The 71,452-nt window shown below is 44.2% G+C and overlaps 3 protein-coding genes across 15 annotated transcripts in view; 1 reads left to right on the top strand and 2 right to left on the bottom strand.

Annotated features, from left to right (window-relative positions):
* The window catches only part of SYNRG (synergin gamma), an 85,839-nt gene extending 73,731 nt beyond the window's left edge, over nucleotides 1-12,108 (top strand). For 6 of the 8 annotated variants that reach the window (XM_040640963.1, XM_040640960.1, XM_040640962.1 and 3 more), the window contains exons 21-23: nucleotides 9,938-10,048; nucleotides 10,410-10,445; nucleotides 11,447-12,108. In XM_040640963.1, coding sequence (XP_040496897.1) covers nucleotides 9,938-10,048; nucleotides 10,410-10,445; nucleotides 11,447-11,578 — 279 coding nt within the window. In that variant the 3' untranslated portion in view covers nucleotides 11,579-12,108. The remainder of the gene's footprint in view (nucleotides 1-9,937; nucleotides 10,049-10,409; nucleotides 10,446-11,446) is intronic. The other 2 variants (XM_040640966.1, XM_040640961.1) reach the window with 1 other exon arrangement.
* A 3,160-nt stretch (nucleotides 12,109-15,268) lies between these two features.
* DUSP14 (dual specificity phosphatase 14) lies at nucleotides 15,269-38,340 on the bottom strand. Of its 2 annotated transcripts, none has more exons than XM_040640958.1 (3): nucleotides 38,223-38,340; nucleotides 18,029-18,117; nucleotides 15,269-16,593 (listed from the first exon to the last, which is right to left on the bottom strand). In XM_040640958.1, exon 3 carries the CDS (start codon nucleotides 16,499-16,501, stop codon nucleotides 15,905-15,907), a length of 597 nt encoding a protein of 198 aa, XP_040496892.1. In that variant the 5' UTR covers nucleotides 16,502-16,593; nucleotides 18,029-18,117; nucleotides 38,223-38,340; the 3' UTR covers nucleotides 15,269-15,904. The 2 variants fall into 2 exon arrangements, with proteins under 2 accessions (XP_040496892.1, XP_008693658.1); XM_008695436.2 differs by lacking the exon at nucleotides 38,223-38,340 and adding an exon at nucleotides 36,515-36,585.
* A 9,603-nt stretch (nucleotides 38,341-47,943) lies between these two features.
* TADA2A (transcriptional adaptor 2A) overlaps nucleotides 47,944-71,452 on the bottom strand; it is a 68,164-nt gene continuing 44,655 nt past the window's right edge. For all 5 annotated transcript variants that reach the window (XM_040640954.1, XM_040640955.1, XM_040640956.1 and 2 more), the window contains 8 exons: nucleotides 63,941-64,004; nucleotides 62,546-62,589; nucleotides 59,258-59,368; nucleotides 57,306-57,377; nucleotides 54,242-54,374; nucleotides 52,979-53,022; nucleotides 50,779-50,852; nucleotides 47,944-49,443 (listed from right to left, as the gene is read on the bottom strand). In XM_040640954.1, coding sequence (XP_040496888.1) covers nucleotides 49,258-49,443; nucleotides 50,779-50,852; nucleotides 52,979-53,022; nucleotides 54,242-54,374; nucleotides 57,306-57,377; nucleotides 59,258-59,368; nucleotides 62,546-62,589; nucleotides 63,941-64,004 — 728 coding nt within the window. In that variant the 3' untranslated portion in view covers nucleotides 47,944-49,257. The remainder of the gene's footprint in view (nucleotides 49,444-50,778; nucleotides 50,853-52,978; nucleotides 53,023-54,241; nucleotides 54,375-57,305; nucleotides 57,378-59,257; nucleotides 59,369-62,545; nucleotides 62,590-63,940; nucleotides 64,005-71,452) is intronic.

The following is a 71,452-nucleotide window of genomic DNA, read 5'->3' as shown; positions in this document are numbered from 1 at the left end:
CGCTCCCCCGTGCAGGTGGCTACCGTTTCCCGGCGCCCAAACGCGGCGGCTCCCTCCCCCTTCCGTTTATCTTCCGATATCTGTGTGCGGTTTCACGGCTCCCTGCTTCATACCTCAATACTCAGAGCTGGAGATGTTCGTTTGTAGAGATCCAGATGTATCCTCCTGCGTCTCAGGCTGATTCCGTGGATGTTCAGGGTGGTCTGGTACCTATCCAGCTCGACTCAGAGGACCGGCTGAAAAAGGGGTCCCCTTCTCCTCTGCCTTCTTAACTCCCTCGTCATGTAATTAATGCTTTGAAAACTAGATTTCTGTGCTCTCTGGGTCATGAGATCAAGCCCTGTGTTGGGCTCTGTGCTGGGCGTGGGGCTTGCTTAAGATTCTCTTTCCCTCTCCCCCAGAGATTCAGTAAGTTGTGTTACTTAAACCATTGAATGAGCTTTGACAAATGCATACCCCAAATAACTAATGCCCCTGTAAAGATGCAGGATCTCCCGATCATTCCAGATGGTTTCCTCATGCTCATTCTTTGTCGTCATCCCACTCCAAGATTGTAATCCGCATTCTGATTTTTTTATACCAAGGATTAATTTTGTTCAGACCTTTTTAGAGAGCCATAGAGGGGCACCTGGCTGGCTCAGTTGGTAGAGTATGCGACTCTTTTTTTCTTTTTTTTAAGATTTATTTATTTATTTTCGAGAGCATGCGCACGTGAGTCGGGACGGGCAGAGGGACAGAATCTTCAAGCAGACTCCCTGCTGAGCATGGAGCCTGATGTGGGGCTCGATCCCAGGACCCTGAGATCACAACCTGAGCCGAAACCGACAGTCAGATGCCCAACCCACTGAGCCACCCAGGCGCCACGAGCATATGACTCTTAATCTCAGGGTTAGAAATTGGAGCCTCACAATGGGTGTAGAAATTACCTAAAAATAAAATCTTTTAAAACAAAACAAAACAAAGCCGTAGAATTTGCTTTTGTGATTTCAAAGAAACCCTGTTGAATCTGGTTACCATCTAACCTGGGGAAGTATTGCCCTGTTCACATGTGGTGATTCTAAATCCCTCAGTGTGGCAGAAAGTGAGGTAAATGGGAAGGGTTGCCAGACTTCCGTGCCCTCCTCAAGCTCCCCTGAGGAACTTCCATATCTAGCATCCATTTCTAGTGAGTGATGTTACCTGACATTTTTTTTTAGACACGGGATAACAGCATAGGGATTAATTAGTCTGTAACTAAACAACCCAGGAATGCATGCAGATTGTACAGGAATGCAACTGAGTATCCGTTCCTCTAAGTACTCATGCTTTTCCAGTTGTGCCTTTTTCACCAAGTTAGCTGTGACAGAAAAACAATCCTTCTCTGCTTGGTTATTATCCCTGATTACACCGTGCATTCATTGCCTTCTGATAACCTGTAAGTCTTTGGTCTACAAAACTTACTTGAATTGCCCACTGCCTGAAGAATAGTATGCATTCGCCAGAGGAAGTATAAGATAGGACTTGTCACAAAGAAACTTTTACTCTAAAGATAGATACGCGAATGTAAATGACACCAACGAACATCTGTGTAGTTCCGTTGGAACAAAACTGCAGCCTCCGGGGACTCTGGATGGGAGACTCAGTACAAAGAGATCATTACTAGAGAGAAGCAGGTTGGAGGTTGTGTAGGAAGCTTGTAACTCTTTGTACCGTTGCTTCATTTAGGTAGAATTTGAAGTTCTTTAATGAACCAAACGGCCATAGTCAGCCTCTTCGATTCCAATAATATGATAGTTTATTTTGTACCTGGAACCTGTCAGGCATTGTGCTCTGTGCTTTCCATTCCTTCTCGTTGAACCCTCGGAACAGTCCTTTGAGGTCAGTAGTATCATCCCCATTTGCAGCTGATGAAATTAAGGCTCAGAGATGAACCTTGCCTGAAACTGACAAATCAGCGATTTGAATGCACATCCTAGTTTAATTTTTTTTTTTTTTAAGATTTATCTACAGGGTGCCTGGGTGGTATAGTAGGTTAAGCGTCCGACTCTTGGTTTCGACTCAGGTCGTGATCTCGGGGTCGTAAGATCAAGCCCCGAGTCGGGCCCCAGGCTCAGTGCAGAGTCTGCTTGAGACTTTCTCCCTCCCCACTGTGTGCACGTGCTCTCTCCTTCTCTCTTAAAAAAGTTTTTTTTTTTAAGATTTATTTACTTATTTGAGAGAGTGTGTGTGAGCGCACGAGTGCGGCGGAGGGGCAGTGGGAGAAGGAGGAAGTGGACTCTGCACTGAGTGCGAGCCCCACGCGGGGCTCAGTCTCACGGCCCTGAGATCATGAGTTTCAAAAGTCCGCTTTTCTTACCGTGTCGGTGCCAGCTTTCAGGACGCTAAAAAAAAGACTTGTTTCTTCCATGAAGACATCATGAAACTATTCCCATCAAGAAGCAGCCGCATTACCTTTCTTCGGTGAAAAAGACCTGGAGCGTTAGCGCTCTGTCACAGTCCCAGTGCTTGGGCCAAGGAAAGCAAAGAACACAACCCCAGGCTCCAGACCATGGCTCCCTGATATTTACTGGAGCTGGAAGCTCTCCTGTCGAGTTCCAGCGAGCTCTTTAAGCGCAGGCCACACCTCCCTCTTGTGGTGGAAGCGTATGCGCCTTCGGGCGCAAACCTGCCCGAGCTGGTGTTTCCCAGGAGGTCAAAGTCATCTGTTTTAGTGAGACGAGGGAGTTAAGAGTTGAAGTGCAGTAGGTTTGGAACAAAGGAAGTCTCAGCCCTGGAAAACAAAACAGATGCGTTTTTGCCATATAAAATCTGCAGAAAGAGACAGGACTGCTACTCTCCTAACTCCGGTCAACTGACAATCACACAGGCTTTGGTTCCACTGTTATCCTCAGTGTAATGCAGATTCTTCTGTACTTCCTTGCAGTGTGAAATAAGCAGTGAATCTCAGAGCACCTCCCTTGAGTCGCTGAGGCCTGTCAGGAGATCAGTTTATTTTTCATAATGTTAGCTTGCTTATCATCTTGCCAGCGCACACGCTGTTTTAGAGACCGAATCTTCCTTATGTTTCTGCATGGCTGTCCTCAGTTGACAGAAGGTGATAGGGTGAATGGAATAAGGCACACACCCCCAAAGATGACCATGTCCTAATCCCGGGGACCGCGAATTTCTTACCTTATGTGGTAGAAGGGACCTTACAGATGTGATTAAGTTAAGGGTCCTTAAATGGGGGAATTTACGCTGGATTATCAGGCATAGAGTGAGCATGAGAAAAAGCCACAGACAGTTGGACCAAAGAAGTTGGCAGATCCTCTGCTGTTGGCTTTGAAGATAGAAGGTGGGACCATGATTCGAGGAATGGACAGGTGGTCTCTACAATCTAGACAAGGTAAAGGAACAGTAGAATTTCTGGAAAGAATGCTGTGTTGCCGGCTGACTTTAGAATTCTGACCTCCAGAACTATAAGAGAATAAACTTCTGTTGTTTTAGACAACTAAATTTTTTCCACTTTGTTAGGGCAACAATAGGAAAAATTAGACAAAACATTGAAACTAAGCATCAGAATGGTTACATTGTAACTCAAACCAAAAAAGTCTAGAATTACTTGTGGAACTGTGTCTCAGTCATTGTTTGTATTAGTCAAATTAAGGCGGGGCTTATGCTGTGGGACACCTCCCCCACCGTCTTAGTGACGTGGGACCACGGAGCCGTGGTGCTCCTGCTCTGCGGACGTCTCAGGTTGGAGGGGACCCCGTGGACAGGTCCTTCTCACTCAGGGACCTAGGCGACAGAGCCCCCACCACGTGGTACAGAGCTGATCACCAAGGGAGGGGCAAGGGAACGTGACAAACATCACATTGGTCGTAAAGGCTTCCTCCCAGAAGTGACCCGCGTGACTCACGATCACATCTGCATGCTATATGGCCATGCATCATTTAAGGGGATAGGACGTGCCCGTCCTACCATTTGTCCAGAAGAAGTGTAATGAGGATATTTGTAAAGAACACTAATTACTGGGGGCGCCTGGGTGGCACAGCGGTTAAGCGTCTGCCTTCGGCTCAGGGCGTGATCCCGGCGTTATGGGATCGAGCCCCACATCAGGCTCCTCCGCTATGAGCCTGCTTCAAAAAAATTTTAAAAAAAAAAAAAAAAAAGAACACTAATTACTACCAAATTCTTCTTCCTTGATAGTGATTTTCTTGGACGCCTTTTTAGCAGTTTATCGTTGGCTAAAGACTCAGGATTGTATATCCCGGTCTGACTTTGGGACTTACTGTACGAAAGTCATTTATACCGTAACTGCTTTTTCAAATCTTGACTGAATGCATGAAACACTTGCCGATTAATATGGATGATGTTCAACTTAAAATGGCCTGTAGAGGGCACACCTTCTTAAAGCCTCACGGCCACGGATTGCTGTCACACTGCTGCTGTGTTCAACAACCCGTTATCGGTGTGTATTTGTAAAGGTTAATTTTATCATTTGAAAGATTAATGTGATCACAGGGTAGTTTATGAAGAGCCTTATGATTTTCACGGGAGATTACAATACGACCTTTTCTTTTGCTTTCTTTATGCCTTTGGTAAACAGATATTAAAGGGCTTTTCTTAATTGGATTGATTTCAAGATTGGCTTTTCCCAGTTTCTAATTATTTCTCAAATAGCATTTGTTCGGTAGTAACATGATCGATGTCTATAACGTAGAGTATAGAAGTGCCACTGTTCTTTTAACCTCTTAAAAAAGCTTGTTGGATTTTGTCAAAGTAAATAATTTTAATACTTATTTAGAGCATTTCAGAGAACTTTTTATATATCTCTGATGGTCCCAACAGCAACTGAGGAAGGTAGGTAGGACAAGTGAAAGTGTTAACCACTTTATAGATGGACAGAATTGGACAGCAAACAAATTATAGTTTAGCCTGCTTCTAGATTTGACCAGAGTTGGCCATGATTGCAGTAGAAAAGAAAAATGACTGTCTGGCTTGGCTAAGGCCACGTAGGTTCGCTTCAGGGTCAGAGTCCTCATGCGTTTCGGTGAAACATCTGCCTCCCTTTTCTTTGAGAACTGTCTGTCCTTCCTTCCCTAGGTGTGATCTGAATGGATTCAGCTCGGGTTAGTTCAAGAAAGGTTTGTGAAGCTAATACACAGTTTATGGTTTCAAATTAGAAAGGGATGAGAGGGCGCCTGGGTGGCTCAGTCGGTTGAGCATCTTTCTTTGGCTCAGGTCGTGATCCCAGGGTTCTGGGATCGAGTTCTGTGTCGGGCTCCCTGCTCACCAGGGAGTCTGCTTCTCCCTCTGCCCCTCCTCCCTGCTCGTGCATGCGCGCGTGCGCGCTCTCTCTCTCTCTCTCAAATAAAATCTTTAGAAAAGGGGGGGATGAAGAAACATCATATATAATCTATACATTTTTCTAGGGAGAAGCCATTTTTTCCCGTAGGGAAGAATAACATAATTTCTCAAATACAGAAACAGTACACTAACTCCTCATGGTTCAGCTTAAAGTAACTATAAAAGATGTGACTATTATTTTGGCAGGAATTTGCCATCATCCTGGGTCACCTCAGTACCCACTAGGACAAACCAGCCAACCTGCCAGGCTCCCAGATCCTTGACCACTGGACTCAGGGACCCTTGTCTCCATGGCACTTCGGCCACCCGTTCCCATGATCTCATCAAACTGTAGTACGTGCGCCAGCTTAAAGCCAGACCTGTGTCTGAGCCCGGATTTGTGACCCTCTGGCTGCCTGCACTTGACTCACACTGCTCTCGTTGGGTTCTCGGGACAGGACAGCTGTTTGACCCTTTTACTTGGTTGCCATCAACTTCCATCCTCACCTCTTGTTCCCACCTACTTGGTTCTTAGCTTTTGAGGTTCCTTATGTCTGTCCTTGGACAACCATGGATACCAGTTTGCGTAGGACTGAGGGATTTCCTCAGAGCTGAAACTGGAACAGTCTCGAACAAACCAGGAAGTTGGTCACCCTGGTCTGTTATATCCATATGTGGCAACACTGTAGGATGGTACTGCAGGCACCTCTTCCCCGCACCGTGTTCACGACATCACACTGGTACCTTGAAATCAGCCGTGGTGGCAGTATTTATACCATGGAAGTCTGCGAATGCTATATTGTGAATTAGACCAAAGAGCTGAGGAAACGTTCTCCCATATTTGAGAACTGTTACCTGATTCAGCGAGTCATTCACCTACTTGACAGATGGGGGACATTCTGAGATCTGTCTGCTTCCCCACCTCAGTCTCAGTCCTTCACGGAGAAACCAACCAGCGCTCACGACATCCGTGCTCTGGTGAGCGCGAGCATGGGCTGACTGTAGATGCAAGAGCTGGGCAGCCGTTCCAGAAAGAGCACTGAGAATCGGGTGACTCTGGAACTCGCAGTAAAGATGATTGTGTATTTTATTATTTGTAAACTGTGTGCTTCATGGTCTTTATATCAGTAAAAATTTATAAGCTCATGTACGTGTGTGTTTATATGTGCGTGTACGTTTGTACGTACGTGTGCATATTTGTCTCTTCGCAAAGTCCATTCTTAGTGGACTAATGCCTCCGGATTGGCCAGGGATCCTGTTTAATGTCCTCCAGTGCAGAGGACAGGCCCCACAATAAAGAATTATCCAGCTTAAAATGTCAGTGGTGCCGGGGCGCCTGGGTGGCTCAGTCGTTAAGCGTCTGCCTTCCGCTCAGGGCGTGATCCCGGCGTTATGGGATCGAGCCCCACATCAGGCTCCTCCGCTATGAGCCTGCTTCTTCCTCTCCCACTCCCCCTGCTTGTGTTCCCTCTCTCGCTGGCTGTCTCTATCTCTGTCGAATAAATAAATAAAATCTTTAAAAAAAAAAATGTCAGTGGTGCCAAGTTTGAGAAATCTCTGCTCTAGGGTATATAAAATCAAAGTAAATTGGTTTACGTATATCTAAAACTTCTTCACATTAGGAATACAACTTTTCGGGGGCGCCTGGCTGGCTCAGTCAGTAGAGCATGCAACTCTTGATCTCAGGGTTGTGAGTTCGAGCCGCACGTTGGACGTAGAGATTACTTTAAAATCTTAAAAAAACAACAACAAAAAAAAACCCACAACTCTTGTGAAGCTTTTTTTTTTTCGACTTGTTTTGTTTTGGTTTTATAATTAAGTGTTTTTCTTAATTGAAGGATAATGAAGTGAAATCCTAAATGCAGAGTTGAATCGGTTTGTAAGCCCGCACCCCATCAATATGTGCCGTGTTTTCATCACCTCTGAAAGTTCTCTCGCCATGATCTCATTCCAAAATAACCACTGATCTATGTTCCATAGAATTCTGTCACCCTAGAGTTGCCCGCCCTAGAACGTTGTATGGAATTACATAGCATACGTGTGTTCTTGTGTCTGGCTTCTTAGCATGTTTTGAAAATGCGTCTACATTGTTGTGTGTGTCAATATGACCCCTTCGTCAGTGAGTACTAGTCCGTTATGTTGACATACCATGGGGCTTTAATCCGTCTCCTTATTTATAGAGACTATTTCGAGTTGACTAATGCGAATAGGGTTACTGTGAACACCTTGTACATGACTTGGTTAACATGTTTTCATTTCTCTTGGATAAATATCAAGGAGTGGAATTGCATATAAGTTCATACAGTAGATATGTATTTTAAGAAATGAGCTTTCAGGGGCGCCTGGGTGGCACAGCGGTTAAGCGTCTGCCTTCGGCTCAGGGCGTGATCCCGGCGATCTGGGATCGAGCCCCACATCAGGCTCTTCTGCTATGAGCCTGCTTCTTCCTCTCCCACTCCCCCTGCTTGTGTTCCCTCTCTCTCGCTGGCTGTCTCTATCTCTGTCGAATAAATAAATAAAATCTTAAAAAAAAAAAAAAAAAAAAAAAAAAGAGCTTTCAGGGCGCCAGGTGGCTCAGTCAGTTAAGCGACCAACTCTTGATTTCAGCTCAGATCTTAGTCTCAGGGTTGTGAGTTTGAACCCCACACTGGGCAGCATGGAGCCTACTTAAAAAAAAAAAAAAGAAAGAAAAAGAAGTGAAGGGACGCCTGGGTGGCTCAGTCGGTTAAGTATCTGCCCTCGGCTCAGGTCATGGTCTTGGGGTCCTGGGATCAAGTCTCACATCAGGCTCCTTGCTCAGTGGGGAGCCTGCTTCTCCCTCTGCCTCTGCTGCTCCCCTGGCTCGTGCTCTCACTCGCTCTGTCTCTCTCTGACAAATAAACAAATAAAATCTATTAAGAAAGAGAAAGAAAGGAAAGAGAGAAAGAAAAGAAAGAAAAGTGAAGATCTTTCCAGGACCACCTGGCTGGCTCAGCCGGTACAGCATGTGACTCTTGGTTTTGGGGTTATGAGTTTGAGGCCCCTGTTGCGTATAGATATTACTTAAATAAATAAAAAAAATTTTTTTTTAATTTTAAAAAGGGGGCAACCCTTTTGGGTCCCCTCCGTCCTTGGGAGCTTTGTACTATCACTTTGCTATCCCTCAATAAACCTTACTTTACTGCCCACCAAATAAATAAATAAATAATAAAATAATAATATATATATATTTTTTAAAAGAAAAAAACAGCTTTCCAAAGTTGGGACCTGTCCTATTAATCATTGGGCTACACTCCATATTTCATAGATTTGTTTTAAGGAAGAAATTATAAAATGCATGTGGAGAGCTTAGTGTGGTACAAAGCAAGTAAGGGCTTGGCTGATAATAACTTCGTTATGTATTCTCTCTAGCTGATAACTTCTAAGTCTCACAGTCTGGAGCACTAGCACTATATAGCCGTCTTAGTGCTTATGTAACATCAGAACTTGGCTGTCCACAGGCATTTCCAACTCAGCATATACCAAACTGAACTCTTTTCTTTTTTCTTAAGATTTTATTTATTTATTTGACAGAGCACAACAAGCAGGGGGAGCGGCAGGGAGAGGGAGAAGCAGATTCCCCACTGAGCAGGGAGCCTGATGTGGGGCCTGATCCCAGGACCCTGGGATCATGACCTGAGCCGAAGGCAGATGCTTAACCGACTGAGCCACCCAGGCGCCCCACCAAATTGAACTCTTATCCCCAGACCCCAGACCCAAACATGGGTCTCCTCTGATGGGCCTTATCATGGCGAATCCTGTTGGCTGCCCAGGCCTCTCCCCCTCTTGCACATCACCCAGGCTTTGTCAGGTGACCGTTTCTCTCCGTCCCCCACTGCTGCTTCCCTAGTTCTGACTTCCTTCACTGTCTCCTGGATCGCTTACGACAGTGCCCTAACCGAGGCCCAGAACTTGAGGGTTGCCACCCGCCATTCGTTGCCTGCGCTGCAGTCAGAGGGGTCCGTCCATAATACAGACCTGATCCTGTCACGGTCTAGTTAGAACCCTTAGTGGCTTCCCAAAATAAAGTCTTCTCTTCCTTTCAAGGCCTTCATGCTAGAGTTCCATCTCCCACCTCCTTTCATAAGCTTGGCTCCCAGCCCCTGGATTTCTTCTCCTAGCCTATCTTTTGCTTAGAGGCCTTTGCCTGTGTTGCTTGTTCTACTTAGAATAAAGACCGTCCCTTCTCTTACCGCCCCCTTGCCCATCGCCGTCACCTAGCACATACCTCTCGAAACTCAGCCAAGGTGTTTCTAAGTGCTAGGAAGCATTCTCTGCCATTGGGCTCTTTCTCCCTTGGGTTGGAGCCCGTGCCACCCCACCCACGTGCCCTAGTGTGGCTCTTGTGGCACTGTCTTGTGGCTTGGTACCCACCCGGCCCCCGCCCTAGACAGTGAGTTCTCAGAGGACAGAGACCCATTTTTGCTCATGCTAGCATCCCTACCCCCTAGCACAGCAGGTGCCCAGTAAATGTTTGGGAAATAGAGTCGCTGTATTGATGGTATCAGAGCTGACTGAATTTGCGGCTAGACCTGTTGGGGATGAGTGAGAGGGAGTGAAGCCAGCAGCATTTGGAATTGTTGCGTCCTTACCATTTGTCTTGTCCTCACAGCCCGATGAAAATTCACTGGATTTTTCCTCGTGTATGCTACGGCCTGGGATTAAAAACGCTCAGGAACTTGCCTGTGGGGTATGCCTTTTAAACGTGGACTCCAGAAGCCGGGTGAGTGACACACCTTCCCTCCGCAGCTGGCAAAGCGCTTCCCCAACGTGACCTCCGGGGACGTCCCCTTCTGGCCCCCTTCCCTGCCAGGGCTGTGAGCACAGGCGGGGATTTTGATGAGGCCCTGGAATCTGACCACAGAAGTCCCTCGGTTCTTACAAGAGGGCAGTGGGCGGAGTGCTTGAGTGAAAGGGGGCGCAGGTCTTCCGTTCCCGGCAGAATGCTGTCTGCACGGTGCCCGCGGAGCCCTCTGCACAGCGGGGTGGTAAAGAGAGGAGGTTATACCTGGAAGGCTTTGTTTGGAGGCAGGAGGTCCTGTTCTGGGAATTTTGTTGACCTTATGGTTTCAACATTATTTCAGAAAGAAGAGAAGCCTGCAGAAGAACATCCTAAAAAAGTATGAACCAGTTACACATTATCTTAGCGTCTCCATCTCAGTTTTGAGTGTGGAAAGCAAATCCGATGATTCCACTTCCGTCCTGAACTGTTCTGATTGTGAATCCTTTACCGAGTCCTGTCTGTTCCCATAACGTTTGATTTAACCAACTAGTGCGTCTGTGTGGGTCTGTTTGTGTCTTGTCTGCACGCTTGTAGCTCATAATTGGCTTCCGGTGTTGCAGGCATTTTTCTCTGTGCACAAAAAGTAACAGACTGAGCAGCTTATGGAAGACTGGAAGTTGTGACACAGAGAATGAGATCAAAGAGCAGCAGGATTCGGCAGTTATCAGACAAAAACAAATTGGGGTTCAGAGTTTTGTTTACTTGTAGTGCTTTAGAAAACCCCCAAGGAGTTGAGGTTAGGACTGGCTGACTGGGACTTACCTGTAAGCGTTAGTCGTCTGGGAATAATTCTTACGTGCTTTAATATCTTTCTTTTTACAAACCCTGTACCTGGTTGGACTTTTTAATTATGTTGGTTCATTTATCAGGTGCCAGTGGCATTGGTCCCTGAGAGTTGTTGGTCTTTTGTTTTTTCCATGTAAGGACTGTAACCAGTCACAGAAACGTGGGGGGCTGCAGGTATAGTCAAAGGCCAGCCTTAGGGGAAGGCTTCCTTCCGCACAGTTGAGGGATAAAAATGAGCCACGGCCCTTGGCTATTTTAGTCCCCCATATAATGAACACCCCCCCCCCGGCCTCCCCCCTCCCAGCCTGTCTGCCTTTCCTGGGAAAGATTTGGCCTTCTTTGGCTGAAACTGGGTTCTAATGGTAAAGATTTTTTTAGAACTTTAATTAGCAAAGAACTTTCTCACTTGAATTCCTGTAGCTCCCTGCTCAGCTTGTGTGTGCCCGCGTGGCCTCAGCCTGCGGCCTGGACGGGCGTGCGCGCTGCTCGCGGGCCCGCGCTCGGACGCGGAGGCAGCCTGACCTGCCGCACATGTCTGTGTATTCTTGCCAGGCGTTCAACTCCGAGACGGACAGCTTCAAGCTGGCATACGGAGGGCACCAGTACCACGCCGGCTGCGCTAACTTCTGGATCAACTGTGTTGAACCCAAACCTCCCGGCCTCGTCCTGCCTGATCTGCTCTGAAAAAAGTTCCTGGACGAAGCACCTACTGGTGGTTTTTTCCATCACACCCCATGAGGTGACAGGGACCGAGAAACAGAACGCAGGTACTGCCCGGTTCGGCTCCACGAAGCTGAGTGAAGACTCCCCCAAGCCGCAGCAGGGAGAGAGATGCTGCCGGGTTCCCAGTCCTTCCCACACACGACCTTTGTCCCCCGAGGTCCCACTGCCAGTCTTGGGGGTTTGAGGTAAAATTGCCTTGCCCAGACTGTGTGTGGTGCCGAAGTTTGCTAACTTATCTCTAGTTCTGGTACGATGTTTGAGAATACGGACCACAGTTTTGTGTCTCGGAGGAATAACTTGCTGCTGTACTGAAACTGTGAAGAATTGGTGTTTGAAGAGAAATCAGTTGTCGGTATAGAACTGGAATTGGCAAGCATGTTTTGAGCCAGTGCTTTTATCTAGAACACTGTTGTCCTGTGAAGTAGAATGCGCTTACCCACATTTAGTTTGTTGATACCCAAAATGAATAAAAAGGGGAAATTGTGATTCAACTGATGTTCCTTTTATAGAAAAACTTGTGCTCGTCTTCGTGGGACAAGACACGGGCAGGTAGGTGAGGGGAGATTCACCAACTTTACTGTCACAACTGAACCAGTTCTCCTTTTGTTCATTTCTAACACTGTCAACTTTCAGGACTTTTCTTCCAGCATGCCTGGGCACTTGGTGGTGGAGTGAATGTTCACTTTGACAGAGGCCCAAATCCTTGGTGTGGGATAGATCACCTTTCCCTCAGGATCCTCCACAGAAAACTCTGGTTTACCTCAAAGACCGTGAACATGGTACTTTTGTTCAGACAAGGTTTGGAAAGGCAGCTGAATGAAACCTCTTTGCAGTGGCCTTTGTCCAGATTTCCAGAAATGACTGTGCAGGGACCAGTGCTGCCTGACTTGGCAGTATCTATGTGAGAGACCTGGAAATTAGTTCAGGTTAGAAGGTGGAGTTCCTGACCTACTGAGGCAAACAGTGAGATGGCTATTTATGGTAGAGGTACAGGAATTAGAAGCAGTGGAAGAAAATTGTTCTAAAATAGATGGAATTCTAGAAGGAAAAGGCTCATGCTCTCTGGTGTAGGGAATTTTCTTTGTCACTTAAACTGAATGCACAAAATCAAGCAGGGGGTTGAGGGGAGCCAAATGGTTAAGGATTGTCAAGTCCTGGGAAGAAAGGCCAACCTAGGACACACGTTTCTCTGAATTGTAAATTATGTGCTTTATGAAGAGGTTCTAAATCTTGTTTCCCGTTGTAGGACTCAGGCTCTCTGCCTTGAATTAGTTTTTATTTATAAACTGAACGAATTAGTTTTGTCTATAAAATTGCTGCTTTACATCACGAATTAGACTGTTTTCCCCTCTCAGGACAAAACTTGAAGGGATTCTATTCTGCTCCGTCTTACCCCTTTTAGCCTCCATCTTCTCCAAGAAAGGTATAGAATGTTTTCGTTGAACAGCTCTGGTTGAGGCTTCTGCTTCCCCTTGCTGTGCCCGAGTGCGGAGAGGTGCTTTTCTCTTCGTCTCCAGATTCATCTCCAGCTGACACAGCTGTCTGAATTATTACCCTCAGGGCCTCTGTCCTCCGTGGGGCTCGCGGAGCGTTAGGAACCACACGAGTGGGCCGGTTCCTCAGGCTTCCCCGAGGCCTGTGTGCTCCGCGTCTGCCTGAGCAGCACCTAGTTTCCTCCTGGCACTGGGGTTCAGGCAGCTTCTCGTGCATTCCGTAAGAGACCACGATAGCAGAGTCTGCCTGCCCGGTTAGAGTTCACAATGCTGAGAGTTTGGGGGAGTGCCGTATGGACCATTATTCTGTCTCAATGGCCTGTGTCCGTGACATTTTAAAAAGTACGCTCACCTGCTAACTGGAATGGTTCCATTCCTAGATTCCAGAATCTAAGTGTAATTGCTGCTGGCCTTACCAAGTATGAGGGCTGTAGTCACTCCATGGGAGGTGCAGGAGGGAACAGCAGACGTCACCAAGAAGCCTGGGCTATGACAACTGTTCCCTCCTCGTAGTGCCTGTCCATCAGCGGCAGCGTTCACACACGGGCCACCAGGGATCTCGGGAGCGTGGAGGCCCGCTGCGTTTTCCTGATGCACACGAGTTCATTCGAATGGCTCCGCACTGCATTCAGCTGCACCCCGGCTCTTATTAGCCGAGTCCAGTGTCCTTGGAAACAGTAACCAAGGTTACTTATTTCCATACTGTGAATCGTGCAGGCAGCTTCAGCCCCACCGCCTGAGTGGCGATTAGTAAGCGCTCTTCTCTCTCGGTATTGTGTTCGGCTTTCCAGCATTCTAGGGCTGTGTGGAATTGAATCTGTCTGGACGCGCTTGAGGTCAAAGAGGCTCGGTGTGTTACCGGGCAGGCTTTGTTTCTTCCGTGGCTACTAGTCAGCACTCTCTGTAGGCTGTGTGTTTTAAAGATGCCTTCTGCTTTAATGACTTGTGTGACCTCAAGCTTGGGAAAGATTATAGGACCTTTACATTACAGAAATTTGCAACGCTTGCTTGGCGCTGGGGTCACTGCGGAAATCCCCGACACCCTCTGCGTCACACGCGCGCCTTCGTGAGCAGCCACTAAGCTCTGACGCTTAGATGAGAAAGGAGTTAGGCCGAAGTACTAAGAACGCTTAGTTACATCCCAGTCGTGGCGCTAGCCAGGATTTCTGCCGGAAATTTTCCTGCCAAGAACATGTGTCACCAAGTGTTCCCTTCCTATAGTACAGCAGTTATTTCTGGCCTCTTACAAGACTTAGAGTTTGCCTTCGTGCTAGAGAAGCCACAGCCTGCACAGCCGCGGATCGTTCTGTTCTTTTGATGGATTCTCGGCCATGTGCTGAGGTAGCATTTATGGGCTCCTCCGATTTCCCATCGGAACAATTAACTTCATTTTAATTTTCCTATTTAGACAATGGTGCATGTTTATCAAAGTAAATGGTATGAAAACCACAAGGTAGAATTTGGATGGAAACCACTGCCACAGACCAGGCAGGATCTAGAAAATATATATAAGCATGTAGCCACTGACATTGTATTTATGGCTTCTTGCCAAAATAGGCCAAAAATCTAGCAAGTTCTTCCATGAATAAGCAAGGGGCAGCCTACCTGGCAACTGAAGTAAAACAAAGCAGCATGGTGACAAAGCCAGGGCAGCTGGATGACGCCCAGTGGCTTGTAAGGTGTGGACTAGGGGAGAAGCAAGTAAACTTCTGCCGGGTCCCTGAGGAGTTACGTTGCCATATTTATTAGCAGTTAACCGAGTGACGTTTGCTTATCATGTTGAGGTTTGGCTTAGGGCATTTTTGTGTGTGTTAACAGTCCAGCAAAGGCAGAGCTTTTGGTAAGCAGCATCTGGTGGCGGGCTCGCTGCTTCGGCGCAGTGCGCTCCCGCTACCCGGAGACCGCTGGAAACAGGACCTTTTATCAGAGCGTCCGCTCCACGCTGTCTTCCAGGGTTCTGGCCTTGTGAGTGATACTGACATGTGCCATCTGCAAGGATGTGAAACGTTGACATAACTCAGCTGGGTTGTCTGTTTGAAGTAACATTCAGAGTTGGCACAGGAACCGTATTTGAACGGAGTTAGTGCAGGGCATCTTTTTTCCAGCATCCACACACAGACACATACACACCCTGACGTTCTTAGTAAAAATTCCAATATGTTATGCAGATATATTTATTAAAAATAATGCTAATATAGTCCTGGGGCACAATGATTCCAAGAGGGTGTTTGCAGCAGATTTCATTATAATATTACTTAACAACTAGATAATAAAGGTTTGGGTTTTTAACTTACAGAATCACTAAATAATAGGAAAGGAAAGAGTAGGGCTAATCCAGTAGAGACTGAAGCTGGTTTCAATCTTCCCTAAGCATTTGTTTGGTTGGCAGCCTTGGGCAAAGCTGGTCTCTAAAGGGTTAATCAGGACCCAAAGTGATTTTTGCACTGAGCTCCTCCCGCACCTGCCATGACGCCTAAAGGCATGGGATTCAGAATAGAGCAGAACCAGTTTATTAAACTGTTCAAATTGTTAAAAATGATTAAAAGCCAGTTAAAGATTTTCATAAACACTATTCCAAAATGTTTTTTAAAATGTTACTAGCAATGTATGCATTCCCCTTATGTTCTTCCCCTCCCTCCCTATCTTTTAAAATAAACTTGAACACCCAGTGTAAAAAACACTTGAGGGAGAACCAAAAGTCAACCATTTGAAAAGAAAGGTGAAGAGGGGAACAGACGGTGAGTAGCAGATGCTGGTACTGCTCGAGGGGCTGCTGATGCAGGCTTTGGTGGCATTATATCCCCCAGTAAGGCATCAGGTGTCGGGACTCTTTCTCATAAACGTCTGGAACTATGCCATACGGCGTCTGTACCATTTTAACTGTCGACTTCCCGAAGAGCTGGCGCTCGTAGTCTATCAGCTGCCTCCAGAAGCCTACGTTGGGCCTGATGACGGGCCTGCGGGCCTTCACCCAGTTGTAGGCCTCCAGCAGGCACACGCTGTGGCACTTCATCAGGTAAGCAATGCAGAGAGTGGCCGAGCGGCTCACCCCCGCGGCACAGTGCACCAGCGTGGCCCCGTGCTTCCTGCTCACGCTGTGGATCTTGTCGGCCACCGTGTCAAAGTACAGTCCGATGGGGGCGTGGGGCATGTCGGCCAGAGGCACTTTAACATATTCAAACTGGGGCCAGTTGAAATTGGGGATCTCGATGGTAGCGTTAACGATGCAGGTGATGCCCCGAGCCTGGAGGAGGTGCCGGTTGGAGGCCACGCTGCCTCTGCCCAGGAAGAGAGAGGAGGTGATTTGAGCGATGCCTCCTACGTCGCCCTCAGAAATCATCCGAGGGGCCATGAGAGTCCGTGGAAGTGTGCTGTGACCTCTGGAGCTCATGAAGATGCCAGCAATCACACTTGCATCGTTGGAAGCAAGACCAGAGGGTTTGGTTTTCTTCCACCAAGGAATGCGAAATCGCCGTCTCCTTCCTGAAAAACACAGGTATCTGTCAGTACTTTGATTCGTCACGGCCTTCTCTAGTTTTGGGGAAGGGGAAGGTGAACGGATTCTACAGTAGAGTACGTTCTTTGTAGACAAATCATTTTCTGTTAATAGGAAAAGTAGCCTAAGACAGCAACATAAAATCAATGTTAAAACTCAGCTCTCTGGTGATTCTATTAAAAGGGGGGGGGGGGTAAATGGAAATCGTCATCCTATTTTAGAAATAATTCTAAACTCAGAGACATGCCCAGCTGGTTCCTGAACAACAATCTTGCAGGGCCTTGCTCTTACTGAAGGGTGTGCTGCTCCTTGGTAATTACGAAGAAATTAGAAATTTTGACCACTCCTAGAGCCGTGTTCTTTCATATACCTCTTGCCTACTTAATTCCAGACATAGAAATCTTAGAAAGGTATAAAAATGATACCACATGAGGTAATATATTCAAGGAATTTCCTTTAAAAACTGAAAACAATGAATTCAGACTGAGTTACAGAAAAGTCAAGACCTTAGCCCTTTGTTATTTAAAAAAAAATAGCTAAGGGGTGCCCTAGGTGACTCAGTCAGTTGAGCATCTGACTCCTGATTTTTGGCTCAGGTTGTGATCTCAGGATCATGAGACGGAGCCCTGCTTCAGGCTCCGTGCTGGGTGTGGAGCCTAAGATTCTCACTCTACACACACCCCCCCACGCTCTAAAATATATCATTCATAAATTCAATCGCTAAATAGTAACACGCTGCAGCATTTCCATGGCAATAATCCCAGGCACTATGAAGGCCATGATCTTACATCAGTCTACGGGGCGCCTGGCTCAGTCAGTAGCACATGTGACTCTTAATCTCAGGGTCATGAGTTTGAGCCCCAGGTTGGGTGCAGAGATTACTTAATTTTTTAAAAAACACATTACTCTAGGGGCACCTAGGTGGCTCAGTCAATTAAGCATCTGCCTTCAGCTCAGGTCCCGATCCCAGGGTCCCCTGCTCAGTGAGGAGCCTGCTTCGCCCTCTGCCCCTCCCTCCACTCATGCGCTCTAAGTTCATGAACATTTTATGACCTGACCCTGGGTGTGGTTAAAAGAGAACGTCACCTTCCTCAGCCAAATTTCAGCTCCAAGACGAATCCCCTTGGCTTCAGATGCGTGTTGGAATTAAAATTTAGTTTAAGATTTGAAGATCTAATGAGAGTCATTAGTACAGTGTTTAAAAGACTATATACTGTCTATATAGGACACCAGTAACAAAAGAAATAGAAAATGCTGGCTTCCTGAGATTTTAGACCGATCACTTCCTCACACTGCTGTATAGTCTGGGCCTGCTGGGAAATGTGCTCCTCCCCACCCAGGGTACCGTAGGGACCCCTGAAATGACTGCAGCTGGACAAGAACATCCTCGGTGCCCCAAAGGTGGTGCTAGAGCCAACTCACCTGTGAGGAATCTGGTTACTCCACAGTCCTGGGTCAGGATCTAGAAAGTCCTAACTGAGCGTGCTGGTCACAGTGGGTACAAATCAGATCTGCAGAAAGACAAGGGGGCAACAATGTGGCCAGTCAGGAAGTTCAAAAGAATTCCTCCTGGGTTTTATTACTAAACTGGGTTTGACTAGAATAAAACTAGCAAGTGGAAAGCATGTTAACTAAAGAAGATGCCAGTAAGAAATAACCTGAGTCTCAGCTTTTTGTTAATGACACGTAACTCGTGTTGTAATAAATGTAAGTACAGTTTCGGCCATAACAAAGACAAATTTTTGAAAGGAAATGTACTAAGGCACTGCTCACGGGGCCGGAGAAAGATGCAGAACCATGTGTGCCCTCCGTGCACCAGCGGCGTGGGAGACCGTGCGGCCGGCCGGACGCCAGGGGACAGCCCCCCCGAGCGCCGGCCACCGCGGACAGCACCGAGACCGCCCCTGCTCTTCCGCGTTGGCCCCTTAGCTTTGCATTTATGTAACAGTACGGTGCGCACCAATGAAAACATGCGCTCCTCCCCTGCCTGTCCCTCCGCTCTGGGAGGGTCCCAGGTAGCCATCACACTCAAATATATACCTAGTTTTTACAGCCCTGTTGAGGCGTGACTGACGTCCGAGCTGCTGCAGCACTTGACCAAGTATGCAACTCGAGGAGTTCTGAATTCTGTGCCTACACTGCACACACCATGACTCAACACGATCAATCCATCGCCCCCTCCAGATTTCCTCGTGCTCCTTGAATCCATCGCTCCCTCACCCTCGAGCCCCACCGCCAAGCAACCATTGATGTTCTGTCACTATTTTCACATTTCCTAGACTTCACGTAATGGAATCCCAATGCGAGGATTTGTTGGTATGGCCTGGCTCTCACGCAGCAGTTATTCTGACGTTCTCCTCAGTTGCTGCGCGGATCAACAGCTCCTTCCTTCACGAGGCTGGGTGCTGTTCCACGGCGCAGACGCGGCAGGTTTATTCGCTTACTCGGGTCTGGCCGCGGAGCCTGTTACAAGTGCAGCTGATGGAGACCATGACGTGAAACCTCCACGTACAGGCCGCCGTGCGGACGTGCGCCCTCCTTTCTCTCGGTTAGACAAGGAGGAGCGGAAGGGCTGGATCATAGGACATGGTCACGTTTAACATTTATTAAAAGCTTTAAAAATAGTTCTAGCATGGGGCCTGACGGGCAGGCGTCTAACGAAGCACATACGGATGTAAGCATCCACTGCAGTCCTCTCCAGAATGCCCGTCTTTCCCAGACAGGAGCTTCTCCGTGTGTCTGTGCCCTGGGTCCCATGGGACTGTAACAAATGAAGAGCCCACTCTCCCTGGCTACCACCCTCAGGGCACTGCACGGACTGTTCTTCTGTGAAAAAGCCTATTGCTTGTCCTGGAGCTTTAGCCTTAGGGGCAGGCTTCTGCCTTGGCACATATCTGGGGGCCCACTTAGGCTTACTCCAGGGACCAAAGCCAGGGGATGCCATCTTTGGGTCTTCCCTCTGCCCTACTCCTAGTCTCCAGTATCTCCTGGAAAGGAACTTGTACACCTGTCTGATGTCCTGATTTTTGTGACTGCTGTCCAGTGGACACTTCTAGACCACCAGGCTCTGCTGGCCAATGAAAAGGACACTTGCAGTCCCACAGGACTATGTTTATCTGCATATGTTAGAAGCTGCTAAGTGACATCCTCCCCTTTAGAACACTGATAGGTCTTGTCACACGTGAAACAACTGGGAGCCACTAAAAATAGGCTGCTTGGACAAAGGTTTGAGTGAAAACCAAAACGAAGGCAGTCCTGAACGATAAGGTTCACCTCCTACAGGAGGCCACTCCTTCAAGACTGGGAGAGGTGGCTGTTTTATCTAATGCACAGAAACCAACCCAGAGTGGAGGAAAATGAAGAAACAGAAAAATATGTTCCAAATGGAAGAACAAGATAAAATCTCAGAAGTAGTCCTTAATGGAAACAAGTGATTCACCTGAGAGTTCAAAAGAATGGTCATAAAGGTGCTCACTGAACTTGGCAGAAGAGTGAACACAGTGAGAGCTTCAACAGATAGAAAATGTAAGTACCGAAGAGAAATCACAGAGCTGAAGAACACACTAACTGAACTGAAAAATAAATGAGAGGGTTTCAACAGAACTGCCTGACACAATCCGAGCAGCAAAAGAATGAAAAAGTGAAGACAGCTTAAGGTACTTACGGGACATCAAGTGGACCAACATTCACATTACAGGGGTCCCAGAAGGAGAAGAGAAAGGAGCACAAAACTTATTTGGAGAAATAATGGCTGAAAGCTTCCCTAGCCTGGCTGGAGAAGGAAACAGACATCCAGATCGAGCAAGCTCAGAGAATTCCAAATAAGAAGAACCTAAAGGGACCCACACTAAGTCACATTATAATTAAGCTGTTAAAATACAAGGAGAGAATCTTAAAAGCAGCAAGAGAAAAATAACTTGTTACATACAAGGGAACTCCCTATAAGACTGTCAGATTTTTCAGCAGCAACTTTGCGGGCCAGCCCGGAGTGGCACGCCATGCTCAAGGCAGTGAAAGAAAACACTTCGAAGCACACTCGGCCCAGCAAAGCTGTCACACAGCAGTGAAGGAGAGAGAGTTTTGAACTACAGGAGTTCATCACCACTAAACTGGCCTTTCAAGAAATATTAAAGGGACTCCTTTAAGCTGAAAAGAAAGGGTGCTTATTAGTAACAGGAAAACACATAAAAGTATAAATCTCACTGGTGAAGGTAAATACAGTAAAATTTAGAATAATATAAAGGTGGTAGATTAATCACTTATAAAGCTACTATGGGGATGCCTGGGTGGCTAAGTCGGCGAGCCCAGGGTCCTGGGATGGAGTCCCACGTAGGGCTCCCCACTCAGTGGGGAGCCTGCTTCTTCCTCTGCCCCTCCCCCTGCTCGTGCACTAACAAATAAAATCTTAAAAAAAAAAAAAAAAAAGCTACTCTGAAGGTTAAAAGAAGTATTAAAAATAACTATAACTACAGTAACTAGTTAAGGGATATACAAGATAAAAAGATGCAAAATGTTAACATCATAGGGGCGCCTGGGTGGCTTAGTTGGTTAAGTGTCTGACTCTTGGTTTTTCGGCTCAGGTCATGATCTCAGGGTTGTGAGATCGAACTCTGAGTTGGGCTCCACACTCAGTGGGGAGTCTGCTTCCCCACTCCCCCTCCCCACACTCATACGTGCGCTCTCTAAAATGAATAAATCTTTAAAAAGTAATTTAATGGGGTACCTGGATGGTTCAATCAGTTAAACGTCTGCCTTTGGCTCAGGTCATGATCCCAGGATCCTGGGATCAAGCCCTTCAGCAGGGAGCCTGCTTCTCCCTCTCCTTCTCCCCTCCTTCCCCCACCCCCATTCATGCTTGCTCACTTGCTCTCAGATAAATAAATTCTTAAATAAAATGTGACATCAAAAATATATAATTGGGATGTGTGTAAAAGTGTAGAGCTTTAGAATGTATTCAAATTTAAGTTATCAACTTAAAATAGACTCTTGTAAGTTGTTATATGTAAACCTCACAGTAACCACAAAGCAAAAGCCCACAGTAGGTACACAGAAGATAAAGGAATCTAAGCATACCGCAAAGTCATCAAATCACAAAGAGAGCAAGAGAAGAAAGTAAGAGAGGAATTACAAAACAGCCAGAAAACGAACAAACTGGCAGTAAGTGTGTACCTATCAATAATTACTTTAAATGTAAATGGACTAAATTCTTCAAATGATAAAATGGCTGAATGAAAAAAGACCCATCTATATGTTGCCTACAAGAGACTCATTTCAGATGTAAGGACATATGCAGACTGAAAGTGAAGGGCTAGAAAAAGACATTACATGGAAATGGAAACCAAAAGAAAGCTGGAGTAACTATATTTACATCAGACGAGAAAGACTTTAAAACAAAGACTGTAATAAAAGATAAGAAAGGCATGGCATAATGATAAAGGGGTCAATTCAACAAGAGGATGTAACATTTGTAAATAATTATGTGCCAAACAGGGGTGCCCGGCTGGCTCAGTCGGCAGAGTGACTCTTGATCTCAGGGTTGTGAGTTCGAGCCCCACATTGGTGTAGAGATTAAAAATATTTTTTAAAAATTATGCACCCAACATAGGGGTACCTAAATATATAAAGCAATATGAACAGACCTAAAGGAAGAAATAGACAGCAATACAATAATAATAGGGGACTTTAACAACCCACTTTCATTAATGGATAGATCATCCAAGTCAGAAAATCAATAAGGAAACATTGGTCTTAACACCTTAGACCAGATGGACTTAACATATACAAAACATTCCATCTAGAAGCAAGAGAATACACATTCTTAAGAGTACATGGAACATTCTCCAGGATAGATTATAAGGCCACAAAACAACTCTTAATAAATTTAAGAAGACTGAAGCAATGCCTCGCATCTTTTCTGACCATAGTGGTAAGAAACCAGAAATCAACTACAGGAAGAAAACTGGAAAATTAACAAATACATGGAGATTAAACAACATGCTACTGAACAACCAATGGCTCATAGAAGAAATCAAAAACTACCTTGAGACAAATGAAAATGGAAATATAGCATACCAAAATTTATGGGATGTGGCAAAAGCAGTTCTGAGAAGGAATTTTATAGTGATAAATGCCTACAGCAAGAATCAAGAAAGCTCTCAAAAGATTTAACTTTACACTTCAAGGAATTAGAAAAACAAATGATGCCCAAAGTTAGAAGGAGGGAGATAACAAAGGTGAAAGTAAAAATAGAGACTAAAAAAACACTAGAAAAGATCAATGAAACTAAGAGCTCGTTCTTTGAAAAGATAAAAATTGACAACCTTCAGCTACGCTTAGCAAGGAAAAAAGAGAAAGGACTCAGATTAATAAATTCAGAAATGCGAGAAGTCATGATCAATATTACAAAGAAATACCAAGGATCATAAGAGACTACTTTAAACAATTATACACCAACAAATTTGACAACTTAAAAGAAATGGACAAATTCCTAGAAACATACAACCTGCCAAAAATGAATCATGAGGAAATAAAAAATATGAACAGACCACCAACTCATAAGGAGATTGAATCAGAAATCAAAAACCTTCCAACAAACAAAAGTTCAGGACCACTCAGCTTCACTGGTGAATTCTACCAAACATTTAAAGAAGAATACATACGACCTTTCTCAAACTCTTCCAGAACATACAAAAGGAGGGGACACTTGCAAACTTATTTTACAAGGATTATGTTGATACTAAAACAAGACAAGGACACCACAAGAAAATTATAGGCCAATATCCCTGATGAACATAATGCAAAAATCCTCAACAAACATTAGCAAACTGAATGCAACAATACGTGAAAAGAATCATGCATCACCATCAAGTGGGATTTGTTCCAGGCATGCAAGAATGGTTCAACATTTGTAAATCAATGTGTTACACCGCAATGAGATTATCACTTTACACCCATTACAGTGGCCATTACAAAAAGACAAGAAATAACAAGTGCTGGTGAGAATGTGGAGAAAAAGGAACCCTTGTGCACTGTTGGCAGCAATGGGAATTGGTGTCATTGAAAATAATACGGAAGTTGCTCAAGAAATTAAAAATAGAACTACCAGGGGTGCCTGGCTGGCTTAGTCGGTAGCACATGTGACTTCTGATCTCGGGGTGATAAGTTCAAGCCCCACGTTGAGGGTAGAGATTACTCAAAACAAAACAGGGGCGCCTGGGTAGCGCAACTGTTAAGCATCTGCCTTCGGCTCAGGGCATGATCCCGGCATTGTGGGATCGAGCCCCACATCGGGCTCCTCTGCTGGGAGCCTGCTTCTTCCTCTCCCACTCCCCCTGCTTGTGTTCCCTCTCTCGCTGGCTGTCTCTGTCAAATAAATAAATAAAATCTTTAAAAACAAAACAAAACAAAACCCTACCATATGATCCAGCAGTCCACGTCTGGGTGCTTATCTGAAGAAAATAAAAACACTAACTTGGAAAAAACATATGCACCCCTATGCTCATCGCCAAGATACGGAAACCACCTAAGGGTCCACTGATACAGATGGAAAAGATAAAGAATATGTGGTATATAAACACAATGGGATGTTATTCAGCCATAAAGAAAATCTTACATTTGAGATAACATGAATAGACCTTGAGGGCATTTTGCTAAGTGAAATAGGTCAGAGAGAGAAAGACAAATATTGTATCAGTTATATATGGAATCTAAAAAGAAAATGAAAACGAGCTCATAGATCCAGAGAACTGACTGGTAGTTGCCAGAGGTGGGGGAGGGGGCACTAAATGGGTGGAGGAGGTTAAAAGATACAAACTTCCAGTTATAAAATAAATAAATCATGGGGATGTAATGTACAAGTTAACATTTACTGTACTGCATATTTGAAAGTTGCTATGGGGGCGCCTGGGTGGCTCAGTCGTTAAGCGTCTGCCTTCGGCTCAGGGCGTGATCCCAGCGTTCCGGGATCGAGCCCCACATCAGGCTCCTCCGCTGGGAGCCTGCTTCTTCCTCTCCCACTCCCCCTGCATGTGTTCCCTCTCTCGCTGGCTGTCTCTGTCAAATAAATAAAATCTTAAAAAAAAAAATAGTTGCTATTAGTAAATCTTAAAAGTTCTCCTTACAAAAAAAATTTGTAACTATACAGTGATGGATATTACTAGACTTATTGTGATGATCATTTTGTGCTAATGTAAATATCAAATCATTATGTTGTATACCTGAAACATAATGTTACGTATCAATTACACCTCAATAAAAAAATAAATGAAACAGTTATAGCTTCATAATGCAGTGGTTCTCAAACTTTAGCATGCATCAGAGTCTTGTTAAAACAGATTTCTGAACGACACCCCAAGAGTTCCTGATTCAGTAGTGCCAGAGGGGGGCTCAAGAACTGGCATTTCCGAGGTGATGCTGCCAGAGGACACACTTCGAGAACCACTGTGAAGGTCGGCACTGGGGTGAACCACTGGTTCCCTGCTTCAAGACCGAGGAACTCAGTCCTGATAAGTCACAAGTCTCTTCCCACAGTCTGCCCTTTTCTGAAGGGTAATGCCTCACCCAAGGTTACAGCCTTCTCTGGGGACCAGCATCGTATACCAGCATACACGCAGCACATAAGTGAAATCACACCATGATGAGGAACAGGAAGTAGTCACCTAAGGAAATGTGTGCGGATGTGTGTTAGGTGGAAATGGAAATGGGCCGAATTTATATAGGAGAACATCCTGTCCTGCCGCAGAGCACAGTCTCGTGCCACTTCCAAGTCTTTCCCTGGCACAATCCTAGTGATTTAGAAAGCAAAGTCACTGTAGTAATAAGCACAAAATTAGGCTCTCAAACTGCTGGTGATAACTCCCTCCTGACTGTGGAAAATCTGGAAGATGCTAATCAAATTTCCAACCAGGTTATTTAGTCACTGCCTAATTAATAGTAACTCAGTCTTGTGGTCTCCCAAATCATCATTCTGTTTGGGAAGCCACTTGCCCTCCTGAGGCAAAGGTCCCAGACTCACTGGTCTTTGCGGCGGAAGTGTCTTCATCAAGGGGAAATAATGGATGGCCCGGAAGCCTAACTTCCTCTGCTAACTCTCCTTTGTCGGGCAGTGATAAGGTACTTGGTACTGCAGAGAAAACAGATTGTCAGTCCTCAGGGCAGAATCCAAGTGAGACAGACACGATGCTCCCTCCCTGCTGCTGCCATCAGTCTCGTGCCAACAAACCTGCATCACATCGCCAAAGCTGGGTCTAAGGTTTAGAAAAACAGCTTCTGCCAGAGAGCGCGCAGAGGGCACAGATTTCCCTGAGGCTCCTCTGACAAACACTCCTGACCCTTTTACAGATCAGAAAATAGAAGGTTCAGAAAGGCTGAGACGATTTCCACTTCGAGAAGATAAGTGACAAGCAGCAAAAGACCCAAGGTGTCTGGGCTCCTAGCTCCAGCCCACGCGCTGCCGTTCTGCGTGACCGTGGGGAGCGGCTGCGTTCTCACTACCTGCCTTACAGCACCACCGCCGGGACCTTCAGTGTGGGAAAGGGGTCTTGGGTCTGCCAAGAACAGTGTGTTTAAATGCTGCTTACAGAAAAGCCCAGCTGGACTGAGCTACTGCAGCTTCTCCTGTTGCCCAGAACTGGGAAATAGTGCCGCAGACTGGTGTACCATTCAGGACACACACAGCCCCGATAGCAGAGGGCCCTCAGCAAGGGCTGGTTCCACAGTAAGCACAGCAAGAAGCCCTAGCGTGCTCCAGTGCCAAGACCAGGAGATTCTGGCCATACAGAAGGAAAGAATACATGTGTATTACGTCACCGGTTCATCAAAATCATCTCAGTCAATGTGTACTGGAGGACAGAAGAAGGGGCTCTCTTAGCACAGTACAACACTGAGGCACGTTCGAGGGATCCAAGCAGCAAGGTACTCTGAGTGAACTCCCAGCGCAGCACACATGTCTCTGAGATGACCAGAGGGGGTGCCAAGGAAAGTTCATGTCGCTGTCCATGGTGGTCAACGCAGTCCTTCCACATTGCTCTGGCAGCTACCTTTACTTCTTGGAGGGAAAAATGCTTTCCGGGCCAGGAGAATGGGGATGGGGTACAGTACAAGACAAAAAGGAGGAGCTGTCCTAAACCAACCCCAAAGAGGTACTTTTTTTTTCCCCTCCACAAGTTCTAACATCTTGCTGGTCTGTCTGAATAATAAACATCAAGGCACTAAAGTGCTAAGCAAAAATGCAGAATTAGTGTCTGCCCAGGTGGCCTGTAATCTCGATGCATGAGCTAGTAACAGCTGACTGCTCCCTGCACCAGGAAAGTCCTGGGATGTGGGCACCAGCCTGGAGTCTGCACTGGCGTCTACACCTGAAGCAGCCTTGGAATCGCTACCTGGTGTCCCAATCTGCTCAGAGCATCCATCCCAATGCCACGGACACTAGTTTTCTTCCTACTTTTTTTTTTTTTTTGTAATCATAGCAAATAACCACCAGAATAAGCAGTTAGAAACTGATATTCTATCACTGCTTTCTCCCTTCTCATATTGAATAAGCAGAAAATGGCCATAGTGATGCTAGAGATGACCCTGTCAAATGACCTGACTAAATTATTTTCAGTTGTAGGAATTTCAGAAGGACATAGTATATGCTAGAGGCCTACACTGTGGGGTTTTTTGTTGTTGGTTTTTTTTTTACCTGAAAAGCCTATGTAATCACATTTTCTCCTGTTAAACATTTAAAGTTTTTTTTTTTTAAAGAACTAGATAAAGTCACCTCTTTAAAATAGAAGCATATTACCTACATTGCCATAAATAAATAAATGCTACTTTTCTCATTAATTTTCATTATTAAATTACAAATGTGTTCCACTGGGGGAAAAAATTAAAATACTCTTAAAAATAAAACTCATAGGGATGACTGGGTGGCTCAGTTGGTTGGGCTTCTGCCTTTGGCTCGGGTCGTGATCCCAGGGTCCTGGGATCGAGTCCTGTGTGGGGCTCTTTGCTCAGCAGGGAGTCTGCTTCTCCCTCTGCCTGCAGCTCCCCCTGCTCATGCTCTCTGACAAATAAAATCTTAAAAAAAAAAAAAAGAATACAATTCAAACAAATGTTGAGTTATATTTGTATCAAAATAAAATGAAATAAAAGATACAAATTGTTCTCGCTCATCTGGAAAGCTTTAGTAATTTGGCTAAAACACCTCAACACTCACTTCTGGAGGAGGGGCTGTGTTTGCTCTCCCACCGCACAGATGCACTGATACGATGTCCTGGGATGAGGGTAAACACACATGATGCACATAAAGCTAAGGACAGAGTCCCCATGCTGGCGGCCACAGATCTTCCCCCGTGCGACACACAATGGCTGTAGAGCAACGGCCCGCGTGGTTGGGATCTGACTGCGCACCTCGATGTCCTCGGGTGCGTGCCATGAACCAAGCCCAACCAGCTGCTCAAGAGTACACGCAGCCCAAAGAATGATGTGGGCGGTCCACTCAATGAGAGCAGGGAAAAAGTATGACAATATGGTGACATACACAGTTGCACAGACCTTAAGAAGTTTAGTTCCGTATGCTAAGTTCGGAGGTTCCCATGTTGGAAATAGAACGGGGAGAGTACTGGAAGAGACTGTTAATAACTATAAAAGGTGAAAGCATATATTTATTCGGGTATCATGGGGTAATCTGTTCCTATCTGGAACTGAATTTTTGAGTTTGATCCTCACCCACCTAGGTGGTAAAATTACTTGCCACTCGTTCACACAACAGTTTTACTGAGTTCATGCCATGTGGTCAACACTATTCTAAGTGATGTGGGGATTGTGGGGAAAAGGTCTCTGCCGCAAATGGCCACAATATCTCCGATCCCACTTGACCTTCTTACAATGTGACCAACTCAACCAAAAGAGTACAATAGAAATAATACTCCTGAGGCTAGATTATAAACATGTCACACACCCTTGCTGTCTCAGGACTTAGTCTTAGAACCCAGCTGCTATGCTGTGAGGAAGCTCAACAGAGTTACCATGTGGTGAGGTCACACGCAGATGTTCCAGAGAGCAGCCCAGCTGAGGTCCCAGCTGACAGCCAGGATCAACTAGGAAATACGTGAGTAAAGACAAATCGATGATTCTAGCTCCCAGCCATCGAGTCATCTACAGTCTTTGACTATCCCACCATTGGCCCCAGACACTGTGGAACAAACAGAAGTTGTCCCCACTACATGAGGTCCAAATTCCTGACCTACAGGAATCTGTGAGCAAAATAAAAATGGTTGTTTTTACACCACGGAGTTTTGGGATGGTGTGCTATGCAGCAACAGCTAGAACAGGGATATTAAGGTTTAACACAAACCATCATCCTGTGCTAGGAGTCTATCATCCTAAAGGGATGACACAAGATACACTATAAAACAGTTGAATAACCACAGGAGATCAACTAATATTAAGTGACCCAGATGAGTGGTGCAAACAGTGGGTACCTTAGCAATTCAGAGAAGGCACAGGCTCAAAGCAAACAGTCAATGGGGCTGAAAAACAGACCTGTTTCTTGGGGAGGTGTCTCATAGATGATACTATCGTGCTTTTTCTCCAGTCCATTTAAAACATACTGCCATTTATGGGCACCTGGGTGGCTCAGTTGGTTAAGTGTCTGCCTTCAGCTCAGGTCATGATCTCAGGGTCCTGGGATCAAGCCCCGTGTCAGACTCCCTGCTTGGTGGGGAGTCTGTTTCTCCCTCTCCATCTGCCATGCCCCCCTCTGCACTCTCTCCCACTCTCTCAAATAAATAAAATCTTTATAAAAAAAAATAAGACATACTGCCATTCTTGACATTCAGGAGCCTTCTTACTTTCAGATTCCAAATAGAGAACACAAGCCTTTTCTATAACCCCTCACTACTCCAAGTGTGATCCAAGACCTGGCAGCATCAACCCCGAGCTGGACAGAAATGCATCATCTCGGGCCCCATCCTAGACCTATGGAATGGGATTCCACAGTGAACAAGATCCCAGGTGATCTATATACACAGGAAAGTGTGAGAAGCATCGCTCTCAATCAGCCTGTCTGTCCCACTGGACTTGCTGGAAAACAAAAAACAAAAAGCAAAAACAATAACTCAAGTGCCTACTTTGTTGAACCCACGTGAACATGCTCAGCCTCACATGGACAGTATTGTTCTGCTGTCACGGTTTCCAGATGAGGAATCAGAGGTAAATGGAGGTTAAGAGGCTTTCCCAGACTCTTCATAGAAAAGTAGTAACCCCACTGGGACCAGAGCCCCTTTCCCATGAGTTGTTTATTTGTTGATTAGTCATACCATCTGACCATGACAGGTCAACTGATCGAAGGACTAACAAAATGTCCCCATTTCATGGGGGAAGAAAACAAACACTGCAAAGAAAAAATATTAAGGCACATAAGGTCAGTCTCATTGTGCTTGATCTATAATGTGGATATGAATCTAAGAAATCCTACACTGGTATGTGGTATGAGATGGTCTTAGGGTGTGAAAAATCTGATAAACCTAAACCAAAAAAATGCTTGCAAAATCCCACAATCATATTTAAATTTGTTTGGTGAGAACTAGAAACCAATTTGTGCCACAGCCTATATAAATACTTTAAAATCTTCAAGGAGTAAGTGGTAAAAATTAAATATGAATCACAGATTCTTGGTTAAGCAGTGAACTTTGATTTATATAGGTCAGAACACCTATATGCAGAGTACTTTAAAAAAAAACAACACAGCAATTAAACCCAAAATAGATAAAAATGTGCCTCAAAATTGCCGAAGTCACTATCACCCTCTGAGAAGCAAGACTATGAAATCTCAGAAAATACAGATTTTTTATTTTAATAAATAAGATCTCAGTCCTTAAAAGTTCATTACTACTTTAAGGAAGACAAAAAAGAATTTATAAATTAAAATAAAGTTCACAGGACTAAGAGCTCAACCAGTGAATACCTGACAACCTTCAATCATTTCACTCTGTCTTACTGGACGTATCGGCATCCTTAAAACTCAAGCAGTGAGCCTTAACTTTCTCCCTACAAGGATTTCTTTATCATACCCATGGCCCAATTCCACATTTTTGGTGATTTCATAGCAAATTAACTTCATTTATAAAGTACTGATAAATTAATTTCCCTTTTTTCTTATAAATCAAAGGCATCTAATTACCCACTAGCGTTTCTGAGCAGAGTAAGATAACCAGGTAAGTCTCTTGAATTTACTAGAAAGAGGGAAGCCGATGAAGCTCTGTGCCCTTTCCCTGCTGGGACAGCAGACCTACCATGTTCTGAGGGCAACTGGGTGTGTCCGGGCCCCCCTGTAGCAAAGGGAGGAATCAAGTTTTTAGCTAAATGGAAGTGCAGAGGATCCTGAAGTTATTCCCTTAATTGTCTCCTGAAAAAATAGTCTAATACAATAAGACAATATACATAATTCTTCATGGCAGTTGTTACTGTATTAGCATAATTTATATAGACTGTATTACTGTTATTCACAGGCTATGAGAGAATGCGGTGGCTGCGAACCTCACGCTGCTGTGCTTCCAATCAGGGGTTGGCAAACCACGGCAGGCAGCCCATGTCTAGCCCGCCACATGCTTCTGTACAGCCCATGAGCTCAGAATGGCTAAAAATTAAGTTACAAGCACAGTACACTTCATGGCCTATAAAAACTGTATGAAATTAAAACGACAGTGTCCCTGAAGTTTCACGGTAACACAGCCGCGTTCGTTTGTTACATATTAACTACGGCTGATTTCCTGCTGTTGAGTTGAGAAGTTGCTGCAGAAAAGGTATGGCCCACGAGATTAAAATATTTACTACCTGACCCTCTACAGTTCAGAAAGCTTAGTTGAAATGATGTTCTGAAGCCATCACCCTATGGCAAAGTGTGGACCGAAGGACCCCTGCATGAGAATCACACGAGCTGCTGGTTAGGAGGCGTATTCCGAGGCCCCACCTCAGACCTAATAATCAGAATTTCCAGGGGTAAAAGCCTGAGAATGTATATTTCTAGCGAGTATCTTTGCAAAAGGAATTTAAAATAACATTAAGCGGCGCCTGGACGGCTCAGGTGGTTAAGGTTCCAATTCCTGATTTCAGCTCAGGTCTCCATCTCAGGGTGGTGAGTTCAAGCCATGTGCTGGGCGTGGAGCCTACCTCAAAAAACAAGTGACTTGGACTTGTGGTGTTACCTAGACTTAACATATAAACCTGGGTGGCTCAGTCAGTTAAGAATCCGACTCTTGATCTCAGCTCAGGTCTTGATCTCAGAGTCTTGAGTTCAAGCCCTACACTGGGCCCCACGCTGGGCATGGAGCCTAATAAAAAAACAAACAAATGAACAAACAAAAAGACATAATCCCGTATGAAAACAAGTTTCACTTCATTTGCATTTTGGATCATCTTAATCTGAAAATTTAAACCAGGTAGTTGAAACTCTGTAAAATACTGAATACTCCAGTTTTTAGCAAGAATCATGTGCAATGACGTACAACCTCTAACCCTGAAAGAGTTCATTTCTAAAAGTCCTAACACGACATACGTGACAGTGCGAGTTAAAGGCTACTGAAGATTTCTGCGTCCTTCTGACATTCATCAAAAATGCACTGTTTAATTTTAAACAAACAGATATTTAAATAAATCAAGTGGGAGGGAGTGAAACCTATCAAATTCATGGGGGATGGTTGCCTCAGTGGGGAAGGAAGGGAAGGGGGCCCAAGGAGAATTCAACTTTATAATCTTCACCCCGTTTTTTAATAAAAGAGAGAAAATATGACCAATTTGGGGTGGTAATGATATAAATTTGTTCTTTATAATTTTCTATATGAATTTCTTTGGAATTTCTTTTGTTTATTCATTTATTATTACTTTTGAGAGAAAGAGGGATGGAGGGAGGGAGAGAGAGAGAGCATGAGCAGGGGGAGAGGGGGAGGGAGAGAGAATCTCAAGCAGGATCCATGCCCAGCACAGAGCCTGACATGGGGCTCAATCTCACAACCCTGAGATCATGACCTGAGCCGAAATCAAGAGCTGGACACTTAACTGACTAAACCACCCAGGCAGTGCCCCAGTATATGACTGAAATTTCTAAAAATAAAAATTATTTGGAATAGAAGAAAATTAACTACAACAAATGGCTGTCAACACAAACCCCCCTCCAGGCTCTGGACTGCACCTGCTCTTCGCATGGGAGCCAGACTCACAGCTGATGTAGTAGGAGAACTTGGCAAGGACACCACAGTGCACAAGAGCTAAATTAGTGAAATTCTTAATTATAAATTTTGATTTCAGATTTGTATGTAACTTGCATGCTGACAGTACTCTCCTGGATTTCATTTTTACCAGTACTTCCTGAAAACGTCAAGCAAGCTCACAGTCTCTCTCCTGCAGTCGAGGACGGCTGGTGCTTCACGTGCTCACTGTCTGCCGCAGAAATGTTTACTAGTTCAACAGAAGCAGCGTGCTCTACCCGAAGAGGCTTCTCCCGCGTTACCCACAAACTCGAAGACCTAAGGAGTCGAGAAAACCTGCTGCCACAGGCCCGTGATGCTGAAACTATTCTAGGACAAAGGCAGAAGTTAAGACCAGCAGTTGCCTGTGAATTTGTCGGCTGAGACTCTGAGAAGGCAGGGGGAAAAGCTGGCCGAACTGTGAGGGCCACGGCAGAGGTAGTTAAAACTGGGTCAGTGCTAAGAGCAAGAATGGCAAGTGGCAAGGTGAGCTGGGAGGGCCGTGGGTGTACGTGACCCTGTGTGGCCAGTATGGCCACGACCGCAGCACCCACACCCCACCCCCTGCCCTGCAGCAGGTGGGATACAGAGCTCTTCCATCAACTACTGCCCGCCCGAAGGGATTACCAAAGAACACAAATAGGACTTCTCACCACTCAGATTAAGAGGCTCTGACACTCCATTTTATCCTTTAAAACTTTTAATTTATATAGAAGTAGTTTTTAAAATTATGACAATTTTAGAGAATCTGAAAAAAACTTTAATATGTAAGTGAAAAATACTCATGATTTATGGAAAGCCAGAAATAGAGCATATAGCCATTTCTAAGATGCCTTACAGAAGAAATTGAAGAACTACAAATCTCACATTCTTTGGACTGTTCTTCCTTTACCCCTCCAACTAAGAAAAAGGATAGCCCTGAGGGTATTTTCTAAACCTACAGAACCGTAGAACATTCTACTCCAAGGACAGAAGCAAACTGTTAGCAAATAATACTAGGCACTGTAGATATTCAACAAACACCTGCCCTGACATAACCTCCCCATCTCTCCGTACCCTTTCCCCCATCCCTTCCCTCTCTCCCCTCCCCCCACCTCGGCCCCCCTGGGGCGCACACTCCACACACCTAGCTGTAAATCCAGCTAGCAACACCAAACACAAGCACTTAAAGTTAACCTGGCAACTGTCTACTCAAAAGCAGAAATTCTGATTTAAACCCAGTTTTAAGTACCTCTACTATGGTATACTAAGGAAGATTTGGGGGAAAAGTACATTTTAAAGACTCTAAAAGACTACTTTATTCCCATAGCAAAGAAGCTGCGGTTCGTTTGGAAACACCAAGGAAAGAGGAGCCTTGGTCTGTGCTCAGTGCCTCTTAAAGGATCTGCACGTGCGCACAAGCGTGATGGGAGGGGCCTCCGAGGGTACGTTAACAAGGACTGGCCTGGGTTCCTACACACATCACACACTAAAGCCAGCACTGCCGGCCTACACATTCAGGGCTGGGCACAAGCAGGCCTTCCCCAGCACAACTCAAGTCACCAAGTCAAGGCATCTAGTGGCCCCAGAGGTAGGATTCACCCAAAACCTTTAAAAGACTCTTAGGTAGGGGCCCCTGGCTGGCCAGTCAGAAGAGCATGCTGGGGTTGTGAGTTCACGCCTGACGTTGGGTGGAAAGATTACTAAAAAAACAAAACAAAACAAAAACACTTAAAAATCTTTTTTTTCTATTCAAAAAAAAAAATCCTTTAAAAAAAAAATAAGACTTCTAGGTAACTGGACACTTTTATTCTTCACTTTGCATATTTAAATTTTCCTATAACTAAGCATCTGTTAAAAAAAAAAAAAAAAGGAAGGCTTTTCTTGGGTGTTTGTCAACCAAACAGAGTGGAAAAACCATCTCTGGCCTTTGGGTGGTATGTTGGTCCGAGCCATACAATTAAACCTATAAGTATATATAAATCCACTGGTACACAAAGGACCAGGGATCAGACCACCCAGGTGACGTTCATTCATTCACACTGTGGTTATCCAAACATTGTGATATCCAAACATACTGTGGTTCAACAACAAATACAGTGGATTATAAATTCAAGGCTGACACCACTGGAGGAATGCAAATTAGTACCAACCACTTTGGAAATTAGGCAACAGCTAGTAAAGCTGCAGATAAACACACCTGTAGCCCCTGTTCCTAACTGCCCCGGACCAGAAACGACCCAGCTGTCCGTCAACAGATGATAGGTAATTTGTGGTATGTTCAGACAAAAATGAACTAATTACAGTCACAGAAAACACGAATGAATCTTCAAAAAAATACCATGCTGCAAGAATTTTAAAAAGCTGTCAGTGTGTGTGTATATTCCTATATACATACATGCATATATACACACGTATATGTTGACCCCCCCAAAAAAAAGTATTTAAAAGAATACCTACTTTGATTTCATTTGAATAAAGATGAAAACAGACAAAATGAAACTTGTTTGGATATTAATATTTAGGAGAGAAAAACTAGCAACAAGAAAGGAAGTGATTTCCACAAAAATGAGGCTGGGTTACTTCTGGGGTGAGGGGGAGGCTGTCATCGGGAAGTATGGGAGGAAGGTGCTTCTTGACCTTGGAGATGGTTACAGCTGTGTGTTCTTAAAAAAAAAAAATGTATCCATTTGTTTTATATGCTTTTCTGTGCGTTACAATTCACAAGAAAAAGGTTAAGTACATAAAATGTTGATGTCCAGGAATTCAGAACCATTACAGTTCTGGCCAATGTGGGGGAAGAACACTTCCTCTCTATAAATGTCACTATTAGCCTATCAGTTTTGTCAGTTTTCAGGGACCTTATCCTGAAACTACTGATCTGAACAGTGCCCACATTAACACTTGCCTTTGTTTCCCAGTGAAGCTTTCATAAATAACTAAAGCTACTACCCTTAAATGTTCACCTTGTAAGTTTACACCCAGGTGCTGCTGCTTTAGCAACTCTCCCTGCCTTCCGCTATTATGCTTCCTTATAAGAAAAGATGAATACACTAGTAGTCCTAGATATATTTTTTTTAATGGAAAAGTTTTCATTTTCAACCGAGAGTAACACCTAGGATCTTAATGATGTAAGTGCTTTGAGGCTGTTTAAGAAGGGGGCATTTGCCCATCGTCCTGAGGGATACTACCATGCTGCAGAGCGAATGAACCTTTACAACCAGCTGCACTTGAAACACATACTACCTATTCTAGACAGAAGCCAAGTCTCTAGGAACACGACCGATTAATTTTATAATTCATTGCAATTAAAAAATCACTTTGCGCAGACACATAAAAATGCTTAGAAAAGTCGAAGAGGATACACACAAACCAATAAAGATATACACAGCAGTTACTTTTGGGAAAGATACTAAAAAGAAGGCTTTAGCCTTATCTGCAAAGTTCTAAGTTTTACAAAGAGAATTATTAATGAATTTCTGGTGACAGTGAGAAAAAGCATTTTCAATCCACCTTGCCTTAAAATCCCAAATGCAAAGAAATCCACCAAACACACATTCCTCCCTAAAGACCATCATTTAAAAAGGTTAAGGTTTTCATGCTAAAGTTTTAAAGGATTTCCTGGATTTATACACCTGACCAGTATTTTTTATATGAATATACATTTATGCCATTCTATCAGGGAATATTACAAAAATCATACCTGCATTCAACCAATATGAAAGATTTCAGATGAGAACTCAGCATAGACACGTTTGACACTGACGTTAAAACGACTTGGAATGAAGGAAACCGGCTCCTGTTTTATGGGGGAAAGCCAAAAATATCAAGCAACTACCTTCTCCTCCCCCAAGCGTCAGAAGATGAGTCAGAGCTGGAGGCAGGAATAGGGCCCCTGTGTCAAGCCGCCTGTGCAGGGCGCCTTCCTACCTCCACCCCAAAACCCTCTCCCCCCACCCAGGTCAGGGTCCCTGCCTCAGCCTGTCCCTGACATGAATTCTCAGGTGTCCCTGGTGAAGAAGAGGCAGTTATTCATTCCGGGGGCGCCTCATTCCCTGCATTTCTAAAGGGAGTTCACGAACAGGAGGCTTTATGAATCCACAACTAACAATCACCAAATGCAGCTCAAGGGAGTGCAGCTTCCAGACACACTCACACAACTTTGCAAAGAAGACAGCCCCTTTGTTCCCCTCATTTTAAACAACAGGAAACATGCAGGGAGCAGCTGTGACTTGTCCAGAATCACTTAACTTTGTGATAGAGCTGAGTGTCAAGCACCTACTGCTGACACCTGGCCCCAGCCTCTTTGACTTTTAACTGATCTGTACAATCCCAGGGAAGATGTTCCAACATTCCATTTTACTTCTGTGTGGCCTAATGGACTAGGAATTCCAGGAAACTCGGGGTTCAATTTCTTGGTCCATATTCCTTTACCATTAGCAACAAACTGGACCTGGTTCTTTGCCTCTGTTTTTACATCTATAAAACGGGACGTCAGTGCTCTCTACCTACCCCTCCTATAAAACCACAATGAACGGCTGGTTAACACATGCGAATGCCTTGAGGTCCTGCTGGACGGAAAGTACAAGGTAGTTTTGTTTTTGTTTTTGTTTTTTTTTTAATCCCTACACAGCAGAACTGCAATTGTAAGTCACTCCTCCTTCCCTTGCCTCTGGGATGCCCAGTTACCATAACACTGGCTGGTACCAATGGCAACATCCACCTAAATAAAATATAGTTATACAATCCACCAAGGCAGCTCCAGCAGGCGACTCCTCTCACAAACAACTCAACTTCGCTTTGAAGCGAGGGTACTTAGGAGAAATAAGACACGTTAACAGTGTGCACCCCAATCTATCACCGCAGAGAAACACTCAAGTTGAATACTTGGCATTGCTGAAAGTCAAGTTGCTTCTAGCAATGCACCAGAAACCTATGGAAGAGGCAAAGGGCCGCCGACAGCTCCAGAGGCTCGGAGCGGGTGGATGCTGACCGCGGGGGAGGAGGCGGTGGAGAGACCATGGCGCGGCCGGAGTGCAGAGGGTCGGGAAGGAGGAGGAGGAGGGGAGGGGAGCCCACAGGATGCTGGCCAAGGAGCCCGAGGAACGGTACGCGGGGCCGGGGCGTCGGCCGCACCGGGGCGCAGCCGGGGGCGCGCGCCCAGAGCCGGCGAGGCGGGGGGTCTGGCGGCGAGGAGGGGGCGCGGCGGAGGGCCCCGGGCCTCGCCCCTCCCGGCTGCCCAGAGGATGCGAGAACCGCCCGGGAGCAGGTGTGGGGGCCGGCACAAAGTTTCCAGAGACGAGGGTCGCGCGGGTCCCCGGCCGCCGGGTCCCGCCAGCCGCCCCCCGGGGTCGCGTCAGCGCCAAGTCCCGCCCGCCCCCCGGTCCTTGCCCGGGCCCGCGGCCCCCTACCGGCTCGGCCCCGCGGCGGCTGATACTCCGTCCTCCTGCGCGGCTCCCGGCTTCTGCGGGCTGCCCGCCGCGCGCGCCCCTCCTTCTCCCCTCCGCCCGCGCCCGGGGCGGGCCGCGCGCACGCTCCCTGCGCCCCACCGCCCTCTCCCGAGGGGGGGGGCGGGCCGCTCGGGGCGGGGGAGGGGCCTCCGCGCGAGAGGCGCGCTACGGGGCGGGGGGGAGGCCGGCGAGGGACGCGCGGAGCGGCGGGCAGCGCGCGTGCGCACTGCTCCGTCCGCTGCCGCGCGGAGCTGCGGGGCGCACCCGGCGTTTTCCTGGATGTCCCTTGGGTTGGACGTCTTCTGGAGTCTCCTCCTGTGTTTCACAACATACGACCCCTATCGTCGCCTCTTAGGGGTTGGGGCTGGGGCGCAGGGGTGGTGTACTGGAGTAATTTCTGGATGCGAGAGGGTTAAAGGCAAGGAAACAATACAAATATAAAAGGTGTGAAGACTGCAGTGACTAATCACCGCCTCTCACCCCACCCCCACCTTGTAACCAGCACGAGAGAGCCCAGGAGTTGGGACCGAAGAGTGAAGGGAAAATAAATCTCATGGATGAATTTTGCTTGGGCGGGTACAGGCAGTTTCTTGTAACTCTGGGAGGCTGTTTTGCCCGAGACTCAAAAGTAGCTACACGTAGGGCCATCCCCGAGACCGCCAACCCACCAACATACACCGCAGGCGCGGTCGGACTCTCAAAACACCAGCTCCACAAACCGCGCGTCCCAGGTAGAGCTGTAGCGTGTCCGAACCCCAGGCTGAACACATGGATTCGTGGAGGGCGTATTTGCTGTGTCACTGTGAGGGTCTTTTTAAATTTAGGTTTGCCCATCTGTAACATGAGTAGATGCGAACGGACTTTTTCAGCACGACCTGCTCTGGCAGGTGAGGGGAGGCATAAAGGACTTCCTCAAGGCTCTGCAGTGAGTCAGACACCGAAGAGTCCTGACCACGCCCAGCCCCTTTACTCACCAGCCCTAGCTCCTCACCGTTGTAAATCGTTGGCTGCATCAGAACTGCTCAACAGTCAAACGAGTAGTCCTAGGTTTGGGGGGAGGGGTTGGGGAGGAAGGTAAGGAAAAAAAAAAAAAAAAAAACGCGCGTTGGGTTTACATCTCCCGGGCACCTTCAACCAAAAGCTTTGAGGCTTTTCCATGCTCTTCCTGATCTCTCTGACTGGATTCAGAGTCATCCCGTGGGTGCAGGAATGTCTAAAAGTTCCGTTTCCCAGACAAAAATATAACATGAAGGCATTTTAGTGATAATCTTAGGGAAGCTAAAAAGGCCTGGACTGGAGAGATTTGTTTATTTTTGCCTCCATTAAAGAGAGAGTTAAAGCTTTAAAGTTCGGCAAAATTAATCTTTCGGCAAGAGAACAAAACAGAATCTGATTCAAGAAAAAACACTAGGAGTTCACATCTTGCCTGGGAAAGGCATTTTTCCGGCACTAAATTGCTCCACCATCAATTCATCTAGTGACTTATTTTGACATGCGAATACCAAAATAGCAAAATCTCTAATAGAAGCGATTGTATGCAGCTTCGTTTCTCCCCCCACAGACCTTCCTTCAGTCAATTCAATGACTCAGCAACACAAATAGATACATCCCTCTTCAGATTCAAGCTTGTTTGTTACACAAGGCAGGTTTCCAGTACGCTGTAGTTAGTGACAACGAGCTGAGCATTTTCACGGATTATAGGAATTAAGTCTACCGTAAAGAAAAATATCCTCATCAGTGAAAAGGAGGGAGGAGGGCTAAAATAGAGTTTGTGTTGAGTGTGATGTATGCGCAAAGATCTAGAGATTACGGAAAGTAGGAAGAAATGCTAAAGTCAGTAAGACCACTTAGTGACTACATATATGCCTGTGGGCAGGGAGGTGCTTTACATCTTTAAGTGCGGGCTGACCTGTGCCTCTACAAAAATGCAGTTTGAAGGTATTATCTTCTAGATCAGACGGTCCAGTAGAACTTGGTGTGATAGAAATCCTCTGTATCTGCACTGTTGCAGTAGCCACTAGCCTCATGTGATGTCTGAGCACTTGAAATGTGGCTCTAGTGTGCCTGAGACACTGGATTTTTTATTTAATTAATTTTAATAAATTTAATAGCCACATGAGGCTAGTGACTGCCTTACGGGACAGCACATTACCAGACTGTACATAGATAATTTTATAACAACTATTTTAGATGTAGATACATCTTAGAGGCCATCTGCTACAAAAGTAGGACTGGTCTATGCCCAGGGAAGGGGTGGTTGATCCCAACTGCGTCTAAACAAGCAGTGCTTCGGAGCAGTGCAGGTTCCGTGCAGAATGAGAGCTGATTAGATGCAGTAAGTAGAGGGTGGAAACTTCTACTCTGCTTGGCTTCTGAAGTCTGCTTTTCCAGAAATATGCTCCTTAATTGCTTGGGCAATGACTTAGATTAGACTAATCAGACCTTTATGAGTCCCTTAGAAAGAACAGTTGCATCTTCCATTCATTCCATTCGTATGATTGGCTCTGGTTAACAAATTGGCAACAGCATTGATGTATCTGTCAGCATTGGGGAACAGCTGTGATCAGGGCTCCCCTGATCTACAGAAGTCTGATTTCCAGGTGCCATCAGGTCCCAAGGCTCACAGATGTTTCGAATACCCGCTTGCTAATTCCAGAGTATACGCTATTGATAGCTATAAAGATGCAAATCCCCTAAAGAAGTAAATCTTTATTGTCCTTTGATATGTTGGAGAAGAACAGTGGACACCAGGTATCTGGGAGGAAACTCTATAAATATGGAAAAGATAAAAGAACTAGGAGGACAGAAGTCCCAGAACATATTTTATCGGGGCACCTGGGTGGCTCAGTTGGTTGGGTGTCTGCCTTTTCCTCAGGTCATGATCCCAGGACCCTGGGACTGAGCCCCACATCAGGCTCCCTGCTCAGCCGGGAGCCTGCTTCTCCCTCTGTCGCTCCCCCTGCTTGCACTCTCAATCTGTCAAATAAATAGAATCTTTGAAAAAATACACATTTTATCTACTACAGAAATTTGCTGAAGGCTTGTGCTATTTTATAAGATGTAAGATAGCACCTTATATGGCTAGCATAAGGATTAACTAATTTTATTACATGTAGAATATTCCAAATTTCTATTTTTAGAGTTTTCATCATTCTCATAAAATATTATTTTTCCATTAATAAGGAAGTGTCACACTACCAAAAAAGAGAGAAAGCATCACCCATAATTTTACTACTTTACCAAAACAACTAGCAACTTTTCTTTCCAGTCTTTCTTCTATACATGACTTTTTAGTTTTATTTATACAGTTACAATCAGAGTGTATATACAGTTTTGTAACCTGACTTCAAGCTTCTTGAGCTAGGCATTATATAAGAGACTATTACAACATACCTATGGTAACTAGGTCATTTAATATCTGTGTCTGAAGTTTTCTGCCCTTAATTCAATGCTGGGGCTGTGACAATGATGCACAGTGCCGAGAATTCCAAAGAAATATCCTCGAAAAAGGCACATCTACCTGTTTTTTTTTTTTTTTTAAGATTTTATTTATTTATTTGACAGAGAGAGAGAGACAGCCCGCAAGAGAGGGAACACAAGCAGGGGGAGTGGGAGAGGAAGAAGCAGGCTCATAGCGGAGGAGCCTGATGTGGGGCTCGATCCCATAACTCCGGGATCACGCCCTGAGCCGAAGGCAAATGCCTAACCGCTGTGCCACCCAGGCACCCCACATCTACCTGTTTTAACATTTGTTCTGTGTCTTTTACTGTTCCTCTGTGAGCCTTCAGCAATAGTATGAATTGTGTGGCACAGAAAAATCAAGCACTGCTCATATCTGGCTGGAGTTAAACGAAAATATCAAAGGTTCGATGGGAAGGAAAAAAGAAAGGAGGTGCCAGCTGTGTTATCCCACTTCATTTTCATCACACCAAGTCAGGTAGGTTTTATCAAACACACATTAGACGTGAGGGATTGAGAAACTTGCCCACGGCTGAATTATTATTAAGTAGCAGACAAGAATTAGCACTCAGGTCTTTCTAACACATGGGGGCAGGTAACAAGAAAGCATATAAATGTCATTAAGAAAGGAAACGAGAGGTTGTTTTTTTTTTTAAGATTTATTTATTTGAAAAAGAGCATGCACGCACGAGTGGGGGAGGGGCAGAGGGAGATGGGGAGAGAGAATCTCCAGCCGACTCCCCACTGGGTGTGGAGCCTCTCATGGGGCTCCATCTCAGGACCCTGAGATCATGACCTGAACTGAAATCAAGAGCTGGACGCTTAACAGACTGAGCCACCCAGGCGCCCTGAGGAGTTTAAAAGTTTTTTTACAACCAGAATAATATATTCATGTATTTCTTGAAAAAAAAAATTGTTTTTAAAAAGACCTTTAAAGAAGGGTAAATGAAGAAATAAGATATTTCCCCCAAGAGTGAGTTAATCACCTCTGGTAGTAACAATACCAGAATTGGTAAGAGATACACTTTTTTTTTTTTTTTAGATATTTAACTTTTTTGTTATTATGTTAAATTAGCCAGCATATAGTACATCATTAGTTTTTGATGTGGTGTTCAACAATTCATCAGTTGCTGTAACACCCAGTGCTCATCACCACACGTGCCCTCCTTAATACCCATCACCTGGTTACCCCATCCCCAAACCCCCGCCCCCTTCTGTAACCCTCAGTTTGGTTCCTGGAGTCCAGAGTCTCTCATGGTTTGTCTCCCTCTCTGATTTCTTCCCATTCAGTTTTGCCTCCCTTTCCCTGTGGTCCTCCACGCTATTCCTTATATTCCACATATGAGTGAAACCATATAATAATTGTCTTTCTCTGCTTGACTTATTTTATTTATATCACTTAGTATAATCCCCTCCAGCTCCATCCATGTCAGTGCAAATGGTGGGTATTCATCCTTTCTGATGGCTGAGTAATATTCCATTGTACATATGAACCACATCTTCTTTATCCATTCGTCTGCTGAAGGGCATCATGGCTCCTTCCACAGTTTGGCTATCATGGACATTGCTGCTATGAACATCGGGGTGCATGTGACATCCTGGGTAATTAATGCCACTTTGCATAATCTACTACAACATCAAAGACAAAAAAACCTTGATCCCACTCAAGGGGAGTGGATGTCCATGTCAACTCAAGAGCCTGAAGACTTCCCTTCTAGTTATAAATTGCTACTTAAGTCATGTCAAGCCTTTGACTTTGTAAATGAAAGAGTGGAATGTGAAGGAGGCAACGGGTAGCAGAGGTTCCCAGATTGGTTAAAAGGCGACATCTAACCTACTATGCTGTTCACCAGCTTTCTGCTTTGCCAAATAGTAGCAAATCTGTGTTACAGGAAGTTGGATGCCTCAAATAATTCTTCACCAGACCTAAGATGTACACATTGTAGTTGCAAACATATCTGACTGCAAAGGGTGTCCCTAGAGCCCTGGAACAATGTGTGGTTACTTCCTGGATGCTAATCAGGGGTATCCCCTTTCACCAGAGAGCCTCTAAGCTCCAACGCCTATATCCACCCCATCTTGCCACATCTGCTGGAAATCCGTGGCTTGCTTTTATCCCTCTCCTAGTTTCCATGGAGACCCAACAGTTTACTTTTTTCCCCCAACTCTAAGCCATGGTTATTTTTAACTGTAAAACTCTGAGCCAGGTCACAGCTGGGATCTGGAAGATGCAATGACGTCTGTAGCCACCCTTCTCTCCCACAGACGCCTTCTTTTCTGCAGTTGCTGGGGGCGGAGGCACTCCTGGGAGATTTTGCTCTCAAAAGCATTTTGCTTTGCATCATGAAGTTAAAACTATGCTGACTTCAATCTGACAGGTGTCCTGAATCTGAGACCATGCACGCCCGAGACAAGGCAAAGATTTTCGTGGGGTGGGGGAGGAGGGCTGCCAGGTCAGCTTGGCATTGCTGTCACGAATCTGTGGCTAGAGCTTAGGTAAATACCCTCTGGTAAAAATATATCAAAGTGCCATCCTCTGGGAAAAAAAAGAAGAGCTCTGGCTCCTGCCCCCAGTAGAGTGGCTCGTTCTGCTGCAGCCTGCCGTTGGTTAAAAAGAGGCTCCTCAGCAGGATACTGTATGGAAGAACCACTCTGCCTCTCCAAAGCAGACCGCAATTGTCCATGGGGTCAGGGTTGGAACCCTGCTGCCCCCTCCTCCTCTACGGAGAGTTCAAATTCGTCCACCCAACCCTAAGGCCCCTAGTACTTGGACGCTAGTGTCTTCGTGGCACTTCTGAACTTTTCACTCCTTTTCAATATTTTTCGGGGGGAAAGCTATTAAATAACCCTGGAAATTGCCCTTCTCATCTTAGACACCATCCTAAAATTGAAAATGGACATAAAACATAAGACACAGCCCCAATTCAGTACGTTTTCTCACAGGGGACATTGATTGGGAACATTAAAATTAAGCGCCAGGGCACCTGGGGGGCTCAGTCCATTAAGTGTCTACCTGCAGCTCAGGTCATGATCTCAGGGTCCTGGGATCGAGCTCCACGTCGGGCTCCCTGCTCAGCGGAGAGTCTGCTTCTCCCTCTCCGTCTCCTTCTCTGTGTGTCAAATAAATAAAATCCTCAAAATTAAGCTCCCTAGTGCAGGTTCCATTAATTTTTTATTTCTTAAAATAATAAATTTTTATGTTTTTAAGGAATTCCCTAAATGAAGGGTGATCATAGGGGAAAATCCAAATCAGGAGTTATCCACTGTTTAATGGGAGAAAAGAGAAGGTTAGGTCATTGCAAACAATTTCAGAAACAGAGTGTATACCTGGCAGATAGCTCTCCAAGGAGAGGAGAGATGCATTAGAAGTGTCATGACTTGGCACTTGGCTGTCAGTTCACTGAAGAAGGGTGATAAGATGACAGCATTTCAGCATTTTTACTTTGATTAATAAAGTGCTGGTTTCTTAAAACAACTGTGAGGTCTCGTCCTTTCCACACTTCCTAAGATGCTACTTCTGTTCAACGTAACTCTAGCCCAAGGCAGGATTATCAGCAAGCTTCCACCCGGAAGCTCTCCGCCACGGAAGACCTCAGGGGAAACCAGAGCAAGTCGGGGGGCGGGGGGGGGGAAGTGCTGCTTGGTTAAGAATGAGAGATTAATTCAACCAAGTAATTAGTGTGGTGCCACAGAAATCTACCTCGTGTGCTCCAAAGGAGAAAACAAGTGCCTCAGACTTAATTACCCAGCCCTGAAAGACATTAACAAGTCTGGGCTGGCGAAGGTTAACTATAGGACTTGCAAAGACAAAGGGAGGTACATCTATGAAATCAATTTTTTTTTTTTGGTAGCTCTCGGTTTTAAACCTTTTAATGGCCACTTCCTGGATTCTTATCTCAACTTCCTCATTATTCCTGCTCCTAACAGGAAAGAGGGCCCAGTACACAATGGGTAACAATCAAGTAACTCATTGTGACGAAGGACTTTTAATGTCAGATGTAAGACTGTCATCCTTCCCTTAAATACCTGTCTCTTGACTTGTAAGCCTGGTCAGTCAAATCAAAGAGCAGTCGATACTCTTATCCTGGCACATCTCAGCTGAAAGAAGCCAAGACGGCAGGCAAAACTGAAAACAGAAGAAGAACTCCCTTCCATTAGATTTAGAAACTGGCCTTCATGGCTTCTCAAGTGATTCACCTGTCCCCACCCTCCAGCCCCTAACCCCTCAAAAGCAGCAAACCAAGTTCCGGTGTATACTTCACGGTTAGGTTACTTAGGTTCCCAAATACTAAATGCTCACTTACTGTTCTCACTAAGTGCCTATGTCGGCATGCCCATTACTATCCTATCCAGGCTGCTCTGACCCTGTTTGCAATCAGAGAGCCTGCTCAATCTCACTTACATTGCACTCAGAAGAGGTGGTCACTGTGTCTGATTGAAGAGAAATTCTTTGTCTTAGTTTCTACACAAGGCTATGGGCATGGCGGTATCCCTTTCTGGCAGGTCAGGGGCAAGTTAACCACATCTAGCTAAGCAGACTGGAAAGGAAAGCAACACTTCTAGATCAGTACTTCTTGAACCAAACTTTTTTAGAAATTCAGACAAATGAAAAACCAGGTACATAGGAGTTGTGGGAAGGCTTTTTGCGTTAACAGTAATACAGTGTGTATCTAGAGGATACCCACAAAGACATCCTTAAAAATGGATGGGCAGTATTCCAGGATGCTGTTTAGAACACAGTACCACTCCCCTGCCCAGAGAGAGGTGGAAGAGTGTTATGGATGAGTTTTTCCAAGCTTCTCTTTATAATTTGGGTCTCTGATTCTTTACACTGGAAATTTTAGTTCTCTTATTACATACCTACATAGTTCCTAAAGCTGGAGTGACTTACCACCTGGAATTTTGTTGATGAATGTCATTGGTCTTCTCCCCTTTCTGGCTAACCACAAGCTGATTTCATGACTCAAAACTAGGATGCTTGTTCTTACCTCCAGCAAGGACTGATTAGTCAGCTGAGTTCAGATTTAAATGGGGGGGGGGCAGCCGGGGGTACTGTAAACAAGAAAAGGATGAAAACTGGAACCCAAAAAGAGATAAACCATGGAGTTAGTTCATCTCGAGAGAGAGAGAGAGTCTAGATACTTGAGCATGGAAAGGGTCACAACAGGAGAAGAAATTTGATCTGTATTTCCCACCCCTGGCAGAGAAGGACATACCTAAAATTCCATAAGAAACCTTTAACTTGAAATTGCCATAAAAATTCCCAACAGTAAAAAGTATTGATGTCACTGAGTTTGAGTAAACGCTCGCTCTTCAGAACAATATGGACTAAGATCTCGATTAGTGTAGTTGGTTTATACCCAGCTCTGTCTAGCAACAAAGGGGAAGGATAGAATATACTTTTAAGGCCCTTGCTAGCTCTGAATTTTTAGTAATAAGAAGGGCCTTCTTTGGTGATGAGAACATGGAAGGAAATAACATACTTAAGCCAGCCACGCCGAGTATCAGCAAGTGCTTTTCTAGTGTAAGTGCAAAAAGATGGTGTCTCAGTGTCTGCAAGGTAGCCCTTACCCAAAATATGACTTGATCTTTGAGGAACCTACCAGGGATTCTAGGTCACAAATTTTGTGCAGTTGGGCTTACCATAATAATACTCCTACTTCTTAAAATCTAGTCATTTGAAATTATAGCCTTATTTTTCTATCACTATTTTCAACAATGCCGTTTTCCTCATCAAATCCAGATCCCTCCCTGCCCCCATCAGTTTTTTTGGAGTTTAACTGGTTCCAAGGTTTCTATCAGACTGTCCTCCCATCCTCCCACTCCCAACTACCCCAGCTGCCCCTTGTGTCCTCGCCAACTAAACCTCTTGGCATCATCTCCCTCACTCCCACTGCTGCCTCCACATCATTCTCCACCCACTATGTCTGCAACAGTCTCCCACTTCCATCTGCCACTTTCTCTCTCTCCTCTCAGTCCTATCACTGCCTCAGGAGCTCACCTCTCCCAGGGAGCCTTCCTTAATCAAGACTAAGGACTCTTGGGACTACAAGAGACACCACCTAACCTTGGCGTCTAATGCATCCCAAATTTTTAGAACAGGAATTACCTTTCAGGAACAAGAGGCAATCCCTTTATAACCAAGTAGGGGGCATGGTAGTGGCAGAGCACGTTTTCTAAGAGATATGACAATGCAAAGAAAAGACAGCATTTCCACAAGCCACCCTTTTTCAAGATTGAAGTCTTTTATTCTAATTCCCTCAGATCCTCTAAGAGTTTTCTTTTCAATTGCAACCCCCGGATAAGCATGCATATTTACATGAGTCAAAAAGTTTGAGCATATACTTACAACAAAGCATATACTATTTTAATTAGATGTGTTGAATGCTGGAAGAACTGAAGAATCGTTCAGCTACTGGAGGCAGTCTGTGCGGGTCCTGACGTTATTTCTACACACGACTCTGCTTCTAACAGAAATAGGATGACCACGACTCTACGTTTGGCTTATTTTGTGGAAAGGTTTGAGAATCAAGTTTCAGATGTGGAGGGGTTACTCACCCTCATATCTAGTGAGTCCCCCATATGAAACTGCTTTACTTTTGTTTTAAAAGTAGCTTTTATTGCAGGCTAGCCTGTCACCATTGAGAAATTAGCGTTCAGGTCTCAATCCAAGCAAAGCCGAGGTCAGTTGTCACTTCCATCCTCAGGGGCCTGGTATCCTGGGAAACCCAGGGTAAGAACAGGGTGACTCCAGGACACACATGTTAGCAGAGACAGTGCAGCGTGACGAGGCGGGCATTCAACACCCTAAGTGTGCTTTAGTTACCAGAATACTTGACACACCCACAAATTAAGTAGCAAAACATTTTAATCCATTAATTCTAAAAATAACAGAGACATTTTATATCCGGTGCCACCTCCTCAAAAGTCTACTGCAGATCAGACAGTCAGACTGCAAAGTACAAAGCCAGACGTTAAAAGGGAAAGATGTAGTTTGGGACAAGACCATCACGGGGAGATTTTTCCTCCCATTTGCTCATAAACCTAAGTTGTCAGCTTAAAAAATCCTCAGAAGGAAAGAGAACGCTTTCTCATGCTCTACAACCTTTGTCTTTATTTTAGATCTCTCTGTAATGTTTCAAGGCAAACAGATAATCAGAAAACCAGCCTCCCAAGTATAAAGATCTGAGCTGGACTCCCGGGACTACAGACTGGTTCAGTTCTATTTCTACCGACACTCTGATGTGAGGTACTATGGTTCTTGTTTTAGTTACAAGAGGTGTTGGGAATAAAGGCCCACTCACATTTAATAATAGCTTATCTAGCACAGAACTCTGCAGCACAACACAACAACAGGAGTGTTTTAAAGCAGGGTGAAGAAGAAAGTAGATATTAATACAACGTAAGGTTCCTTTGTCCTTCCCCTCCTCTTACAATGAGGATTCAGCTCAGGAACGAAACTCTCCAGAATGCCCGTGCTGTCCTCTGGCCCACCACATTCCAAACTTGTGATTTCTGATCCCAAGCCCTCAGAGCCTCAGGCTTTAGTGATGTATCCTTCTCGGATGAGGAAATCATAGATTTTCCGGGTTTTGTTCACATCTATCTTGATGAGTGCTCTTGCCTGCGCCAGTCTCAAGCCTCCTTGCTTGTTACACTCGTTCAATAGAGCAGATTTGTATTCTAAATAGGCTCCTGGGACCAACCTCACCATCTGACAGAGCTGCAAGACACGGCAAATTTAATAAACATTAACATCTGTCATTCTCATAATTTAATCCAGGAGGTATAGCCAAAATAAAATTTAAAAAGTGACATCAACCTCCAACTATTTATAGGAGCTGCTGGGTGGCTGGACCACATTCCATTTAGTCTCTTCCTTGGAGAGAATCCTCCCTCACGACAGACACTTAGGCAGAGAAAGCCAGAGTCTGATGCTGAGAGAGACCGCAGCACGTGTCAGCGGGCTCACCTGCGTCTGTCAAGGAGCACAAGTATGTGTCCTGAGAAGCAGCCTGGGTCCACACAGCTCTCGGCCCAGCACATTCCAACACAGCCAGTCAGGGAAGAGCCACAGGGCACAAGAGGGGCGGGGGTGCAGATACTTGGATTCCCAAGTGTGAATCACATTATTTTTAGTATCACCATAAAGTAGTCCCTGCTTTTGTGATTACATTTCCTACTCTGAAGGAGGAGGAGATATAGAGACCTTGTGTGTGAAGAGGCTACTTCAGCTGCTAAAAATCTAGAAAGCTGGCTCAGTCCTAGTTCACCTGTCATGACACCCCAAAGCAATGAGCAGCGTGAGGTCACTGCTTGTGGGTAAGGATAAAACCTGCTTAAAACTCCAGGCCATTCACTACTTGACTCAGAAAGGCCTGTGACCTTCAGGAATACTGAAATAGAACATACACTCCTCTCTATTCCCAAACTAATCTTCACTGTTGCTGCAAGTGGCTGAAATCAAAGACTAACAGCCCCTACTCTATGACTCCCCTTACTGTCTGACCTGAAATAACGATATGGAGTGGCAGATGGGGAGACTGATCTCGGGAACTGTAAAAGGAGCGCGTGAGGAACAGAAGACGGTTCCTCTTTTGGAATGGACTTCAGAGCTAGGCATATTTTTTTGAAAATGCTTCAGGAGGACTCCTTTGAGGCTGGCTTTAAATTTTTGAGACAGCCAAAAGTAATATGAAGACAAGTCTGACGATTTTAGTGGAAAAGAAAAGTAGGTCATGGCAATTTTAATCAAAATTAGTAATATGACTATGTGATGATGAAGTCCCTTCTTTATCGCTTACATACATGGAGACAATCTTTTAAGTGATGGTTATATTGTTGGAATAAGCGTAGAGCTCATCAAAGTGACCACTCTAATAGGAAATAGCCATTTTCATAAACGAGTTATTTTAGATTTATAAACAATTTCATTCACTGAAGCACTTAGTGCAGTATCTGGTACACGGTAATGCTCCATAAACGAGATGCCATATTTAGATTTATATATCATCATCAACCCTACTCGCTCTCTTCTAGCTCCCCTTCTTTTTGTTACCTCCTTTTCTTTTTCATTCAGCTTCTCTGTGCCAGGGAGGCCAGTGAGGTTCAAGGGTGGTGCACTTCGTCTACCTGCAGACACAGAAAAAGGTATGTATTTCATCGGAGTGACAATTCTTCAGGTGTGAAGTAACACAGTCCACTGCAGCCAGGCCAGTTAGGTATGAGGTCATGATGTCCAGCTCTAAGAAATCTCTACCCATCACCCCAGGCCTCAGTCTAGTTGGCAACGTGGGCACCTCAACGTTCACCTGAAAATACAAGTGGTAATTCACGTGCCCTTTGCTCTGCTAAAATACACAATCACACACACCCTAGCAACCCAGTTGCTACTCTTTCCAACCCAGTAAGATTCTAAACTCTAAAGTCCAGATGTCACCCAGTGAAGAAAGGTCATATGCTGCCCGCCCCGACGGCTGATGAATGGAAATAACGACTCCACAGGAGAGACACTTGCCAGCCCTCAGCACTCTGCCAGGAGCACGAAGCAAACACGGTAATTAACCAAGTACCATTTGCCTTCAGATCAAAGGCAGACTGTTAGGCCAGCAAAAGGCCCTTCTTATTTATTATGTGAGGGAATATCTGTTCCTTCCAAAGAAGCCCTGTTTACCTGAAAGATCCACACAGAGGAACAATGAGCCATTATATGGCAAACCAGAAGCTGAGGTGAACTCACATACTGAGAAAGAAACCCAAGTATGAGGTCACTGCCCAGGATGGGAAGTTTCATGTGCAAGATTTTTGCTTTTGTTCTAAATATATATTTGGAATTAGTGTTCAGTTGGGAGATAGGTGGGCTGAGTTAGGCAAAAGAAGATGCAGAATAATGTATTAACAAGTTTTACGGGGGCTGTCCTTTAGGAGGTGGGGAGAAATAGGGAGGGACTGTTATAAGCTGCTCCATGAGAAAACAGGCTTCTCTATAGTATCAGCAAGGGGATAAGAGCTTCTCCATAACCAACAGGCCTAGCCTTCCCCTAAGTGCTCAGAAAGGGAGACTGAAATCATCTGGTACCTCACCAAAGTTACCAGAGGCTAGGCTGTAATTAATGATGCAGGCCTTCTACTCTGCACTGCCTCACGAGCCACGAGAGCATGCAGAGGAGCGAGGGGTCTCCTCAACCTAAATGTGGCGGAGGGAGAAGGCCCAACACCAGCCTAGGAAGCAACAAAGACTGAATGAGTACAGATGGTTCTGAAAATGCAAATACCAAATCATTAATTCTCACTGTACCACATTTTTGTTATTTGTATTTCTGTATTTAGACGCACGGGGCAGGGTTAGAAGTAAGAAACTTGTAAAATTAAATTTGGATTTAGCTGTCCTGACTACTCTGTTAAAGACTCCCTTTTCTAAGTATTAAGAAATAATCACCTGAAACAAAGGAATCAATTTTTTAAAAAGTATCCCTAAAGTAATCTTCTCTGAGCCCTGTCTAGATCCTGAGTCTGAGAGATTTTAAATGCGATCACAACGTCTATTGTTTCAAACTTCCAGAGAATGGTAAAACTGCAAGTGGGTCATCTTTTTCACTAGTCCAGTCTCTACAGGGTAGTGGTCTGTATATTCTGATCTGGAAAAGTTCCTAAGCTAGCATATGGAGCAGGGGTGAATAACAACCAAAAGAATTGGCAAAAACCCCCCACAATTTTGGATCAGAGCTCTATAAATCACACCACCCCAAATTACCCTTTATTGATTATCAAGCACCAAGGATTACCAGATAACATATGGCTTAAGCTTACTCTGAAAACTAATCTCAAAATAGAGGGCATACCCAAAGAGGTAAAGAAAACAAACAGAAATACCTCAAGTCTCCAACTTATAAAGAAATCCTTGTGTTTCTGCTCAGGATACAAAGCTTTTAAAAGTTATGTCCTGTGAGATAAATCTCAAAATTTGTGGGAGATATAACCACAGCCCACAGTAAACTAACTGCTCATGAACACTGGTAAAATACAGACAACACTTCTCTGGAGCTCTTTCTTCCCTGTCTCTGTACTCAAACCCTGAAGATAATCCCTATCTGGCCATGAAGATTCTGAAAACTTGCTGATGTTTCTAAATTGGGATAACACTTACTTACCTGTTCTGCCTAAGCACCCTGCTTCCACAAGGGGGAAGGGACTACTGGGTGAATCCCTAGAACGAAAACTTCACAATCAAGACTTGCTCCAGCCTGAAAAATAATTACCTGAATTTGAAGCCATCGGAATAGAAGGGCTCAGGCCAGAATCACTAAAACAAAGAAGACAAATTTAACTTGTCACACCAAAGAAGGCAATTTCCAAAAGCTCATGTGGGACTGGGTGTCATTTATCAGGTTGGTTACTTTTATTCAATTATTCATTCATTTATTTATTTATTTAAAAATACTTTTTTTTATTTGAGGGTCACCTGGGTGGCTCAGTCAGTTAAGTGTCTGCCTTTGGCTCAGGTCATGATCCCAGGGTCCTGGGATCGAGTCCTGCTTTGGGCTCTCTGCTCAGTGGGGAGTCTGCTTCTCCCTTTCCCTCTGCCTGCCACTTCCCCTGCTTGCACTCTCTTTCCCTCTCTCTCCCTGACAAATAAATAAAATCTTAAAAAAAAATTTTTTTTTAATTTGAGAAAGTGTGCAAGAAGAGCATGAACAGGGGGAGAGGCAGACAGAGAGGGACAGGCAGACTCCCTGCTGAGAAGGGAGCCTGATGCAGGGTTTGATCCCAGGACCCTGAGATCATGACCTGAGCCGAAGGCAGACCCTTTTTTTTTTTTTTTTAAGATTTTATTTATTTATTCGACAGAGATAGAGACAGCCAGCGAGAGAGGGAACACAAGCAGGGGGAGTGGGAGAGGAAGAAGCAGGCTCATAGCGGAGGAGCCTGATGTGGGGCTCGATCCCATAAAGCCAGGATCACGCCCTGAGCCGAAGGTAGACGCTTAACCGCTGTGCCACCCAGGCGCCCCCAAAGGCAGACCCTTAACCAACTGAGCCACCCAGGTGCTCCAGGTTGGTTACTTTAAAGGGATGTAGAGATAAATGGTACTGTTTTACAGGATATCCCTCTATACTAACCAGGAAGGGTAATCTGTTCTGTGGGGTGTAAGAAATCGCCTGGATTTGTTAAGAACAGCTCTTAGTCTGGAACATCATGGAAACTAATGATGGGGAAAGGACAGAGACATGATTTGCCAATGGAAATCATTCCAATAGATAATGGGGTGGAAAGAGGACGCATGGTGGAGGAATTTACTAATTTTTAAAAAGAAGATCAAAGTAGCAAAGTAGAATTCTAGGAGGCCAGCTATGTTTCCCTGAACTGTCAGTATTGCAGCGTTTCTGAGACAGATTGCTAAGATTAGAATTCTGAGTTTTTCTAGCTACGCAATTATTACTACTCTGCCACGTGGGTAGGGTACCCATGGAAAAGCCAAAGCATCCAAGAAGACGCTCCTCCTCCCCGCACTAAGCACTTACATGTCTGCTTGCCGACGGAGCCACTGCTGGCAAGCACTGCTGTCCTGGATGTACTGGAGAACCTCGGAGAGCATGGTGCGTTTAAGGCGCTCCTCCTCTCGCGTCTTCTTGAGGTGGTCATAGGTTCTGGCACCTGAAGGTGTAGAAAACAGCATGACTGCAATGACAACGTGGCAGAACTCACGGAAAGGGTTTCTAACTGACCAGCACGTCTTTATTGGTTTCTTTTGCAAAACTGCTTCTGGGGCATCTGGGTGGCTCAGTCAGTTAGGTGTGTGACTCTTTGTTTTGGCTCAGGTTATGATCTCAGGGTCGTGAGATCGAGCCCTGTGTAGGGCTCCGTGCTCAGTGAGAAGTCTGCTTGAGATTCTCTCCCTCTCCCTTAGAGCCCCCCCACTCTCTCTTTCTAAAATAAACAAATTTTTAGTAAAACAAAACACAAAAAAACTGCTTCCACAATTATTTTTCTTTTTTTAAAGATTTGAGAGGGTGGGCAAGCAAGAGAGAGAAGGAGCAGGGGGAGCGGCAGGCAGAGGGAGAAGCAGACTCCCCACTGAGCAGGAAGCCCGATGTTGGGCTCAATCCCAGGACTCCCGGATTACAATCTGAGCTGAAGGCAGACACTTAACCGACTGACCCACCCAGGCGCCTGCCTGCATTCCTTCCTTCCTTCCGTCCTCCCTCCCTCCCTCTACTTATGTATTTCTTTCTAAAAAGATGTTATTTATTTATTTGATAGCACAAGCAGGAGGGACAGGGAGAAGCGTCTCCCCAGTGAGCAAGGAGCCCGATGTGGGGCTCGATCCAAGGACCCCGGGGTCATGACCCGAGCCAAAGGAAGACGCCCAGCCGACTGAGCCACCCAGGCACCCCTATTTATTTTTTTTAAAGATTTGAGAGAAAGAGAGAGTGAGCGAGCATGAGCAGGAAGAGGGGCAGAGGGAGGAGAGAGAATCTCAAGTGGACTCCACACTGAGCAAGGAACCCCACCCCAGGCTTGATCCCACGACCGTAAGATCATGACCTGAGCGGAAACCAAGAGTCAGACACTTAACTGATTGAACCACTCAGGTGTCGCTATTTATTTATTTGAGAGAGAGAGAGATCACAGGCAGGGGGAGAAACGGGGGAGAGAGAAAGAATCTCAAGCAGACTCTGTGCTGAGTGGGAAGCCAGACACAGGGCTCGATCTCACAACCCTGAGATGACTCAAGCCGAAACCAAGAGGTTGGATACTCAACTGAGCCACCTAGGCGCTCACAATTATTTTTTTAAGAGCAATGTGATTTCCCCTAGTTTGAAATCCCTTTTTTGGGGTGACTGGGTGGCTCAGTTGCTTAAGCATCTGCCTTTGGCTCAGGTCATGATCCCAGGGTCCTGGGATCGAGCCCTGCATCGGGCTCCCTGCTCAGCAGGAAGCCTGCTTCTCCCTCTCCCACTCCCGCTGCTTGTGTTCCCTCTCTCACTGTCTCTCTCTCTGTCAAATAAATAAATAAAATCTTAAAAAAAAAAAGAAATTCTTTTTTTGACAAGAAATAATTAATATTTTTATTCTCTTCCTAGCTTTAAGAAATTTGGAGAGAAAAGCCCCCCAAACAGAAAAATACAAAGAAAGTAAGAGTCACTTATGTTTCTACCGTCCCCACCAATAACTAACTTTTAATACGGTCATATTTGGTTCCTGTTCTATTTTTTTCTGTTTTTCAAAGTTACACAAGTGCTATATGCATACACTGTTCTTTAAAAACCAATTAAAATTACAAATAAAGGTAAGTCCTCATTGACCAGCACGATTCCTTTCCCCTCTTTCCCAGATGCAACTGATATCAGGTAATCAAAACCTGGCATCCGCATCTTGTTAAACAAAGGCTGCTTGGTGTTTTCTACACCTTAACAAAGGTGTACAGATTCCAAAGTAACCACACCAGTGAGTTTTAAATCATGTTCCATAAAGCCCCGGGATCCCATGAAAATATCTCGGGGCTTACTGTGAAAAGCAAGACACCACCAAGCACTGGTGGTCCTGGGTTCTATACACGGCCTGCACCATCCGGCTTCAAAGTGGTTCCACCTCCCTCTTATTTACAGACAAGGGCCCTACGTAAAATTTCATTTTGAAATGGTTTCCATCGTTAAAAATAAAGAATCATTACACGAGGTTGAACTTACACCCCACAAGGCTACTTCTCGTGGTCAGTAGGTGATAGCGTTCAAGCAACAGGAAGGAGGGAATGCTAAAGATCTTTCCAAAGGAACAAGAGAAACTGTCATTTATTGAGCATTTACTGTGGGCCAGGTACGATGCGGTTTTCATGCATTATCTCTAATTTGCTTCTTCTTACTAACTCTAAGAGACTTGGAAAATTGAAACCCAAACAGAATTACCAATCTGATAAAAAGGAGAGCCAGAATCCAAACCCAACCTGCCCAGGTCTAGACCTCAAGCTCTGAACCACCGTAACACACTGCCTTCCCTTACGTCCTGGCTCTATTACAAGTATCTCCTGAACCATTTCAAACCTTAGTTTCTTCATGACACGGAAATAACAATGCCGATCTCCTAAGTTTGTTATGAGAATCAAACGATACCATCCAGGTGAAATGCTTAGCACAGGGCCTGGTGTATGGAGAACTGCTGCTATTTAGATGTTAGCTGCTATTAACATAATTATGATTACTACCTCCAGTAACTGGGATGCAAGCATGGGGAGCCATTTAAGGCTTGGTTAATACAAATGACCAGACCACGCATCACAAAAGTTTAAAAGGTCGAGGCTAAAAATTAGAATACAAAATCCTTTTTTTTTTTTGGAGGCCACAGCAGATTCCCGAATCTAAAGCAGCACTTCTCTCTTGTGTTGTCACTTTTATTTTACCTGAGATAATCCATATAATAGCATTTGTAAGGATTAAACAGATGAGATTTTACGGGGAAGATCAAAAACTCGCTCCAAAAAAGGAAAGCTTGTTTAAAAAAAATCCACAAGGCCTCAAACAGAGACTTCCTCTGTGTGTTTAGAAGACACCTGCCCCCTGATACAATGTGTAGCTTAAGCATACTTACTACAAAAATTGGTAATGCCTGCTGTCCTGTATTCCTGGAGCCTCTTGATTTCCCTTCGGAGTTCAAATTCCACTGTTTATCCCAAAAAGAATGAAGGAGAAAAGTTGGAAAAACAAAATCATCATCAATAAGCACTTCTGCTGTTGAGTATTTTCAGTAATTCTGTCTTCCATTTGAGGGATCCTGTATGTTGGGGCCATCTCATTAGAAATTTTACCCAAAAGCTGAGAAAAACCTACGCTAGCCATCTTTTGGCTGCCATCGCCACCTGGAAAAAGCAGCTGGCACTGTCTCCCTGAAAACATACAGTGAACCGGCTGAGATCATTTAGCTATAGAAGTAACAAATATAATTTTTTTAAACAACTAAGTTTCCCCGCTCTATTTATCCCCTATTAACAGGTCTATCCACATAACCAAATTCTTCTATAAAACCTGTCCCTGCTATTACTTGATGTGGCCCTTTTGCAAGCAAAGGACAAAAGCTCTATGCTCAAGTCTCAGTTTCTTTACAGCTTTTCTCCTATAGGAACAAAAGAGCATTGTTTTCCATAAACCAAAGATTTCTGCCTCCTCTGAGCACACAGCTCAGGTTGCAACTATTTGGGTTATTACGTGATAGAACATTCAAATCTGAGTGCTTTGAAAGAGAGGATGAAGGAAGAGCCTGGACAATCTATGGGGTGTAGTTCTCTGGAATGACACAGAAACCAGGGACGGCACAAACTGGGACAGGAAGTAAAAGATCAGTCACCCAGTACAAACCACACAAAGAATGCCAACCAAACAGACGAGGACAACCAACCTGGCTCAGATAAATGCCTACAACGCCATGCAAGAAATATTTGCATGATGAGAACAGGGTAAGAGCCTTGGTAAAGCATTTTCCCAGAACTAAATTTGACGGTCAAATACACAAATCTAGTGATGAAAGGGGTAGCCTAAGCCACCCAATCCAGATTTTTTTAAAGTGTAGGCCTTCTTGCCTTAACAACTTCAATTTTTTTATTGTGAAAAATCAAATGGTAACTGGGTAGAGGTCTCTCAGAAAGACAGGCAAAAGCATGGTGGAAGTACTGGGGAGCCTGGCTGGCTCGATCCATAGGGCATGGGATTCTTGATCTCAGGGTCATGAGTTCGAGCCCCACACTGGGTGTAGAGATTACTTAAGGAAATAAAAAAAATTTTTTTTAATTAAAAAAAAAGAGAGAGAATGATGGAGGTGCCTGGGTGGCTCAGATAGTTGAGCACCTGCTTTGGCTTAGGTCATCATCTCCAGGTCCTGAGATTGAGCCCCACGTCAGGCTCCCAGCTCAGCGGGGAGTCTGCTTCTCCCTCTCCCTCTGCCTCTCCCCCTGCTTGTGCTCTGTCCCTCTCTGTCTCTCTCAAATGAATACATAAAATCTTAAAAAATAAATAAAATAAAAGAAAGAGAGAATGATGGAAGTACTATCTCCATGAGCCATCCAACTCTGTCCCCATTTTGAGCACTAGTTTTAATACTAAAATATTTATGAACAAAATGATCTGATGTCTGGGATTTGCTTCAAAATAATCCAGTTGAGGGTAAGAGAGAAGAGGGGGTGGTAAAAATGAAACTAGACTGGCCATGTGTTAATTGCTGTAGCTGGGTGATGGATACATGGGGGTTCATTACACTATTTCTCTTTGTATATATTTGAAAACTCCCATAATAAAAAGTGGGGGGAGAAACTACTAAACTACTGCTTAGCCGGGAAAAAAGAAAGCTACTAGCCTTTTTAGCCTCTTCTGTCCCACCCCCAAAGTCCCAAATTTAGTTCATGGTAATAAAGGGGAAGAAAAGATAAAAACATCCATTTATTTATTTATAGAACTTCACCTAAAACATACCATTATCTCTCCTATTTATATCAACACACACACACACAGACACACACACGAATACTTGCGCAAGGCTTAAAAACCACCTACGTGCATGGCTTTCAATGAACTTGTCGTGCTCCACTGGCCCCACTATCCTTGCAAATCGCCTCATTGTTTCATAAAGGTCCTGGACTTCCTTGGGATACCGCCGTTCCATTACTACAGAGAAAATAAAACACAACCATGCCATACAGAATATAAAAATCTCTACGTTCTCTGCATTTCTTTTACAAGAAGTGAAATGGACACTATTCCTAACCTCACATGACTAATTTACCCATGACAGGAAGCAAACAGGAAAGCCAAGAATGCAAAACACTAATCATAAAGATAAGAGCATCCCAGTGACTATCACATCAGGACGTTGCTATCCCTGGAGAATTGCAGATCGCCTGCATCACTGCGCACCCTGGTGACCTCCACACCTCAGTCTCTTCATCTGTACAGGCACAGGGACTACTGGCAGTAACGGGAAAGACGATTAAAGGCAGATCATGTCTTCTTAGGAAAATTGCTGGAGAAAATTTCTGGTATTAACTTCCGCAGGAAAACAAGGAAAGTGCAGACACAATAATCCATCCAGAAGAGGTAGACTAGGGGCGCCTGGGTGGCACAGCGGTTAAGCGTCTGCCTTTGGCTCAGGGCGTGATCCCGGCGTTCCGGGATCGAGTCCCACATCGAGTCCCACATCGGGCTCCTCCGCTGGGAGCCTGCTTCTTCCTCTCCCCCTCCCCCCTCCCCCACTCCTCTCTCGCTGGCTGTCTCTCTGTCACATAAATAAATAAAATCTTAAAAAAAAAAAAAAAAAAAAGAAGAGGTAGACTAGCCTAGAAAAAACGTGTGGTATCTTTCATGCCCCACCAGAAATCTCCCTACCAACACAGCTTCAAGTGAGGCGTTGATTTCTTCACTATTAAGGTCATTTTGCCTTCCTCTAAACTAAGTACCACAACTAGATTTACTACTGATGAAGTTATATTTCGACAACTATCATTCGTGTAAATGGTCATATACACAGGGTAACCACAGTCAGTAACCCTGAGGATCACTGACAACCAAATTTCTAATAAAAAAGTGGTATCGGCAAAGAAGATGGGCAGTAAAACCCACCAACAGTAAGTGGTAGGTTGGAGTAGCAAGGACTGCTACTTGGTCATTTCAACCAGATGAACTAGGCTGAAACTAGGTGATCAGATGAGTTAAGCAGTAACGAAGCTAGTTCTGCTCACTTTTAGACGAAAGATACAGGCTTTCCGTTATGACAGTTATTTAAGTCCTCTCTTCAGCTGAATCTCTTTCCTTGAGGGAGACATTCTTATCCACAAATTCCAGGTACTGATCTGATAGGCAAAGACTGATTATTTTCACTACCAACCCCCCCCACCGCCCAAGCCAAAAAAAACACCCTACAGGGATAATACAGAAGAATTAGGAGTAAAAACTTTAAATTTGATGAAAAAACCCCTCTGCCTACGATATTAAGGTCACATACACTCACTATAATAGCAATTGAAATCTCTGAAACCACACTTCAAAGCAACAGGGCCTCCTCTCAGCTCTACATGTACGAAATACAATTAAAAGAATAATTAGGCTAAACTGACCTCTGTTTACCAGCTGAGAATAGAATTTATATGAGAGTCAAGGTCTACTACGAACAAAGGTCAAAACCCTTTTGACGTATTATTGAAAGCCCAGACACAGGAACCTACTACTGCAGCTACCAGAATATGACCAATATTTGTCTATAGAAGGGGCAATGGAAATCTGATCCTGAGTTACTTTTGCAAACCCACAGTCTTCAGTGAGGATGAGGTTGAACAGGCAATCTCATCCATTGCTAGAAGGAATATAAATTGATACAACCATCTTTTGGAAAACAATCTGGCAGCAAAGGTCAAGCATTTTTAATGATCACATTCTTTGACCTATTAACTCCACTTCTGGGAATCTACCTTTAAAAAATTCTAAATATATACTTAAGCTTTATTCACAAATTTTTCATAGGATTATTTATAATGATTCAAAAAACTAAAAATAGGGGCGCCTGGGTGGCGCAGTCGTTGAGCGTCTGCCTTCAGCTCAGGGCGTGATCCCGGTGTTATGGGATCGAGCCCCACATCAAGCTCCTCCGCTATGAGCCTGCTTCTTCCTCTCCCATTCCCCCTGCTTGTGTTCCCTCTCTCGCTGGCTGTATCTATCTCTGTCAAATAAATAAAATAAAAAAAAAAACAAACTAAAAATAAGCTAAATATCTAATAAAAGCTTAGCATATTATATACTTATTTATATATACACAACATATTACATAACTAATAAGGTGACATTTTCAAAACACCATAATTACTTGAAAAAGTGTAACAGAAAGTGAAAAAAAAGTAACATACTTATTTATGATCACAACTATATTAAAAAACACTTAACCCATGACTGGCTGACCTGCACCCTACAACGGCACAGTGTCAAGCCCTATAAGATTGTATCAGCTAGGATAAGAAGCACAATAATCGTTACTTTTACAAAAAGGACTACTGTGACATACAAGTATTATATTATAAACATTTCTATATAAATATTGTAATCATGAGAACATCATTCTTATTTGCTGAACAAACTCTACAATGTAGAAGAAGAAAAAGTACAGGAACTCTTTCTGCTCAGCCTAGGTATCTCCAATATTTAAAACAGTAAGAGCAAAGTACTCATTCACTTAGAAGTCATTATAGTTTTACTATCACCATCATACAATGCTAATGTCTTATGTTTGTCCACTACTATGCAAAATAATGGTTGCTCTTCCCATAAAAATGTTTAACAGCCCGATGATCAAGGTTATGTTATGTTTAACGTATAGTTCCTACCCAGTTCCAGAAAATGATCCATTAATATTCATGCTGTAATTACTACACTACTTTAAAACAAAAAAAAAGGAATTATCATACAAGTGCTGATCATATATTAATGGTTTGAACTCTCACTACGTAACAGAATTGCCTTGAAGATTTCTTAAAAATGCTCTAGCACTAAGCCTCAAAGATTCTGCCTTAATTAGTCTCGGGTGATACCCAGGCATCAGAATTTTTTTAAGCTTCCAACGTGATATGCTGGGGCACCTAGCTGGCTCAGCTGGTAGAGCATTTGACTCTTGATTGTGAGTTTGAGCCCCACATTGGGTGCGGAGATTACTTAAAAAAAGAAAAAAAAAGAGAGAAAGCTACCTACGTGATGCTAATACGCAACTTGGATTAAGAACTACTGCCATAGATGATTTGTTCAAGACTGTTTATTAATAATGTTAGAAGAAATTTTAAAATAAAGAAAGCAGCCAATACTTACACTGAAACTTTCTAAGGTTGATTAATCCATGGTCTCTTATAATTCTAGGATGAAAACCACAATAATGTATATTATAATTAGTTCCACATCTAATGTCTTCCACATGCAGCTTTTCTTATACATCTGGAACACGATGAGGTGGCATACTGAGGTTCAAAGACATGACTCCTCACAAAGTTCTGAAGGGTAGTGAGTCTGCTAACATAATTTTAGGCTTTCAAGCATCATATATTTTTCCTCTCCTTGGACATGATGGACTCTCAGTTACTATTTGCTGGATGAATGAACGAGCACTCAAAAATACTGAAAAACAGGTCTATAACTTGGAATGAAACAGAAGGGAATCTGTGTCCGTGTCATAACAATTAACCTATTCAATTTAGGGAACTGATAATTGCGAGGTCATTTAAAGGAAGCGGCTAAACCATAAAGGGCGCCGTGATCACACATTCAACATTTACAACCGTACATGTGTACATTCACAGAACGCTTTGACGCTATTTGAAATAAATATTGTGCATGTTTAATGGAAGGGCCTCGGCATAAGATCTAACAGCATCCTCAACCACTGAGTTCCATGATACTGTCTAGCTCGAATTATGTGTTTTAAGCAAAAACAGAACTGAGCTAAACCATGCAGAGCTATGTCTGGAAGCTCTGATTTTATACCGCAGGTATTCATGACTAGTGATGAAGCTTCTCACAGGGGCAGCTGGGTAATCTTCCCCAGCACTTCGCAGAAGCTAACTCTAGACACACTTTAGGTCACAGCTTGGTTCCTCAAGAGTGCCTCCCAAGTCCTATTCCTCTTTTTTTGTTGTGATGCCACTGTGTTTCTAGGCTGTAACACGTGCGCACGACGATACACACGTATGCTCATACCCCTGCATACCCTTCCCTGCACTGTTAACGGTCTCTGTAATCTAACAGGGGTCTGGGATCCATAATTTCTCAGTCTGAATGTATGTTTTTTGTTCTGTTGCAAAGAGAAGGAGTAACTGAGAATGTCTGAAACTTGTTCAGAATTTCTTTGAAATCCTTTTAAATAAGCCTCCTCATAAAAAAATGAGCGGTTAGAATGAGAGCATTAAAAAAACCATAACAATTTGATAATACCTTGAATTTATCTTGTTCCTTTTTTCCTTAAAACAGTGCACCCATATTATTCAATGGTCATCATAACATCAAGAAAGGATAAGAAAGGAGGAGGTAAAAACAAACAAACAAAAGGACAAGTATTTTATCCGCATTTGACAGATGGAAACATTAAGGACCAAGGAAGATAAGTGTCTTCCTCAAGGTCACAAGACAAGCCACAAGTAGAATGTTCTTATGGCCTATATGTGGTCAATCAGTCCATACCTGAAAGAAGGCTGGATGGTTTTCTGTACTTACTTTTTTCGCCTTTGTCTCTCCTTTAACCTGGAATGATAGATATCTACTACAGCCATCTTCAGAGCTATAAACAAACACACACACACATAGATATGAAGCCAACACAAAAATAAATCTTTGACCCGAACTGTCTTAAACTTTGAACCTCATACTGCCAACTATTCCACACTCACTGGTCTAGGCAATTCATCACTTGGAAACAAAAATATCCTAGGACACTGAATTTCTTTGTCAGTAAATTACACTGAAGATCTTTTTTCCCTATGTATATACTTATATGGCATTACCCTATAGGTAACAATTTCTGCTTTCTACTGAACACCTCTTTTGGCCATGGCTTATTATGCATATTACTAGGTTTCATATAACAGGAGTCTGAAACTTTGGTCATACACGGGCTAGAAATTGCATCTATTAGAATAGTCATAAAAAGGAATATTGACTGGGGTTATAACCTCACAGGAGTAAGTTCAGGAGACAATATCAAAACAAGACTGACGTGAATAAGGTGCAGCAGAGACACTTTCCCAGAGTAGCAATTTTTAGTTGGGGAGCAACGACTATTTAGGGGATAGTTTTGCATTCAGTAGTGAAAATCTCTATGAAATGGCCTAGCAACCCCAAAGCTATGCTCTGCTTTGTTGCCCATGTCCCAATCCTTTCCTGGCTTTAGCCTCATGTTAAAAATATGGGGAATTAGGAGAATACAGTCAGTAGACAGCAAAAGGTTTCATCAATACAATAGTTCTGGTTCTCTTTCTTTCCCTGGCCAGTTTTTCCAGCCTCGTTGTTCCTCAGTGTTCTGTTCTCATCTTTCTTTTCACCCCTTACCTTATTCCTATAAACTCATCCACTCCTATGGTTCCAAGTACCATCAAAATATATAATTTCAAACTCAGATATTTATTCTAAGCTCCAGACCCTATCTGGATATCTCTACTCACACGGTCCTCAGTTACAAACTTGTACTCTACCTCCTTCCCAAACCTCTGTTGTCCAAGACAGAAATCAGCCTGACCTCCCTCCCCTCCCTCCATATCCAGTCAGTCAGTGAGTCTTACCTATACTGAATGCTTCAGTCTGTCCCAGATTCATCTCTCCCTCTTTGTCTCTAATCCAATTCCTTAGCTCGGGTATCCTATCTCACCTAGATCACTGCACGTACTCTTTTAGTAACTCCAGTCCCACCTTATTCCAATGCAACCCTTCAAATGGTACCAGTGTAATGTTTTTAAGCATAATCCGATGGTGCATTTCCCCTGCTGACAATTTTTCAGTGGCTTCCCATCCACTTACGGGAGTTCAAACCCTCACATATTATACAAAACCCCTTATTGCCTTGAATCTCCCTATCTTCCCAGTCTCGTTTCCTACCATTCCTGCATATGCCCTATACCCCATGCATGCAAAACAATCTGCCCTCGTTCACACAGCTGCCAAGTACAGAGCAGGGATCCAAACCCAGACAGTCTGGTTCTAGAGCCTTAGAGTAGGAAAGACACTGAAATTGCCCAACATGTTTACTTTCTCTGTGAGAGTAGAGAAATCTGGCTTAACTAAAAATGAAATGAGTGTTTTAAAAAAAACCTCAGAAGTAAACAATTCCCACAGGCTTTTTATAATCTGAAGACCCTCTAGAGTTAAGAAATAAAGACCAACCATTAACAGCTCTAGAAGAAACTACGACTTGGCACTGTGCTACACAAACCATTCTTAACTATAATCCATGGATTCTGAGGGAATCTATTTTTTTTTAAAGATTTATTTATTTGAGAGAAAGAGAGAGAGGAAGAGAGAGCACAAGTGGGGGGGGGGCACAGGGAGAGAGAGAAGCAGACGCCCAGCCAAGTGGGGAGCCTGATAGGGGGCTTGATCCCAGGATGCAGACAGAGATCATGACCTGAGCTGAAGGCAGATGCTTAACCGACTGAGCCACGCAGGCACATGGATTCTGAAGGAATCTTAAAATTTAATGATCTCAGTAGATTCTGGAACTATCTTAATAACTTGTTATCCCCTTAAGGCTTTGTGTAAGTTGAGAGTCTGATGGGTTTTGTTTTAATTACCGAATGTATTCACAGAAGAAAGAGCACAACATAATGACCTGACACGTGTCCTTTGGAAAACTAAAATATGCTGTTCAGATGTTAGGTAATAAAATTTAACACACCAACCGTGCAGCAAAGAATTTAGTTGTGTATGACAATCACGTCTTTCAGGACAGTAAGCCTACAGCCTCTGTAATACTGATAAACAAGAAAGGCAATATAATCTCATTGCTCATCAGAAGGATGTGAGGTACAAATTCAAGTTTAACCCATGGGGGCAATGAGTCAACACAGAGATTTGCACGTTCTCCTAGAGTAACTTTTTAAACGTTGTTTTCAAATATGTTCTTATTTGAAATGGACAAGTTAGATCAGCTTTTGCTGAACCTCTTCTCCCTATTCTACCTCCAGCTACCTTTCCCAGTAGTAGTCCCTGAGGGTAACACCATGGAACAGTCTGAAACCCACACTTTTGCTTCCTGAAACTAGATTTTAAGTCAGGAAAAAAATGCGAACAATCAAGCAAGAGAACAGTACACAATGGCTCATTACAATCACGAATTTCTTTTACTATATAAAAGCAAGAAGAGTTGAGTAACATACAGTTCTGAGGCACCGTCAATACAGTATCCCTGACAAAAATAATAGAAATAAATTCTGGATCCTCCATGCTGACTCATTACTGTGAGGCTCACTGCTACCTGCCCTCAGGATAGTTTCATATTAGAAGGAAGAAATACCCACATCTAACAGGCAGGGCTACAAGCACATGCACTATGTATGTATGTAACTTCAATCACTGGGAAATGACCAGGAATACTTTTTCTAGGCCATTCTGCCTTGAGTCTGAGATAAAAATAACATAAATTCTATCTGGATGATCTGGAGAGGTAAGGGGATGCATTATTTTTTAAAGTTTAAGTATAAAGAAAAAAGTATTGGTTACTACGGATTTTCTTTGTTCGTTTCTAGTAAGTTCAAAAATTTATTTAAAGATTTTATTTAGGGGCGCCTGGGTGGCTCAGTCGGTTAAGCATCTGCCTTCGGCTCAGGTCATGATCCCAGGGTTCTGGGATTAAGTGTGGGGCTCCCTGCTCAGTAGGGAGTCTGCTTCTCCCTCTCCCTGCTCCCCTGCTCCTGCTGTCTCGCTATTGCTCTCTCTTTCAAATAAACAAAATCTTTAAAAATATATATAGATTTTATTTATTTGACAGAAAGAGAGAGAGCGTGCCCGCACGAGCAGGGGGAGAGACAGAGGGAGAAGCAGGCTCCCCGCTGAGCAGGGAGCTAGAAGTGGGGCTCCATCCCAGGATGCTTACCAGCCGAGCCACCCAGGCGATCCAGTAAGTTCAAAATTTAAACAACACTGCTTTGTTTTTCCTCACAACTGTCCATGACTCAAATAATATCAGATTCAAGATTTAAGGCAATGGTTTTCAAACTTTCTTTTAGGTAGCACAACTCTTTCTAGAAGTGAGCTCTTTCTTGAGGTAGAAGGTTGTTCCATATAGAAGCCCAGGTGCCATGACATACCCCCACCGTTTTCTAACACCCAGCTGTAGAATGGTAAGTTCTAGACTGCTGTGCTGGTGGAGATGCACTTGATATGCCTGTGTGGTGGAATAGGCAGGCAGGTGCAAACAGGGAGGAGACGATGTGTCTCTAACCAAACACAAGTTTTACAGTGGACTCTAACTCTTTTTCATATGAGAAACAGAACTTGGTAGTCAACAGTTCAAAGCAGGAGAAGCAAAAAAAAAAAAAAAAAAGGAGGAAAAAAATACGTAAACAGCTAACACACAACTGAGTACTTATCGCATTCTAAGCTCTTTGTGGGTCTCATCTTACTTACCTACCTAATAACAAGACGAGTTCAATAGGAAAAAAACGACTTGAAAATCCAGTGGAAATTACTGCTAATTCTGAAAACATATTTCTGTAATTTTTCTAAGATATTAACTTATCAGGTTGTTTCCTGAGATTTGTTTGGGAATGACTTAATTAACACAAGAAAAAAAAACAGCTGAAGAGACTACAAAAAAAATCTATAAAAACCGACCAATGGTTTCACTGCTTGGTTATTTCAATAGTTTGAACTGTGCAACTGGCTCTGGAGAACAAAGGGAAGGAAAGGCACACACAGAAACAAATGGGAGAACTGGAATTCTCCCAGAGGAAAAGGCACATTTGAAGCTGTCTCTTTTCTTTATAAAGTATACTCAGATAGCAGCAACTGATTATAAAATCTTAACTGCATGAATAACCCAGGGAGGACCACACCACAGCAGGCAGAACAGAAATGAGAAGGCAGACACTGAAAGAATGAGAATCCCTGGTTCACATTCTACTTAAAGTGACTGGAAGTTCCAGGAAAGCGGGCAAACAAAGAACCAGATATCATTGAAAACAAACAAAAACCACCCATAACCTATTCACTCCTGAAATCTCAGCTTTGGGAGAAGAATTGTCTCCCTGTGATTACACTGGGGACTGATAACAAAGTTTCTAAACGGCTGGCCTTAAAATATTTCAAGAAGTGGGCAGAAGTCAGAGGCAGTTCCTTCCCACTGCAGTGTATTTCTAACATTGTTCAAAATAGCTGGCAACATGTCTCTGTTTTCCTGACAGAAGGCACTTACTGCTTGCTTGGCAAGAAAACCAACTCAGAGACCTTAACTGCAGGGAAGCCAATCAAAATCCCTATTGCAACCACACAAGCACAAACCTGTGACTCAGGTATTCCCCAGAAGCAAAGCTTTGAAAAGTCATTTTCCCCAAAAGCTTCTGGGTCAAGATGGACACAAGTAATTCTGGGAAGGAAAGAGGACTATGTGACCTAATGGTTAAAGTCAGCAAGTAGGAAGCCATAGTTCCTTAAGGCCTTTGTGCGCTTTCCTGACTGTAAAATGGGAAAATATCTACCCCTACTTCTCAGCAATGTAGTTAAGCGATTGAAGGTAACAAATGTGACATCTCACAAACACACACTCAAAACCCAGCAATAAAAATGCAAGGTTGTAAAGATGATAAATATTGTACAGTATAAACAACATGGACAGGAGATGGCTCTGTCACTAGCAGGTTATATGACCTTAGGCAAGTTACTTCATATTTCCATTCTTCAGTTTCCTCATCTATAAAATCGAGATGTGGATGATGATGATGATGATGATGGTGACAATAATGCCAAACTCATCAAGTTTTGTGAGGATTAAATGAGGTCACATGTGTGAAGGGCATAGAATGGTACCTGGCAGACAGTAAGGGCTGCATGTATCAGCTATTATTACTAATAGCATCGATGTCTAAAATGTCCTAAGCATAAAACTTTACATGCTTTACATGCCTTTAAAGGGAAGGGCACTGCCTATAAGAGTAAGAGAGAAGCTAAGTATACGCAGTGACAGGGCCGGACCTCTAATCTACTAACCATTCAATTATCTAAAGGCTGACAATATGAGCCAAAGAAGTGAAAAAAAAAAAAAAAAAAAAAAAAAAGGTGGGGAGTATTCACGCGTGGCCAAGAAATTGTGCTGAAATTAGCTTTCCAAATAGAGGGAGAGTAATCTGTCCTAATGGGCAACCCTATGAAGTGTTGAAAACACCAACCCAACACACAGGAAGGAGCGCACAACGCCTGTTGCTTGCCTAAGTTATAGGACAGCAATGATTAGAAGATGCTGCACTCAGGGTTTTAGAACCTGTGAAACTCTGGGAAAGGAGACACCACAAATCAAGGAGCAATTTTCCCAAATGAAAGCACACTGGGGAGAGACGGCCCACAGGAAAAAGGAACACCACTGTGCATCTACACCGAGATCCCAAACATACCAGGACACAGGAGAATGCCGAGTTATGAGTCTTCTGCATCGCTCTTTCTGAACCAGTAATTTCTGCTTGTTTCAATAAATACATGGTGGTGTCATTTAGGGACCCCAGAACTTCCTTATTTTCTTCCTCAGACACTGCTTCACTTGCAGTATCCTTTCCAGGCCCATTCTGAAAGCCTCTGGTATGGCTGGAATGCAATCAATTATCCCTCCATTGTATTCCAGGCCTCTATAATGGACCATTCAAACCCATCATATTAGACAAATTCCATGAATCACAGCAAACATTTTGGGTGAGGAAAAGAGCTTGGTGGCTTCGGCCCTGGGATGGAATATAAAACCCAGCCAAAGAGTTTGTTTCCTTGCAGTAGTTATGTAAGTAAGGGAACATAAAAGGAATGTTATTAACACTCAGTAATATTAAAAGTATAATGGTGTAATGGAATGGTAATAACACCAATCTCAATTACGTACCGTCTTTCATTGGAGACATTCACACTCTGACTAATCAGTGTTACCCCTTCTTTACTGGCAGTGGACACACACACACGCAAACAGCAAGCGAGATTGCAAGGACTTGCCCAAGATCACACAGTGACTCAGAAGCAGGCCTGAAGTAGAATCCGTGTCCTAATTTGCACAAAATATGGGCCCCTCTCTGTTCCAGGTGTGGTCAAAGAGCTCCTTCTCATTCCTTCCTGTCTCTGGCAAGAAAACCTCTCGCCACTGGGAGTGGGCTCCCAGTCCCTCCCCTTCAGTGAGTATTCTGGGGGAAAGTGCTCAGCTCAGGGGCCACACATACACAACACTGGACAGTGGGTCATGCCACCAGAGGAGCTAAGTAAGAACTCTAGACCATAAACAAAGGCTCCTTTTGTGGCACCAGCAAGTCACCCCTTTGATCTCAAGCACTGCTAACCCTCTTTCAAAGGTTAACATATTTTAAAAAGCACCCATCTGAACATCTTATAGTTTGCCACTAAGGGAGGGAAAAAGGAGGCAGGCCTTATTACTTACATTCTGTTCAAGCTGCTTATTGTAACAGTCAGTAACTGATGCTTTGATTCTAATGTTCAAATTAACTAGAATCAAGTGCCTCACCAGGCTGTAGAAATTACAGGAAGAACACAAAGAAACTAAAGTATGTTCTAGGTTTGAAATGCTAACTGAAACAAAAACTGCTAATCAACAGCTTCTTTCTGATTTTTTCCTGTTGCCCCTACTTAGTTACAGAAAGGACCGCAGTGTACCAGAAGAAACTGCAAACCTTCTACAAAGAATGAAGAGTGAAATTAAATACCAACCATTACCACAGTTTTCTTGATAATGTGGAGGCTAAAGAATGAAGACCTTGGGAAGAAGTGATTCGGCAAGTCTCTGACATAGTTGAGCCATTACTGACATGAAAAATGCTGACTTTCAAAAGTTGGTACTTTTGAATAGTACTAAAAGGGAGATTATTTATGGAGCTACTTTTTTTTTCATTCTGAATAAGAAAGATGCAAGTCAGGAAACAATAGTATTTTAATTAAAGCTGGTGTGTCTGACCAACACTGAGAGGCAATCTGCACACGGCAGTCCAGGCACCGCCGCCAGAGGGGATAAAGACCAGCACGCCAGTTACTGGGCTGGAA

This window comes from Ursus maritimus, unplaced genomic scaffold, assembly GCF_017311325.1.
Source record: "Ursus maritimus isolate PB19 unplaced genomic scaffold, ASM1731132v1 scaffold_24, whole genome shotgun sequence".
Taxonomy (NCBI): Eukaryota; Metazoa; Chordata; class Mammalia; order Carnivora; family Ursidae; genus Ursus; species Ursus maritimus.
Note: the sequence above shows the minus strand (reverse complement) of the source record. Positions and strands in the feature narration are given on the sequence as shown.

Coding starts and splice junctions, on each gene's coding strand:
- DUSP14 (XM_040640958.1), bottom strand. CDS start 16,501: ATGAGCTCCAGAGGTCACAGCACACTTCCACGGACTCTCATGGCCCCT.